The 72,089-nt window shown below is 37.8% G+C and overlaps 1 protein-coding gene and 1 pseudogene across 2 annotated transcripts; one reads left to right on the plus strand and one right to left on the minus strand.

Annotated features, from left to right (window-relative positions):
* Positions 1–15,315: 15,315 nt before the first annotated feature.
* Positions 15,316–28,700, plus strand: LOC143633618 (THO complex subunit 2-like; annotated as a pseudogene). The gene is made up of 31 exons (XR_013153695.1): positions 15,316–15,459; positions 15,556–15,681; positions 15,777–15,818; positions 17,061–17,120; positions 17,209–17,271; positions 17,477–17,557; positions 18,052–18,123; positions 18,196–18,243; positions 18,344–18,412; positions 18,525–18,658; positions 18,806–18,881; positions 19,013–19,206; positions 19,296–19,376; positions 19,456–19,654; positions 19,751–19,978; positions 20,069–20,149; positions 20,220–20,339; positions 20,433–20,492; positions 20,572–20,699; positions 22,866–22,962; positions 23,038–23,166; positions 23,270–23,373; positions 23,475–23,655; positions 23,774–23,934; positions 24,004–24,610; positions 25,012–25,116; positions 25,465–25,637; positions 25,723–25,786; positions 26,189–27,336; positions 27,870–28,170; positions 28,287–28,700. The product of XR_013153695.1 is annotated as a THO complex subunit 2-like (transcript).
* Positions 28,701–31,729: 3,029 nt separating this feature from the next.
* LOC143633612 (putative NADH dehydrogenase [ubiquinone] 1 alpha subcomplex subunit 12) lies at positions 31,730–33,657 on the minus strand. Its single transcript, XM_077101877.1, has 5 exons — positions 33,584–33,657; positions 32,753–32,854; positions 32,354–32,445; positions 31,979–32,088; positions 31,730–31,893 (listed from the first exon to the last, which is right to left on the minus strand). Exons 1-5 carry the CDS (start codon positions 33,655–33,657, stop codon positions 31,735–31,737), a joined length of 537 nt encoding a protein of 178 aa, XP_076957992.1. The 3' UTR covers positions 31,730–31,734.
* Between the last annotated feature and the right edge of the window lie 38,432 nt (positions 33,658–72,089).

A 72,089-nucleotide genomic window follows, 5' to 3' on the forward strand; every position in this document is an offset into this window, starting at 1 on the left:
TCAAATTTCAGTCTGGATAGGGACTGCTACGTTTTAGAAAAGATCCGAACAGGAATCATACTAAGTATGTGACTGTCACATAGATCCGTGTTTAGCTGTATTATGACATAAAGAGACAGGTTGTAAGCAGGTAAATAACTTAAGATGGTTTTCATCGTTTCTGTGATACGAGTTAGGTTCAATTAAGCCTCAAAATTTAAGTGGGCAACAACTCAGAGATTATGATGCCTCCTATCTATTCTCAAAGCGTATTTGGCTTTCCCCAAGTCACCTCGAATTGACTTCGACCCTTAGTGTCTGATTAAGTTTGTAATTAATCGTCATCTCCTTCCCGTTCTCTTTCTTACTCCATGATTAAGAAGTCTTGATATGTTGAACTCTAAGATGTTTCAATAACTCATAATAATTAATTTTTTTTTTTTTATAAACATTTACATAGACTTCAGAGTATTAACCAGCTGCAAGTCCCGAATCTGGATCACTGCAGTTTCTTGAAACGCTATCTTCACGGGAATCAGAACACTTACGGGCTCGTGTATGACTGGGTAATCGCTTTTCTGCCTATCATTCGGAAAGATATATATGAAGACATGCAAAACTCGTAAGGAGTTTCCACGTAAAATCAAGTAGTTTTAGTTTGTATCACATCTACTTTTACGCACCATAAAAAGTTACCATGACATACAATGACTGTCCTAAAGCCTTTTAAGCCTAATAACTTCACTAGTTAAGCACACAGAATCAGTATATCTATCATTTTCCAAGGTTGGATCAATTTTCTGTTAAACATAGCTAACGAACTTCTTACGAAGTAGTAGACTTGAAAAATAATTTCATTTCCCAGAAAAAAAATTTTGAATTCAATCGCCCCGATCAAATCAAGTCGTCAGGTTAACGGCTATCCTGAAGATCCAATGGATCAGCTGGACCGACCACATACTAGTATGTGTCCTTCTAACTAATTAATATGATCGACTAATTTTAAGCGAAAGAATGAAAACACATCATAAACCGCCCCGGTCACTTTCAGTCATCTGGTTAATGGCTATCCTCAAATTCTACAAGTAGAAAATGAGGACCAAAACATATCCTAAGACAAGTCCTTCAAACTGATGTAACCGACATATTTTTAAGCGATAGTGACGTTTTTTTTTTTTTTTTTTTAATATAACTTGAAAAGCATGGTTACTCGGGATTGATCATCCCATTCAACTCAATAAGGTTTTGAAATCTCGTTTTGTCAAACGCTTTAGTGTAAAGATCAGCGAAATTATCAAGCGTATCCACCTTTTCAAGTACAATCAGTTTCTTCTCAGCACAATCCCGTATAAAATGATGACGTATGTCAATATGTTTAGTTTTACTATGTTTCACGGGATTGTTAGTTACTGAGATAGCAGCTGTGTTATCAATGCAAATAGGTGTAAGTAAGAAATTCAGACCATAGTCGCGCAACTGTTGTTGAATCCAAAGAACCTGGGAGCAGCAGTTGGATGCTGCCATGTATTCTGCTTCACAGGTTGAAATTGCGACTGAAGTCTGCTTCTTGCATTGCCACGACACCAATCTGCCACCAAGAAACTGACATCCTCCAGTTGTTGACTTCCGACTCTAATTGTACCCTTCATAATCAGAATCTGTGTAAGCGACTAGCTCCAAGTCTCCTCCTCTCGGGTACCACAACCCCAGCTTCGGTTTGCCCTTGAGATACCGCAAGATCCTCTTCACACCCTTCATGTGAGATTCCTTTGGGTTTGCCTGAAAACGAGCACAAAGACAAACAGCAAACATTATATCAGGCCTAGAAGCAGTTAAGTACATTAAAGAACCTATAATGGCCCGATACTGAGTTGGGTCCACATCTGCATCACCGTCTGACTCAGCACCCAATTTGTGATTGACGCAGATAGGAGTGTCGAATGGAGTGCTGTCCTCCATCTTGAAGCGTTTGAGCACATCATGGACATACTTGGTCTGATGAATGAACATCCCATCCTTCTTCTGATCAACCTGCAATCCTAAAAAGAAAGTTAGTTCACCCATAGCACTCATTTCAAACCTTTTCTTCATGACGTCCTTAAACTCTTGACACATGGAGACTTTAGATGCAGCAAAGATAATGTCATCCACGTAGACTTGCACCAGCAGGAAGTCGCTTCCTTCTCTCTTAACGAACAACGTGCTATCAATCTTCCCTCTTTCAAAACCATTTTCAAGCAAGTAATCTGATAAAGTTGAATACCAGGCACGAGGTGCCTGATGTAGTCCATACAATGCCTTGCTTAACTTGTACACGTGATCAGGAAAGTCTGGGTCAGGAAAACCCGGAGGTTGCTCAACATACACTACCTCATCAACTTTCCCATTCAGAAACACACTCTTCACATCCAACTGAAATACCTTCATCTTTTTATAACCAGCGAACGCCAAAAACAATCTAATGGCTTCCAACCTTGCGACAGGAGCGAACACTTCATTATAATCAATCCCCTCTTGTTGATTAAATCCTTTCACAACTAGCCTCGCCTTGTTTCTGATGATAATCCCTTTCTCATCTCTCTTACACTTAAACACCCATTTTGTGCCTATCGCATGCACATTTTTCGGTTTTTCAACCAAATCCCATACTTCCATTTTCTTGACAAAAGCGAGTGAAACAGAGTCCGAATTGTGGCATAGGAGAATGGGACACATTCATCTTCGGAAGATGAACGACATTGTCAGGAATGGACTTGTGTTGGCCGTTCCCTTGAAGAATTTCAATTTTGAAGATAAATGTATTGCGTGCAAGAAGGGAAAGCAGCACAAGAAATCCCATCTCTTACACTTAAACTTTGGCTTTCCAAAGTTAGTATCTCGGTAACTCCTGTAAGTCCCATTAGGATATCTCATTGAAGATTGATTGTATGGCCTTCCAAACCTTTGAGAATTGAAAGAATTATAGCTTGTGGTTTGGTTATTAGTAGTGTAAAACTGAGATTTGTTTCTATGAAAACCCGAATTAGTCACATTTTTGAATTTTAAATGGTTTTCATTTTTAGGAGCATGATAATTACTATTAGGTCTATTTTCAGCTTTAGTAGGCCTTACACCTCTGAATCGCTGCTTCAGAGGACAATTTGCAACAAGATGTCCTAATTGATTACATCTAAAACAACACCTATGCTCAACCTTTTTATCAACCGGTGTTTTAGATGTCGAGGCTATATTACCGCCCGTTCGTCTCACATATGGTGGGACGTATGGGTTTAGTGGAGTACTCTTTTTATTCATTTTATCTTTTTCTCCACTCTTGGGTAACACAACCTCCTCTTTTGCCTTACCAGACTCGGATGACTTATCTGAATCTGACGAGACAGGACTCTGATCAGAAATTTCAACACTTGAAACAGGCGAACTTGTTTCGCCTCTACTAACATTTGGTTCTTTAACAGTTACCTTAATTGGCACTGTCTGAGCAACCTCAAAGTCAACAGATTTCTGCACACTAGGGTTAAAAGTGTAATTGTGATTGTACGGTGGTGGAACCTCATGATAACCGATTCCTCCTCTCTTAGTAGAGGAACCTTGATCACTAACAAGGTGATCAAGAATAGCAGAAGAATTTCTGAACTGCTCCAGTTTTCGATTCAGTTCCACCACTTTCACCTGGTGGTCAGCAATCTGTTTCTCTCTCTCAGCAATTAGTTTGGTCTTTTCTTCCAAAACTTCATAACTTAAATCAATCACTTCAATCTTTTCAGCAAGTTTTGTTTTTAAACTTTTAACATCTTTTTCACAAGCTTTTATTTTAATTTTATAATTAGTTTCTCTTGATTTAATAAAGTGATGATCTTCTTTTATGGTTTTAAATTCAGCATCCAACCTAACATACTGATCGGTTATGGTTGCTAGTTGCTCAGACAAGTTCTCACATTTTGAACAAATAGTTTTAGAGCATACCTCGGAGAGCTTGTCATTAACGTCTGCCATAAGGGCCTTTTCTTCTCCGGCAGTCTTCTCATTTTCTTCTGTTTCGACCTTTGCCAAATTTGCCTGCTCGAAAGATTCTTTAGAAAGCAGGTTCCATTTGTATTCTCCATCTGCTTTAGACATCATTGCACTGTAATCTTTTCTACCCTCAATATGCGGTGTAGACTTTCCTTGACTTCGTTCTACCCGCTCATTCCTACATTCTTTTGCGAAGTGACCGTTTTGTTGACAATTGTAGCACCTTACCTTTGACTTGTCGAACCCTGGTCTTCCTCCGACAAACTTTCTACCGGTCTTATTCATAAACCTCTTCACCCTCCTTACAATCATGGCCATCTGCCATTGTAGATCCATTTCTTCCATATCGTCAGCATCTATCTGATCGTAATCTTCATCCAACATAGCTGGATCAACAATCTTCCCTTGAATATAGTTCTCATAGGAAGCAATGAAAGAAGCATAGAGGCCAAACTGCTCTTCAGCAGACTTAACACTCATAGGCATCTTGGAGTAGTTGTTGCTGGGAGCACTTGAAGAGCAACTACTCTTGCTTGCCTGGGGTTGAGAACCACTAGATCCAGCTGCTACATAGCAAACATCCCCATTTGTGTTAACTGACACATGCCCCTCATGTGATGAGTTGGGGCTCGACTCTCCCTTCGAATAGTAAGCAGCCGATTCAGTCTTTGATCCTGAGCTAGTGTTGACTTTAGCTCCATACATACTTGGATCTTGAACCTGATCCATAGATGTCTCCTTTCTTACCATGTTAAGCTCAAAGGTCCTGAGCTTGTTGACTGTCGTTTCGAGATCATAAGTGGGAAAGTCCTTGTCTTCCCTCATCAGCACAGTGTACATCTCCCATTTTGGTGGGAGAGCATCTAGAAGCTTCTCAACTATTTCTTCTTCTCGGTAGGAAATGGAATAGTTGCTCAATTCAGTCATTAGATGGTAGTATCGAGTGATAATATCATCTAAAGATTCATTCTTCAAATACTTGAAGACTGAAAACTGGGTTTTGAGCAATTTTATTTTTGAAGCCCGGATTCCTACATTCCCTTCAAATCTGCTCTCAAGAGCTTCCCAAAGCTCTCTTGCTGATGTGTACTTTCTAAACGTATGAAGGATCTCTTGTGGAAGGGCCATAGTAATAGCAGCATGAGCCTTGCTCTCAGCCTCATACATCTTTTTCTCTTCTTCTTCCATTTTACTATACTTCTTGATTTGGTCACGACCTTCATACTCCATAATTGGTGGAATATAACCATCCTGGATGCATACCCACATCTTCGCATCCTGGTATTTGACGTACTGTATGAACCGATCCTTCCATGCAACGAAATCGGTTCCCTTCAGCAATCTTGGGGCCTTGGTAGCTGACCCTGCTTCAACTTCCATCTTCACTAACTCAGAGATATTGATCGACGACATCTTCCCCGAAAAGTAAGAAACCTGTAAAAATAAGAAATTTTTTTTAAGTACCGAAGGCGAAGTTACGGATAACTTCGCTTGAAGTAGGCGAAGTTGTAGAGAACTTCGCTGACGAACTTCGCTGACGAACTTCGCTGATTAACTTCGCTGAGATAAGCGAACATAAGAGGTAGGCGAAGTTGTAGTGAACTTCGCTTGAATAGGCGAACTTGAGAAGGTAGGCGAAGTTGTGGATAACTTCGCTTAACCTTATATCTTCGCCGAAACCCTACGAACAGTGACGGCAACTTCGCCTGATGAACACGGACGTTTTTGAAGATCTGGAATCTGGATTTAACAAGGTTTTTGATGGTGCAAAGGCTTGAATACTGCGGTAGTAGGTAAGATTGACTTAGAAACACGAAAACACGTCCCGCGAATAGTCGTAACGGGACGAAATCTATACCCGCGTGAATATCCCGAACCTCACAATCGAGCAAATGCTCTGATACCAATTGTAGGTTCCCTGGACGGATCGCACGAGATATCGCGGTCTACTCAGGTGCGGAATCCCTGCGTAGATCGTTACGAGTATAGAACACAAACACACGAATACACGAAACACGTTATATATTATAACCGAACTCACGTGATGTAAATATCACTGTTACAAAACACACGTTACCGAACAAACTCGATAACCAAATGAACGATTAAAACGATTAACACTATCAACACTAAACCAAGCCGTAGGCTTGAGTTTATATACACGACAACTTCGCCTGATATGTTCAGGCGAAGTTGTCCATAACTTCGCTTGTTCAACAAGTTCGCCTAGGCGAACTTGTTGACAGCTTCGCTTATAAACAAAAACATAAATAACAATACAGACTCGATTACAGACACTAGACTATGAACTACTGACATTCATGCACCAACAAACCTTTACTTTTTTGTTAGAAGTTTTTCTTTGAACTTTTTATTCAAGGATATTCTATTTGTACACGGTTAAACAAGTAACATATGTTTTTAAACAAGTAACATATGTTTTAAACAAGTAACATATGTTTTATTTATACAATTAACATATGTTTTATATTACTTCCAGACCGGAAACCCGATAAGAGATCGGCTTGTGGTGTGACGGATTTCCAATGAGTGCCGGGAAAACGCAGATTCGTTTAAAACCTGATGGATTTCCAAAGAGTGCCGGAAAACCACCGTCGATATCATAAAGAAAAAGAGGAAGATGGTTGGACTGGAATGAGTTAGGATGAAAGAGAAATGTATATTTTTTGGAATATGGTGACTTTTGTGTAGGAGAGAGAGAGTGATGGTGACATAAAGTATGTAATAAAAATGTGTAGATATGTGTAAGAGAGATAGAGAGTGTAATTGTGACATAAAGTAATGAAAATTAATGACAAGCGTAACATATGTTTTGCATATTAAAATATACGTTTATAGACAAGCGTAACACTTTTTAAAAAAAACATACATTTTTTGCATATTAAAACATACGTTTATAGACAAGCGTAACATATGTTTTAAAATATACATATATATTTTTAAAAAACTGGATAATAATATTTCCGGTATAAACTCTGAAGTCTGAACACCAACCCACTCCACTGTTTTATTTTCCGGTAAAAATAAAGATGAAGATTTATTACAAAGAAAAATGAAGTTCCTTTTCTACTCTAAAATAACAAATTTCAAAAGATGTAAAATAATATCCAAATCTAAACAAAATTTTCCAAGAATATCCTAAAAAAACTAAAATACTAAAATGACCAGATCTGAATTTTGTCAACATAGTACCTTAAAATAGAAAAAAAAAAGTAAAAACGACGAGATTCTGGTAGCTTTCATCTATAAATTCTTGTTAAGAACTTTGTCAATATAAAATGCCCAAATCTGAACCTTTTGTAGAGGAAAATCACCGGATCAAGTGGTAAACGATTGGCTTGAGACTTCTGGCAACGGTGACCATGAATCCGTTTTATGGATTTGGATATGAGTTTTGGACCTTGGCTTCGATATGCTTTGAATCGTGGTTTTGATTAACATCAACACCATATTTAAATTCTTGTTTGTTGTGTGAATGAAAGATGAAGGAATAGAGAGAGAGAGAGAGAATTTTGGTTTGAATAATGTAAAGAGAAAGAGAGAGTACAGGGATTTGAGATGGAGTAAAAGAGAAAGAAAGAGAGTACAAGGATTTGACATAAAGCATAATATACAAAATTATAATATTACCCTTTTGAATATTTTTAATATTTTATTTAATATGATAATATTATTTATTTTAATCATTCAATCTCAACCATCCATTCATCAAGATCAATGGCAAGTATAGAGTTTCCAGGGTTTTCGCAACTGGAGTGGGTTTTTATTTTAACCATTCCCTATATATATGTATAGGGGATGGTTCATGCGAGAAGTGATATTAGAGCGATAAGCGCGATAAGTGAATCTCAACCATCCATTACACAAATCAATGGTTTATAATACACAATGGCGTTTTTGTAAATAATCCAAACATTTGTACATAAGTTTTATGCTTAAAAGGGAAAACTTGTCACTAATTTTTGGCTTAGAATAAGTAACGTATCAGATATCCCTGCTTTCACTCCAAAATTGCTCGACATAACTCCTCTCTCGAAATCCGTCTCAACATATGAAATTGATACACATAATCGACGAGCTCAAGGTCAATTGATTTTGTTTGGGTGTCGATAAGAAGAAATCATTCATCTTTGTTGTTTATCGGAATGGTTTGAAGCTTAATTGAGGATTTTTCATATACTATAGTGACAGAACCCTAATCAAGAAATTAAAGGTATGTTGGATAATTGTGATGTTTTTTTAATCAAAGTAGCATATAAACTAAATAACACATACACTTAGATTTAATACAATTGTAGTTCATGATAGTGCCCTACACCTAATAATATTATAATGTTTCCATACCACGACAGTAGGTAAAACGTTTTTTTACAATGACTAATTACATCTAAATTGTTTGTTTGTGTTGTGTTGTTACAAATATATAAATATTAGATGCTTAATTGTTTAAAGAACATGGAGGTTTTGTAAGTTGAAAGGTTGATGCTACTGTATTTGTTGGATGTACGTCATGATTTAGTTCCTTTCCAAAGGTTATGCATCTTGTTGTTTTGTGAATTGCGTAATAATTGATTATTATGTGTAAAGATAGGTTTATATTGTGTAGTTAATAATAATTGAGGATTAGGCAGGGGTGTATACTTGTGAAACCGTATAATAATTAATGATAAGTACATACTTACGTACATATGTAGGAACATGCCTACGTCCCTACATGCGTATGTCCTTACGTGTAGACGTACCTACGTACCCACATGCGTACGTCCATACGTATGTACGGACAAATATACATACCTACATCCGAACAGTCATGTGTGCATACATACATACACACGCAGACACTTACAGACATATGTACCTACATACATTAATGAAGTGTATGGCATACGTGCGAATCTGTATAAGTTTATATATGGTAGTCGGTTGTACATTACAATTGCATGTGTAGGTGTTTTACATGTAGATTAATGTTGTATATGTAGATTATAGTTGGTTGCATAGTTTTTTGTGTGGTATAAGAACTTACTGGTTGTGTATGATGCTATGTATAAATAGATGATGTATAGCTATATGTAGGTGTTGTAGCTTGGTTTATGGATTCCTAATAGTTCTTATTTGTGTAGGAAAATATGTTATTAGGTTGTCTACTCTAAGCATATGATTAATTTATTTTTTCTTTGGTTTAGGTCATTATTATCTAGGGAACGTTACGGATTGTATATGTGGTTTTCTGTAGGTTATTTTGGATTATAGTTGAAGTGGAATAGTTTTTGTGTAAGTGGTATGTCGATAAAGTTTATGTGGTTGTAATATAAATATAGGTAAGAAGATAAATACAATTGTGTATCATTGGTGTCGTCTGTGTAGGGTACCGTATTTTTATTAGTTGTAACTATGTCAAATTATGCAAGTTATTTTATAAAAGTTGTATAGTGAATTAATTTGTTTTGTTTTTCTAGAAAAACAGATTGAAGACATTTGGCGTTTGAAAGTACACCAAATCATGGAGGGGAGGCTTTGGTTAGAAACACGATTTCACGCGTGGTTAAGGACGATAAAAACGGAACGAAAATAAGAGCATTCGATATTAATTTTATTCCCGTTATATTTAAATTATGTATTTGTTTAAGTTAAGCTACCTCGTCCAGTGTTTATTATCCATTTATAGAAATTGGATAAAATTTTCACTCTATATTTTTTTTAAAGTTCTTTTTATTTTCTAATGTGATGGATTAATTATCATAATATCATTACAAAGTTTGTTTCTATGTATTGTTTTATTAGTGAATTAAAACAATGCATTACTAGTAGGGAATTTTCTTGTCTTGCAACAAAATTATCGTTAGACTGTAATAAAGTATCCCTACGCGGCAATAAATTGTTCCTACACTGCAACAAAGTGCAATACCCAATTGCTCCTATGTTTATGTTTGATTGTGTAGGGTATAACTTTTTTTATTTATAAGATATCCTGCAATTCAGTCTGAATATTTTTCAACTGAATTTCATAATTCTACATTTTATCCAAAATTCACTGATACCCAAATTACTTTTAATGGTTACATAAACAAATTAATTATTTATGCAATCTGATCCAAAACCTTCAAACCATCAACTTTGACATTATTATCTATGTTGATTATTTGATTTGTATACAATTAAACAATATGCAACTATTGAATTCAAGTAAAACTGAAGAATACTACAATATCTGTTATGATATAAATCTCAAATCTTTATAACAAACAAACTCAAAACAAAAAAGGCATAAGCACAAAAGAAAAAAAAAAGCCAAAAACAATTGATAGTTACATAAGTCTGAAAAGATTAAACCATAGTCGTTATGATGAAGAATCGGTTTCTACTCCTTTCTTTTTTCTTGCAATTGAGAGAGTAATAATAATTTGTAGAGACTGATTACATGTGTGACACGGCGTTTTTGATTTCTTTTTTTTCTGTAGCTTTTTTTACTAGTCAATCATGCAACGACAAGTACCAAAACCTTCAAATTTATTCCTTTTGATGCAACAACTGTGATAGTTTATTGTTTAGAGTAACCAAGCAAACCTAGAATAACATTTTACTTCTTATATGCTGGTTCATTCGGTATCTTCTGATATACTTCGTCCTTGATCTTTTGCAAATCCTACACAACAAACAATAACCCATACATTGCATTTTAGTTAACATGATTAAAAGTCCTAGACATTATACACAATAAACATATACACATACACAATTTACTAGATTAATATTTACATTTGTGGAAAAACTTACTACACAAATAAATATTTATTCTCCAGATTAATTAAACCACATACACAAAATAACATAACAAATACACGTTAAGAAAAAAGAAACAACCCTTGTATATATAATTAATATGTATGACAGAACATATAAGCAGAACATATGTTCTATATCCTATACATAATATCATTAGCAATTAAATAGCTTCTTACATAATATTGTCAAAAGTCATAAAGAACATACACAGTAAGCAAAAACTCCTACACAACTGTAGATTAATAACTACATTTGTATGAAACGCCCTACACAAGATGCTATTTGATCTCATGAACAATACAACTAACTTGTCTAGTTCACATAACATAATGAAAATACATACACAACTTATATACATTCTACACAACATAAGCAGTTGCCTACAATATATAATCTGCAAATAACTTCAATGATGTAAATACAACATAAACTTAAAAATGAAAAAAATATACAATAACAATAAATAGGTATCACGCTTGAATCAACATGAAATTGAACTTGTGACTATAAGAAATTGGCTAATAATAGAATTAACGAAATCTATGAATCTTGATTTTGGTATTATCAACTTCAAAAAAAATGAATATAAGTAAAGGGAAGTTAAAAAAATCAAATTTATAGTAAAAAGGATTCATATCAAACGTATTTTAAGTTATATTTTAAGTGATAATTCTGTATAAATATCAAATTAAAGGTAATGAAATAATATCCTAATTGTTATACACATGAACATAGTCATCATATTAGGGCAAAAACGAATGTTTACAAAATTGAAACCGATGTAAAGAATTGAATTAAACCTGATTCTGCTGAGATTGATTCGATGTTTCATCTAGCCGATAAAATTAGGGCATACTAAATTAGACAAACCTGATCTCGAATTAGCGTAACATAAGATTAGGCATAATCATTTAGTGTTGAAAATCAGTACTCAGTATCGAATCTTTGATTCAATACTAATCTTTTTATCGAAGAACAATTGTGATGCTAGAAATATGGGTTTGTGAAAAGGGATGTTTTTGTGTTCTTGTTTGGTTGATGTTAGATAAACATAATATAATTAAATTATTAGCATAGGAATATAAAATAACTAAAACCTCCATCAATTATTAGTTACCAAATATAAATTTATGATAGATTACCAACATACCCTTATATATAATTTAAAAGAAAAATAAAAAGAAAATATATGATTGGTTGTAATTATTTCTCGCACTTCTCGCACTAAAAAAACTTCTGAAACAAACCTAATCCTATATGTGTGTGTGTGTGTGTATATATATTGACACAAACTATCACACCTTGGGTTTCTGACACAAAAGCAAGGATTATACATGTTTTAGACACCCTTGACTTTTCAAACTTGTAAGGTGCATACCCACTCTCCCAGGCACGTGACCACTTCATAAACATGTTTTGTCTTTTATTGAGTGTAAACACTTTTAATTTTACTCTTCAATTTTTCATTTCCTTTATTTTTTATTATTATTTTTAAAGGATCTAAATGGATCTTTCATAGAAATATGCTTTCAGCATATTGTGATCGAGATATAGCTGTGAGATATGGAACCTGAACATGAGTAAATCTGGAAATCGTGTAGATTACATGAGGCAGACATATCTGGTTGCTTGTGTGAGGGAAGGAAAAATAACTGCACTCCTTGTTTGAAAGCTTGGGTTTAGAGAGAGAGTCGGTTTCACACGGTTTGTAGTTTTTCTTCTCACTCGTGTTCGGCGTCTCCGGCGTGGTGTCTTCGACTTCCATATCATCTTCTTCATCTTCATTCTTGATTAGCACGAGTCCACTGATGTCTTTCATGCCTTCAAGGTAGGGATGTGTGCTTGTGGGCCTACCGGTCTTAGTGACGGTGCTAGTTCCGATGGAACATGAGCATGGTCACGATGATGTTTGTGGTGGCATGTCACCGGAGTGGTTGAAATTAGTTAAAGAAAACGGGTATGTGTCTTATTGGTTGAAATCACTTGTCATGTCTGGCTTTTCAAGACTCGCCGGAGCAGATTTTAAGTTTCTTGAATTTTCAAAATATTCCGGTGAATTGGGAAAGGATTTCGGCGACGGACATAACGCTAGAGAATCTGAATTGGGTTGGTGTTCTTTTGCCAAAACAGCGACAAACAACACCGAGAACTATTTTGATGGTGGTCATCGGCCATTCTTTAGAGACTGTGGGTGGAAACCTTTTGCCGGAGCTTAAGGTCCCACGGATGGCGCCAATGTTGAAACCCTAATTGAACCGGATATGATTGTGTGAGAGTTCGATGATGGGTTTTAGTGAGGAGATAAGAATAGCCATTTTTATTATTGAAGGTTTTTGTTACATGAATATGCCCTCCTTACAATACATACTGTAGAAACCCTAACCCTGAATGAAATCGTTATAGAATCGAGTGTGTTCGTGTGTTTGAGTGTTTGAAGGTTTTTAGTTGATTTTAGCATGAGATCACAGTGAGAATGAAGTATGGTGTTTTATTCATGTTGTGCATACATATTACAAAAATGATGTACACATATATAGGGTTCCCTGGACCATTACTCCTAGGGTTCCATCTATTGTCCATTGGTTTTTCCTCTTCCTCCTGACTTTGGCAGAGGGCTGGCTATTATCCGCTAGTGAGAATGAAGTATGGTATTTTATTCATGTTGTGCATAAATATTACAAAAAAGGATGTACACATATATAGGGTCCCGGAGGAATCTTTTCGTGGACCATTACTCATATGGTTCCACCTATTGTCCGCTGATTTTTCCTCTTCCTCCTGACTTTGGTAGAGGGCTGGCTATTATCCGCTGGACAATTTCTTTGCTCCAGAAGTACGTCAGCTTCAGTTCTGTGAAACACCCAGATTAATAGGGACAGATCAGTCGTTGACCTAGGCTCTTGTATGGAGTGCACTGTATACCATTGGGCTGGGCTTTACATTTCTTTATCCTTTGGTTTCTTTTCTTCCCCACTAGGGCTATAGCTGGCCTCCTTTTTTTCGTTGGATATTGTCTCACCTCCAGGAGCATGCGTGCCTTGGGACATCCCCCAAGTCATGTGTACACTGACTTCTGACCCCTTTGACTTGTCTTTTATTTTATTATACCCTTTGTCCTTGGGTCTCTTTTTTTGGGCTAGGTATCATGTTATTCACTTAAATGGGCTGTGACCCAACTCAAAGAGCCCAATTCCCAGGTAGGCTCTTCAAGTCTCCCTAGTCCATTGTGCTCGTTATTTATGACGAGTATAATGGACTCAAAACAAGTCTCTACTCGACCTCTTGTGTGATCCACCTTAAACTTCGATCGACTAAATGGTTGTGGGTATTTATTCTTTCATATGGGAATGAGTGAGTACAAATGGAAGATTTCCACTTTTTATATAGCCATGGGGGCATCTTTGATATAAAATGAATATCCATAGAACTATTATATGCTAGTTATTTACCTAGGAGCTTTCTCCTGGACCTTTGTTCTCTTTGACTTAGGCTTCATCCATTCCAACGGCATGGCATGTCACATGTGTTGTTCTAACCCTTTCTTTTGGGTTGATTCTACTAACTTATTCAGATCGATGTGGTAAGTCCTCAACCCCCTTGAACCTTTGATTTCATTCCCGAGTCTCATTTAATGAGGGAAGGGGAAGGAAATGAGGAGAAAATGTTAAAATATCATGTTTCAGAGATTTTTTAAGAAGAGAATGGGAGGGGAGGGAAAATACTAGAAAATTTAAACATATATTCATCCTCCCAAATTGGAGAGATTAGGAGAGAAAATCTTTTCAATTACTAAATTACCCTTAAAACTAATTTTATTTTAGTTTTACTTAAAGGGTATGATAGTAAAACAACAACTTTCTTTTCTTTTTCTCTCAACTCGGGAACACATGAAATATGTAAATTTCTTGATTTTCCTTTCCTTCTCATTAAACTCGGGAACACAAAAATAAGCTTTTCGTCTCCTTTCTTTTCTCTCATAATTTCCTTCCCCTCCCCTCGTTAAATGAGACTCTGGAACATATACGTTGGGAGGCCTTTTAAGTACTCTCTTTTGGGCTCCAATACTTTAGTCATAGTTAATTTGGGCCCATGTTTGCTACTGGGCATATTTCTCTTATCATTCAGAGAACCCATTTCTAAGGTAACCTTATTTTAGCCATACTTAAACTACGAACCTGAACGATAGCGATCACATTAATTCGTGTCACTTTGATTTTGAGTCGTATGTATGCCGATGCTGTTTTGAATCTTTACAAAGTTGTAGCTTTTGATTTAGTGTTGGTGACGTAACAAGCTTAATCGACAACAACCGAATTCGTGTCTCGCCGCCGCAACGCCACAAACCTAACCTAACCAATCTGGTAACATCGAATTCATTATTGTGTTCTATATACAAGGCCGACCAAAAAGAGCGAGGGGAAATAGCAAGCCAAGTTGAAAACCCCCAAATTCTTTCATCGACATCTTCGTCTTCTTCTATATAGCCCTAGCCCCCTCCATAATAATAATAATATCAATCAATTTGAAGAGAGAAAAGCTAGGGTTTGAAATTGAATGATGATGGCGTTGGAGTGTAAGTACATCACCGACGACGGAACCACCTTTAAACCACCCTCTCCGGCCTCGCTTCTTCGATATCTCTACGAACTTTGCTGGAACATAGTCAGTATTATTATGATTATTATTGTACTTGTTACTTACTTACTTATGTATGTTTATTATTATTATTATTATTATTATTATTATTATTATTATTAGGTTAGAGGAGAGCTTCCGATTCAGAAGTGTAAATCAGCATTGGAGTTGTTGTTTGATAATAATAATAATAAAGAAGAAGATGTGTCTTCATATTTAGCTGATATTGTTTCTCAAATGGCTCAGGATGTCAGTATTTTCACACTCTCTTATTCTATTTACATTCAATAACTGCTTTTAGGTCTTTTCTTTATTATATGTTACCATTGGACCTTTTTTCGCAGCTTACAATGCCTGGAGAATATCGTGCACGTCTCATTAAATTGGTCAGTATTCATCTAACTTCATCTTTTTTGTTGTTGTATTAATATGCATGGTTATAGTCTATTTGATATTGATGATCGTGTGTGCTCATTTAAAGTCATAGCGATGCACAGATGTATGTGGTCAGTATTGTTAGACATATTTTTATGGATAAGTCTATGTTCAACTGTGCAAACATAGAGATGTATAAATATATGTGCTCAGTATCATTAGATATATATTTATGTTAAAGGCATGCATGTTTTGATGATCTTAGCACTACAACAAAGTGATTTTGAAATAGTTTTGCAATGGTTAATTAATAGCTAAGTTGGGAAGAATTATTCAAGAATCTGAGGGACTGTTTAGCTGGTTAATACTTGCCCTGTTTTCTAGGAACAATTTTAGTGAAAAGTAAAAAAAAAAGCAGAAAACATTTTTCAGACGAGTATCTTTTGGCAAAATTTTTTGAGAAGAGAATCCACTTTTCTATTTTGTAACTAGGATTTAGATAAACAAGTTACTTTTGTTAACTTCTACTCTTTTCCTTTATAGGCATATATAAACGAGTATTTTTTTTTGGCATAGCTTAGTTATGACTTTAGAAATGTCAATGAACACTTCCACTCTTCTCATTACTTCCAACACACTAATGCATGTTTTTGTTGAACATGAGCATTGTAATGGCCCAGGATCAAACAAAAAGAAAACGAAATGTGAATTCTTTTGTTATTATGTAAACCAAACCGAAAAACAAACTTGTAAACATTACATGGACTTTGAGCCTTTTAAAAAGACCCACATGACCCAAACCTATTATGATTCCAATCTTACGCAATAGATAAACCAAACTAGACCGTAAGTATCTTAACCCACTTAGATAAACATAAACCAAATAAAAACTAATTATCCACTAACAGAATAATTAGAGTATCAAACTTAGTAAAAGAGTTAAAACACTCGTAACCCAAATCGGTCTCAATCGTAGCCTTGCACAGCAAGCTTCCTTTAATACCAACTTGTTTAATATGTAAACAGACTAGATTGGTTCAACATATAGTAATCAATATACGTTAAATGAATTTAGTAATCATGCCTTCATGGTAGTAGATTACTAGACACTGTTAATTCTCATCATCACATGATTTATGAGTTTCTATCAGCTCCTGTTCATTTTTATTTTTTTGGAGTGTCTATAGCATTGTTGCTTGAGTAATCTCTTCCAGTCCCATGCTATTACTTATATATATTTTTTGTTTACTTAGGCAAAGTGGATGGTGGAACACTCTGTGGTTCCTTTGAGACTCTTCCATGAACGGTGTGAGGTAATTTAATGTTTATATTCATAGAAATTACATTGATACTTAAATTAGTAAATATTGTTGGAGACTAAGGTTAAACCACCTGATTCAGGAAGAATTTCTATGGGATTCAGAGATGATTAAGATAAAAGCTGCTGATTTGAAGTCAAAAGAGGTAGGCTTGAACCTGTACACGTATGTGGAGTTTATTTGTTATTGCGTCTTACATATTTTATAATCAGTTGTATCTGCTACTTCTGTACTTGAACTTTCTATAAATAACTTCTGCCAATAGCTGGGTTTGAAAAACTTATTAATGCTGATTTGGATTGGATTAAATTACATCTGATCATGGAATGATTATATGCTTTTGTTTACAGGTTAGGGTTAACACTCGTCTTCTTTATCAACAAACCAAGTTCAACCTTCTTCGGGAAGAGAGTGAAGGCTATGCCAAGCTGGTATCGTTCTACCTCCTGTTTAAAATTTTTGATTGCTTTTTATCTCTTGTTCTAAAATGTTATTATTGTTGTTATTATATGATTGTTAAGAATCCAAAAGGGTATACAGTCATGTTTTTTTATCTTTTGAAATCTGCCTTTTCAATTTGTGGTAAGTGAAAGTTCAGGATTGTACATGTTGGGTCTGAAAGTCCGCTTAAATTTTTAGATGTTAAAAGCGTATTCAGAATCCGTTATTTATCTCTCTCTTACACATAACATTAAGCATAAAGTTCTTCAACTATCTATTTTGACTGTTACATTTTAGGTTTCCTTGTCTTTTTTTTTTTTGGCTTTTATCAGTCAAAAAGTGTGCTGTTTAATTGTTAAGTTATGTTATAACTTGGCCTACCTTACAGTTATGTAGAAAGGAGCAGAATGGTTGAAAACCATATAACTCTGTATGCTTTATTGAAAAGTTTAAACATTGCAAGTCACTGTTTTGCTTATTTTAGGTTACCCTTCTCTGTCAAGGCTCAGAAGTTTGCTCTCCAAATGCATCAGCAGCAACAGTTGGCATAATTAAGGTTTGAACATGAATTTAATTATTGAAATACATTTTTCTTTCCTACTTGTCCCACACCTGTTATTTTTTGCAGTCATTAATTGGACACTTCAATTTGGATCCAAATCGTGTCTTTGACATCGTAAGTCTCTCTTCTTTCTGTTTTTGATCAATATGCTTATATTTTATATGAGAATACAATTAGGGCATGCGTATTCATTGATTTGTATTGAGTATTACAGGTATTAGAGTGTTTTGAACTTCAGCCAGATAACAATGTCTTCTTGAACCTGATTCCTATCTTCCCCAAGGTGTGTTTCTTTCTGTTTTATTATATATGAATGACAGATGTTGATATTCAAAGTTTTTTTATCAAAGTAAATAAAAAAGAATTTACTAATCTCTCTTGGATGTTTCTTGCAGTCTAACGCTTCACAAATTCTTGGTTTCAAGTTTCAATATTATCAGCGTATGGAAGTAAATAATACCGTACCTTTTGGACTTTATCAGCTAACTGCACTACTGGTTAAGAAAGAATTTTTAGATCTTGATAGCATGTGAGTATTATGAACACATTCATCCAATTTGTGTATTGCTTTTGATAACTTTTGTTCTCATATTGTTAGAATATTTTTTTTGAGTTACTTGGACCACTTGAGCTTATTGACTAAATTGCTGCAATATTTTTCCTTTTTGTGATCCAGATATGCACATCTACTTTCCAATGATGATGAAGCCTTTGATCATTATAATGTTTTTTCTGCAAAACGACTTGATGAGGTAAATGGAGTTCAACAATTTGTCCCATTTCTCTAATTTTTTACTGCCAAATGAGCATTCACATACACTAATGTGTAGATCTTTATAGTTATAAATACTTTACTTTTTCAATATTTTGTTCTTATATGCAGGCTAGTAAGATTGGCAAAATAAACCTGGCTGCTATTGGAAAGGATCTTATGGATGATGAAAAACAAGGAGACGTGACAGTAGATCTTTTTGCTGCTTTAGATATGGAATCTGAAGCAGTTACAGAGCGGTCTTCCGAGCTTGAAAACAGTCGAACTTTGGGCTTGCTTATAGGCTTTCTTTTTGTGGATGACTGGTAAGCTCAGTTTTGTAATGTATTAATCTTGTATATTTGATTCTGTTAGTGTAAACCAAATTGTTTTGAATTGTATTTTTGGTTTACAGGTATCATGCAAACATGCTATTTCGCCGTCTCTCCCCTCTCAATCCGGTAGAGCATACTCGGATTTGTGAAGGCTTGTTTAGGTAAATATAAAGTAGTTGATTTAAACACCAGATGGTATTGTTTTTACAAGTTTTGATATTTAATAATATCAATTCACAGGCTTATTGAGAAAACAATTTCTCCTGCTTACGAACTTGTTCGTCAGCCACAACTTCGATCTACAGAAGGAGGCTCTGATTACATGGAAACAGATACTAACTTAACTAAAAGATCATTTATTGATCTCCCCAAAGAATTATTTGAGATGCTTAGTTCTGTTGGACCCTATCTTCACCGTGATGCATTGCTACTTAAGAAGGTGAACGACTTTATTATTTGTAATTTCAAGCTATGTTAATATTCTTCATCGTGATCGTGATAATATATTTATATATATATTTTTTTATATGATTAGGTATGCAGAGTGTTGAGAGGTTATTATCTTTCTGCCCTCAAATGTGTCGGTTCTGGTGATGATATTAATCTGAGTGAAAACCGAACTCCTCGGCTTCATCTAAATGAGGCTAGGTTAAACCTTGAGGAAGCACTTGGTGCGTGTCTACTTCCTTCACTACAGTTAATACCAGCAAATCCAGCTGTTGGACAAGAGATTTGGGCTGTGCTGAGCCTACTTCCATATGAGGTTCGCTTTGTGTTAGATTTTATAATATTATCAAGAACTTTTAACTCTGCATTTGATGGGATGAATGAGTTAATGACTCTCATGTGATAGGCGAGGTATCGTTTATATGGAGAATGGGAAAAGGATGACGAGTGCAACCCCATGGTTCTATCTGCAAAGCAGACAGCAAAGGTTATATATTAGACTCAGTTTTTTTTTTGGATTATTGTGGAATTATCTTCATCGTATATTTTTCTTGCAGTTGGACACCAGAAGGATCTTGAAACGGCTTTCATAGGAAAACTTAAAGCAGCTTGGAAGGATGGTTGCAAAGTTAGCTCATGCAAATCCCATGACTGTGCTTCGGACCATTGTTCACCAGGTATATGGTCCACAATACCCATCCTGTCATTGTTCTAGAAAAATCTTTTTCTCTGTGTTCTTTAACTTTTATCTTTATAACTCAAATTTACAGATAGAGGCGTACAGGGATATGATTGCTCCAGTCGTAGATGCATTTAAATATTTAACACAGGTGTGTATTTGATTTTTTTGCTTGCTTTCATTATTTGAATCATTTCACTCTGTTGTAATCTTTTTGGGTTTCTCTGCAGCTTGAGTATGATATATTGGAATATGTTGTGATTGAACGTCTTGTGCAAGGTGGTCGTGAAAAGCTAAAAGATGACGGTCTTAACTTATCAGACTGGCTTCAATCTCTGGCATCATTTTGGGGTGATCTGTATGTAATCTTCTCTTCCTTTTTTGCTGCTCTTTTTATATAAAATCTACCCTTGGATAGTTTGATCTTTATGTGCTACCGGCCAACATTCATAATCTCGTATCTTCCCTGTGGAATATTGGAACTTTTTTGTAGGAAATCCGATTATTTAGACTATAAGATAAATCTTGAGTGTAAAGGTACCTGTTACCAAGTGATTGACACCTGCCTTTTGATATGTTTGTTTTTGCTTAGGTGTTTATCTGTGATTTTTTTTTTCTGTTGGTTCTTTACTGCTGGTGTGACATTTTTACCAATATATAGTGTCGTTGTGTTTAGAGTTCATGGCAATATTTACCGACTGGATCGTGGATTGTCAGCAGCATGGTTAAAGCTATGAACAATTCAGATTTTCTCGAGCTTTCTTGGTTTAAGAAGTCCCATAATTAGCTTGCCTCTGGGGCAGGCTTCTGGAAGATGAAACTTTAAGTGAAAAACCTGGGTGTAGCCTATCCATTTGATGTCTGTTGGAGACTAAAACCCTAATCTTTCTGGTGTCCTTTGTTCTTTTTCTCTGTTTCAAAAGAACGAACTCTCTTGTTGGTGTTGGGTAGAAGCAAGATCAATGATTGGATTTTTTCTTGTTAAAAAGATGGAAGTTTTTCGATATGAACGGGGATTCTTTTTTATGGGTTTGGTAATTTGTTTCCCATAGTTGGGGTCACTAAGTTCAAGATTTGTAGCTCATGGTAGTACTAGAAAGAAATTATGTCAAGACAGCATGCTAGTATAGGTGGGCTGGGCCATATATCTGTTTGAAGAAGGGACTTTTGGTGGCAAGATAGGTGAAACCCTTTTGTTGGCATGGACTCCTTGTCCTTTCTGACTCATTTTGTATGATGGGCTTCAAATCTTGCATTAGAATAATTCTATATGGAAACACTTGGGGTTTGACTTGTATGCTAATTGGTCAATGTGTGGCAACTGAAGACAGCTGGTCGCTAGTTAGGGTCCTTACCTGTTTTTGGCTTGACTTGGTGGGTGTTAGTTGATTCTTCATTTTTCTCTTATTGGTTGGAGCTGACATAAGTTTCAATCGAAACTCCCCCATGACGGGCCTTACGTGCTCTACTTTTACTATTAAGATGGAGTTTCACCATGGTGGTTTTTCTAGTTAGTTCATTCTGGGTTGTGGTTTGTGGAAAGCCTTTCAATCGAAACAGTCATGCCGAACATATGGCAATGCATGAATTGTTTTCCCAAAAAGGCATCAAGTGTGTGAATGCTAAAGTTTTTTTTAAGCTTCATCTACCAAAGCTACTGGCAATCGATTATGCACTTTCGTACATTGAAATGGAAATATTGTGAGATTCTTGGCGTTTATGTGTATCCTTGTATGTCATACATTGAATGCATGGTGGTACTGATCCTCTTGGTTCTACTGTCCCGAGGCTTCTATATTGCTGCTAAAAGAAAGTGGTGAAGCTGTCTATATTTTTCTCCATCAGTAGATTGCCATATTTGCATCAACTTGTAAAGTATTATCACTGTGCTTTTAATACATTACCATGTAATAATGTGAAATCAGTTTTTTTATTACAAATTTATAAATGTATTTTAAATTTTTTTTTTGTTGCTTGTACTCATTTTTTCATGAACACATAAACTTAACACATTTTTTCCATTAACACATAAACTTAACACATAATTTGCATCTGGGCTGAGTTTTTTCAAAGGTACCGATTTGTGAGTTTGCTACTTTGAGTATCAGAGCGTTCAAGTTTCTGATAGATTAGTAGCAAATGGGTTGAAATTTATGAAATGGTCAAATCGTTTATTTTTCAGAAAATTGGAAGTGATCATAGTAGCTCTTTAAGAGTACTGGGCTTAAAACAGAATTAGCTTCAACTGCATTCACACTTTAACTATTAATAATTACACTTTGGTGTCAGAAGTTCTCTCTCTTCCTATTTCCGTGTCTTCAACAGTTCAACTTTCAGTTGAGGCTGTATTATGTATGTTGTGCCAGCCATTACTGCAACATTGTCTTGAGTTTGAAATTTTGGTCTTTGTGATATGACAATAGTGATATGTGACAGCATACATTTAGGTTTTAGTTTCTTGTCTTAGTTGCTCTGATTATATTATTTAGCCGTGATTCACAAACTACAAAATGCTTCTTTGCAGGTGTAAGAAGTATCCATCAATGGAACTCAGGGGACTATTCCAGTATCTAGTAAATCAGCTCAAAAAAGGGAGTGGGATTGAGCTTGTTCTCCTGCAGGTACAACCAGATCTAAAACTACACTTTCCTAACACATTTGACCAAATGTTAATGAACTTGTTCCTTATTTTGCAGGAACTTATTCAGCAAATGGCTAATGTTCAGTACACAGAAAACATGACTGAAGAGCAGTTGGATGCTATGGCAGGAAGTGAGATTCTACGTTATCAGGCTACTTCTTTTGGTGCAACCCGCAACAATAAGGTTTATTATTTTCTTAGTCACATGATGTTGGAACGTTAACACCTGAACTTTTATTTTTTTCTGTGTATTTTTTTTGGCTTTTTAAGACCTGGTTTTTCTGCAGGCTTTAATGAAATCCACCAACAGGCTCCGCGATTCATTGCTTCCTAAAGATGAGCCCAAGTTGGCAATTCCACTTTTGCTACTTATTGCTCAGCATCGTTCTGTGTGAGTACTAGTTTTACTCGTTTGACCTGAATTGATCTCTAGCTTTTAGTAAGGGCGTGTTATTTGGTCAATAAGTAATCATATCTGCTATTTCTGCTCAGGGTTGTGATTGAGGCTGATTCTCCTCACATAAAGATGGTATGTGAACAGTTAGATAGATGTCACGGATCGCTTCTGCAATATGTGGAGTTTTTATGTGGTGCAATGACACCAATAAACTCATATGCTCAGTTGATTCCAGATCTTCATGATCTCATACACTTATATCACCTTGAACCAGAGGTTCCATTCTCTCTCTCTCTCTCTCTTATACACACACACACAGAGTTGTAATTTGTATCAATGTTTTAGTTAGCCAATGCCTAACAGCTCCTTTTTTTAAATTATATACTTTTTTTAGGTTGCATTCTTAATTTATCGACCCGTGATGAGGCTCTTCAGATGTCAGACCACATCTGACGTTCTTTGGCCATTAGATTGTGATGAGAGTTCAAGTAGTTCAGCGTCAGGGAAAGATGGTGAACTTACACTCGATCTTGGTCTTCCTCGCAAACCCATAATGTAATATTCTGATATTGTTTCTAAGTCTTTTTTTTTGCTATTTGGGTCTAATTTGACTTTTTCTGGCAGGTGGTCTGATCTTCTTGATACAGTTAGAACAGTGCTGCCATCAAAAGCTTGGAACAGTCTCTCTCTCGATTTATATGCCACTTTTTGGGGGCTAACGCTATATGATCTTTATGTACCTAGAAACCGTTATGAGTCTGAGATAGCCAAACAGCATGCAGCTCTTAAAGCTTTGGAAGAACTTTCTGATAATTCAAATTCAGCAATCACTAAACGAAAGAAAGATAAAGAAAAAATACAAGAATCTTTAGATAAGTTAACTAGTGAACTGCAGAAACATGAAGAAAATGTGGCATCTGTTCGTAGACGTTTGGCCCGTGAGAAAGATAAGTGGTTGAGTTCCTGCCCTGATACATTGAAGATTAACATGGAGTTTCTTCAACGGTGTATATTTCCTAGATGTACATTCAGCATGCCTGATGCGGTTTATTGTGCAATGTTTGTTAACACTCTTCATTCACTGGGCACACCGTTTTTCAACACAGTCAATCATATTGATGTTCTTATATGTAAAACGTTACAACCGATGATATGCTGTTGCACTGAGTATGAGGTGGGCCGCCTTGGTAGATTTCTTTTTGAGACCCTCAAGACTGCTTATTACTGGAAGGTAATTACAAAATATGTGTAGGTCCTATGGGTAACATGTAAACGGGTTTCTGGTTGGGTAGACTTGTAAACATTTTCATCTAGTTTTTCTGAACATTCCAAAATTATTAGTGTAAAGCACGATTCAGACTCTCGAAACTGTTTATTATTGGTGAGTACATAAGGTTATGTGTGTGTTGGTCCGACCTTGGGGACCATTCTTTTTGTCTTTTTTTTTTTAAACTTTTTAATGTGCAAAGTACTTTTGAAAGGTTTTAAACTATATAATTCCTTCGGCCCGTAATCATTTTTAGTTAGATCATTAGCTTAACTTGTTTGACCCGCTAGAGATACGAGAAAGCCAAATTGACCTATTTATAGATAAATACTTAACTGCCTCTATGGTTTCACCCTTTTGTGCAGAGTGATGAATCTATATATGAACGTGAATGTGGTAACATGCCTGGATTCGCTGTCTGTTACAGATACCCAAATAGTCAGCGTGTCACATATAGCCAATTCATCAAGGTGAGCTGGCAATCAAGAGATTTTATTAAGTTAGTAAACACCTGCGCTATATATTGTTTGGGGAAGGTTAACGTACAAATGAAATTAACGTGCTAAACGTGAGAATCAAGTAGAGTAATTATATATACAAGTAGAGTAATTATGTAATTACATCATAGAGTAATTATCATAAAGTAATTACATAATTACTCTACTTGATTCTCACGTTTAGCACGTTAATTTCATTTGTATTTGATCCAAACCCATATTGTTTTCTGTGTATACTCATTGATGTTAAATTTTATATGCTCAATGATCAAATTTTGCCCGGTGCTTATGATCTCTAATGTATCCGTTTACTTCTTGCAGGTGCACTGGAAGTGGAGTCAAAGAATTACAAGATTATTGATCCAGTGCTTGGAATCTACAGAATACATGGAAATTCGGAACGCTCTTATTTTGCTTACAAAAGTCTCAAATGTTTTTCCTGTTACTCGAAAAAGCGGGATCAACCTTGAGAAAAGGGTAAATTTGGTCATATTGTTGCATCTCTGGTTCATCTGCTCAAATTGGTAGATACTGGACTTTAATTTTCTATTCTCTCTGTTTTAGGTTGCTAAACTTGAGTGATGAAAGAGAAGATCTAAAGGTGTTGGCTACTGGTGTTGCTGCAGCATTGGCTGCTCGAAAGGTGATGATGCTAAATGAGTTTATTTGCCTTTGTTAAGTGTAGGGGTGGTAATATACCCATCTTTTTTAAATGGGTCGATTCTGTTGTGTTTTATCTTAAAATGGTCAAAATATATATAGAAAGTGAAAACAAGTTAAAAGTGACCCGAAATCTATTTCTATTGCATACATTTATTTCAATTATTGGCTTCATATATAGTAATAATAATTGTCATAATCATAATTAATATATATATATATATATGTATGTATGTATGTATATGTTGTATATACACAGAATTTTCAAAACAATTTGTACAACTTTTATTTATTCATGAAGCAAACTATCAAGATTGTTTTCAAAAAGATTATTGAGATTCATATAGTAATAATAACTGATGTACTTTCATTATGCCATATACAGCCTTCATGGGTCACTGAAGAAGAGTTTGGGATGGGCTATCTTGATTTGAAGCCTGCACCGTCATCAGTAGCTTCAAAATCTGCTTCTGTCAATCCACCAACAACCACTAACATTTCTCAAAGCGATGCTGCAAATGGACGAACCGCTTCAGTTCAACATCATGATTCCAACACATCAAGAACAAAACCTTCAGAAACCAAACATGAAAAAGGAAAAGGCAGTTCACTAAATAATGGTTCAGATGCTTCCTTATTATCTGGACCGTCCAGATCATCCGAAACCCAAAAGCAGATTGACGATTCTGAGAATCCCGCAAAAGGTGTGAAAAGATCGGTTCTTACTGCATCTGTACTAAAGCAACCAAAGCAAGATCTTGTAAAAACCGAAACTAAACCTAAACCTGGTGGGCCTGGGCCCGTTCATGAGTCTTCTGCAAAAGGATCCTCTAGATCATCACCAGCAAAAGATGAGTCAGCGGAACCCACGGATGGTCAAAGGCGGGCCTCGTCTCGGCCCACTCATTCTCCAAGGCCCGAAAACTCTTACGCTTCAAAAACCAATGATAAACCAACAAAGAGAATGAGCCCGGCTGAAGACCAGGACCGGTTTATCAAGAGGCGAAAAGGGGAACACGATTCGAGGGACATCGAGCCTGATGCTCGGTTTTCTGATCGAGAGAGGCTCGAGGACGAGCCAATAAAAAATAACGATAAGCAACCGAAAGTTGAAAGATACTATCGCGAATACCGAGAAAGATATCATGGAGATGATATGATGGAAAAGTCAAGAGACCTGTCAATGGAGAGATACAGCAGAGAGAGGTCGGTTGATCGGGATTCTGATAAAGGAAGTAAAGACGACAGAAACAAGGGGCGGTACAATGATAATCTTGCCGACAAGGATGACCGGTTTCGTGGTCAAAGTTTACCACCGCCACCGCCACCGCCCCTGCCACCACATGTTGTCCAGACTCTGATAGAAGATTTGGAACAACCAGACATTCGCAGAGGTTGTCTCCCAGACATGATGACAGAGAACGCAGGCATTCTGAGGAAAATATGTTACTTGCTCAAGAAGATGCAAAGCGAAGACGCGAAGAAGAAATACAAGACAGGAAACGAGAAGACCGAGAAGCATTTTCAAACAAGGTATATTTATTTCCCACTTCTAGATTGGGGTGTAAACAACCCGAGCCCGAGCTCGACTAGGCTTGAGCCTGGCTTGTTTAACTTACAGCAAGCTCGGATTGTTTCAAGCTCTGTTTCTAAAGCTTAAGCTCTGCTTGTTTACTATTTATTTATTTATCTATATTTGTAATTATTTTCATATATTTATTAACTATAACTTTTATGTATAACAAAATATATATTATCTAGTTATTTTTATTCTACTCTTATTCATAATAATCAATTATTATACAAATATATAATTAAATATATTAAATCATTCTCATTAAAATAATGGGCTCGATAAGTGAAGCTCAGGCTTTTTTAATAGACAAGCTAATATTTAGGCTCTGGCTCGGGCTTGTTTAAGCGCGGCCCGGTTTAAGCTTTTAGCGAGCTGGTTTCCAGTGGCCCACGAGCGGTTTGGGTCGCTTGAACCCCCACTTCTAGATCTTGTATTATTATTAGAACTGTTTCTTTTATTAATTTGCTGTATTCATGGTTTATATAATTAGATGGATGAGAGAGAAAGAGACATGGAGAGAGAAAGAGACATGCAATGAAGGAGGAGTTAGATGTGAATGCATCAAACAGGCGAAAACTGAAGAGAGAGCAACATTTAGCTGAGCCGGGTGAATACTCACCCGTGGCTTCTGCTCCGACCCCTCCGCTTCATATTAACTTGACGTCATCATTTGATGTCACAAGAGACCGGGGAGACCGTAAAGGACCCGTTCCGCGTGCTTATGTGGAAGAACCGCCCCGTATGCATGTGAAAGATGTACCCACCAAGATGGCCCGTCGCGACTCTGACCCGTATCCTTGGATGTTAAATATATTATTTTTTTTATTAGTTAATATTTTGTTTGAATTGCAGTTGGTGAAATGGCAAATATGTAATTTATGGTGTATCCTTAACTCATGTATCTTAGAATGTATGACAGAGAATGGGAAGACGAAAAACGACAGAGGGTTGAACCAAAGAGGAGGCACCGCAAATGATACCCGTAACATCATCATATATGTGTTGATTGTTTGTCTCTGTGTTATGGATTTTATTTTGACTTTCTGACTGTAGAAAGTCAAAATAAGTAGTCAACTAGGGGTTTTCGATGCCTAATATGTACGCTTATAATTTATCTGAAGTTTTGAGTGGTAGACAATTTTAATATGAACCCATTAGATTTTGTAATATTTGGTTTGGCCCTTTGTTTCGAGACGAGTCAGACACTGGGTATAGGATTATAACATATTAGTCATGGTTTTATACAAAGTAGTTGATATTACTCATAGTATTTTGAAGTGAAATTTCAAGCAGTATTACTAAGCATAATACGCTGACAGTTTTTTCTTTTCCTTTTTTTTGAGCGATTTAAAATTAACAGTGTCAAATTAGTTTTGAGTGAGTCAACCCAGGTCTTCTATGTGAAACCTAGCTGTTGAAAGTCATGATCACATTTTGTCGGCTTAACACTCGCTCCTCTGCTTAGTCGATCCTTGACGACCTGTGCTAATCACCCTTTTGGCCTATCCATTGGTTCTTGGTGCCCACACTAGGAACAGCGTCGCCAGCTCTTGTTCCGGCCCTGAGACTCATGACACAACAGCCTTGGCTATCGGTCTTGCTTCCTTCTGCTTGCCCAAACTCTTATCTTTCTTTCTCTCCCCTTCACTTTTGGTCTAAAGCCACACAATGACACCCTCTTCAGCCGAAATTCCTTCAAAGATGAAGTCTTTATTATTCCATGTCACATATACCTTTACTAACGGAAAATAAGCTAGCCTAATTCATAATCTAGTCAGTCACACATGCAAGGACACGCTTAGGTCACATCACACGTTAGCTATTAGTTAGATTGGTCTATAAACATACACCCGAGCCAAATGAAAATTAATTTACCCAAGTCGTCAATTCACAACGCCTCTCAAAGCCAACTTCTCAAATTCCAAAAAGACCCAGAGAGCTTTGCATCGAAAACATAGACGTGGGGCTTGTAGATGAGGCTATCTTTTATACCTAACAAAATGTGATTATTGGAGAAAATGGTGGTTGAAGACTTGAGAATCTAAAATGTTGAATAAATGACATGCTCAAGGTAGTAATCTCTTTTTAACACTATTGTGCCTCAAATCTCAGAAAAAGGTTCCTTTTTTGCATAATAATTTTCTCAGTTTCTGATATATGGTAGAAAATGTGTTGCTTTTGTGTACCTTGTTGCATACAAAAATGTCGGCTCGGTTGATTTCAAGAGGAGAGTTTATCAGGAAAATGCCACTAACAGGCACTGTGATTCATTACTCCCAAGAATGAGCCCAAGTTGGCGATCCCACTTTTATCTCTTACAGCTTGTTTGTTATTTGATCAATAAATAAATGTTCACATATGCTCCTCAGGTTGAAGCCGATTCTCCTTGCATCAAGATGGCCATGTGAACAGTTGGACATGGACCGCTTCGCCTTCATTCTTGTGTGGGTGGTGCAATGACACCAGTAAACTCATATGCTTATACCACCTTGTTTCTGTTTCTTCTCTTTCTTTATCATTTGTGTTAGTCAAAACGCAGAAAGCGTAAAAAAGGAGCCCTCATCTGCGAAACATAATAAAACCAAAAAGGTTTGTTAAAAAAAATAAATCAAAAACTACTTAAAAAAGGGTAAATACAGTAATTGTTTTAAGTTTTAGTAAAAGTAAGGGTCAATAGTCATTCTGCAATGTGGTTTTACTTAAAATAAGATCAAAATGGGTAAATTTGATATTTTTCTTAATCAAGGGGAAATATTCAAATTTAGACTTGGTTGAGTAAATATGCAATACTGGAAGTTTAGATGTGGAAGCATGCAATTGCGCCCTCCCCCCCCCCCCCCCCCCCCCCCCCTTTTTTTTTCTTATCCAAAATGTGTTATGTGTCAGTTTCTGAATTAATGTAGTTTAATGTAAATGCCACACAACGCACTACTGCTACTACTGATACATGATATTTACATATGCGTATGACATTCATTGTGGCCCCGACTGACTTGTGCGTTGGTGTGTCTACGGGTTTCAAGCCTTTGGACCCTCTTAACGAGTTTTTGTGATTGTATTTCTAACTTTGGTGTGGTAGAGATGAAACAAGGCTACACCACCATCAAGACACACCTGAACCAGAGGAGTCTTCTAAAATTACTGAAAATTATCCATCTTTTTAAAATTTTAGCAATGCCTTTTTTTCTTTGTGATTATAATGTTTAGGCATAAACTTCTGAACAGAGTAATAAAGATGCAATATGTCATGATAAGGTGGTACCAAATAAATAAATTGACCAAAAAATTACGTCTTACACTTTTGTTGTTGGACCAAATGCAAACCTATTAGTATTCTTATAAATAGTAGCACTATTAGTATATTTGGGCAGTATTATTATCTATTAAAATAGTGTTTGGACTTGAATTGATTATGTGAACTTGGAGCCCTATAACCACTTTTGAAGATTTATATAATTATGTTAATTGTATGTTTTTTTTGCAGTTGGCTACTGGTTGATGTTGATGCAGCTTAAATGAGTTTATTTATATTTCTATAAACAGGTTGGTCAAAATAAAAGAATCAAAGGCAAAATACGTCAAAACAATTACTAGTCTAATAAATCCTTCAATTATTTGGATTCATACTGTAATAATCAGTCATAATTAACGCATAAATGTATTAAAAAACTGGACAGAAACGTGTTTTTTGGTAGACCCAATATGCACTAAATTTAACCCTTTACCGGATCTTTGCATTTGCCATCTTTTACTAAAGTGTTTTAACGCCATTTATATACACACTATATTTTCAAAACGATTTGTATGACTTATTTAGTTAATGAAGTAAAGTATTAAGTTTGTTTATCTTAACAAGATCCGGCACTCTTGTTGTATTCTCATTGACTGACAACAGCTTATCAAAATTATATTGCTGGCATACTGACGTGGTTTCATTATGCGATGCAGCCTTCATTGATTTGAAGTTCGCACCATCGTCATTACATTAGCTTCAAATGCTGCTGCTTATGTTACTCCTCCAAGCCAAGCTGCAAATGGAAGAGAACCGCTTCGGTTCAACATCATGATTACAACACTTTTAACACTTCAGCACCTTTTCATTACTAGGATACACATGTTCCTGTATCGGTTTTAAGGTGAGCATTACAAAACTAATTAATCAGTGAATAAGTTATGTTTTAAAAGTAAAATGACAGCCGCACATCAAACAAATTCAGGAGCGAATTCACTTTCATCAAACAAAACATAAAAACAGCAAAACAAAGGAACGCTTTCAAGGTTGAATCAGTTTATCAAATCGCAAAAGTTGCACTTATTGATGGCTTAAAATACACCAAGGCTGACAACAACAATAATCACTGGGTCTTGGTGGGTTGCCAAGACTGATACCTTGTCCGGTCTCGCTGACCAGGGTTCAGTGTGTGGCCCTTGGAATGATAGATGTATGCATCACCTTCACCCGAGAAGTTCTCTTTGTGATCCAAACCGTACCTCTTCGGTTTCAGCATTAAAAGCTGCAACACACACAAGCCTGCTTTAACCTTGCATTTCTAAACCGTGATATGATATAGAATAGAGCTGACAAGCGTTAAGAGATACCTCATCTCCAGTGTGATCGGTTATGAAGTGCAGCCAACCGTGCAACTCGGGTGGGACCTGAGATGCATTGTAACGGTCCTTTGATGCATATTCCACCCACCTGTGTCTGCCTGTCATGCATTTAAGAGAAAAATATAAATCAACATAGCCAATAAACACTTGGTTTATTTGGGTGGAAGATCACTAGTTAGACATACATAAGGCGGCTTGACGTTTTACTATATATAAGATAAAGTTATAGATTATTATTATTATTATTAGTTAGTAAAATAGCATCCTCAATGCAACATACTGAATAATGACTATAGAGTGTAAACAAAAAGAAGGGAAGGGGGTATTAATTAAAGAAAAGCAAAAAGAAGGAAGAAAAGTGACCATATTGTGTCCCTTGAAGCTTCTGATAATACTTGTTGCCAAACTTATCGACGCCAACTAACGTTGCACCGATGCTGTGGATCTTGGTTTGCCTAAAAATTTGACAAAGCAAAAAGATGATAGTTGCAGATAAGTGGTGTTGAATAATAATAATAATAATAAACGTGAGTAGTATATCTATCATCTTAGGATGGAGGAGTTTAAACTTACAAAAGATTCCCATCAGAAACAAGAATAAAGTTAGGTAGACACAACTGATTGATTGATTCTACAAGTTAGAAACCCTAGCGTACAAGTTAGAAATAATGAAATGGATCTGATGAATCCTAAAACAACAACATAAGGATAATAATAATAATAATAATAAAGAGATGATGAAGATAAGAGTAAGTAACATACAGAAATCCTTGTTCTCGAAGGTCCCGTGCGTAATTGAGGAGACCCCTCTCTCTGATGCCTTTCACCACCGCCCTTCTCTCGCCTCCCAAAGACCTAACACCCCTGACCTTTTATTTTTACTTTAAAGAACACAACTTTATCAATTATTTCCTCACCTTAAATTACATATTTTTCATACTAATATTTAATTACTATTTCATCCTTTTATAATTATATGTAAATGCCCCTCTATATTTATTTGTGCTTAAGTGAATTTTACGTAATTTGACATTTTGACTTTGATACTTTGTTGGGTCTATACTTGATGGTTTGTACTTAGTTAGGCTTGGTTTTGGGTTTTGTATTGGGCTCTTGTTGGGCTAGTATGTTAGCTATCCTGTATATAGAACTTTTTGTATAGGGTTTTGGTTGGTTGCTCAGTTAGTGGTTTCGGCCGTCTAGTATTGTTAGTGTATTAGACGAGTATTGTAAGCAAAGTGCTTAAGCACCCGGCGTTAATAATAACGTGTGTTTTAAAGCATTCCTTGGTGCTCATCGTGTTCTTGTTATTTGTTCTTGAATCATCTTGTGTTGGATTTCCGCACCAACATCAAGATCAGTTGATATCATATTGAAAGATCCTCCACGGGACTTACAATTGGTATCAGAGCCTTACACCTATTCAGGCTCGTTATTGTGATATCAACAGATTCAAGATCTGTGTACCTTGGTGGTTTGGTTATTCTTCCGGCGAGATCCAAATAGGAGAAGAAGGAAATAGTTATTTTGGTCAAAGATTTATTTTACTTGGAAATAATTTGAATCCCATAAAATCAGGGATTTCGTTATTACCAAAATAAGATCATAAAACGCGCCTTTGAAAGATCTCGGCTGTGTTCCCTAGTTTTCACAGAGATTTCGGCCATTAAACATAGTTCTCTGCCCTGTTTAAGAAGATTTCAGTCAAAAACAAGAGATCTCGGCCAACTTTGGTCGTTCTCGGCTCAAAATCAGTGTTCTCGGCCAAATTTACTCGTTTTCGGCCAAAGATTTGGGTTCTCGGTCAACATTTTGTGGTTCTCGGTCAACTATAATGGTTCCCGGTCAACGCAATCAGTTAACTTGTTTGGGCCTGATCCATTTGTTTTGGGCCTTGTGTGTTGGACTTTTGAGCCTTTGGACCCTATATACCGTTGGACTAATTTAATCAAAATGGATCAATTAATCAATAGCAATGTGTCATCAAATACTTCGCTCCACAAGAACTGGACTGCATAATGGGGACCACTACTCGTGTACCCCGTCTGCTGTCTCATGAGGGGTTCAGTGAGTGGAAGTTTCGTTTCGAGAAGTATGTTAAAATGAAAGATGCAAAATTATGGAGAAGCATAGTCAGGGGTCCCCAAATCATCACTTATCAAAAGGAAAACTCTACTGAGATTGTTGTAAAGCCCGTTGCTAGGTATGATGATGATGATCTTGCCAAGATGGAAGAAGATGAAAAGGCCCTATCAACCTTAACTATGGCACTCTCACCTGAGATTTCCCTGGGCTTTAGAGAGCTACAATCTTCTACGGAACTGTGGGAAGCCTTGATTGAAGTTTATGAAGGAAACAAAGACATGAAAAGAAGTCGTTAAGATCTACTACAACAAAAATTCAATATGTTCAATCATGTTTTAGGAGAGTCGTTAGAAACTCAGCTTCAGAGGTTCATAGCTCTTGTGACCGAAATGAGATCTGCTAGCATCAACTTAGCAGCTGCTGAAACAAACAATAAGTTGGTGAATTCATTACCTCAAAGTTGGGACATGAATGTTGCTGTCATTAAGAAGACTAAAGACCTCAACAAGTTAACACTGTCTGAGGTCATGGCTATCATCAAAGCATGTGACATGGACGACAAGTAGCGTGCTATAAACAATGCAAACTCCTACAGTGCAGCTGGGTACAATGTTGCTTCAAACAATGCACTCATCTCCCAAGATAGTTACTCCACATTCAAGACCACTCAGGGACAACATAAATTTCAACCTCAACCCAACTTCTCGATGTTTAAGTCCACTCAGGTCAGGGTCAATATTTTCATGTCTCACCATAACCTGCACTAGTGTTCTTTGCTAAACCTTGTCTATCCTCCACTGCTAATGCTCAGCCTCAATCGTCTGGTGTTTCTTCCAGTCAGAATCCCAATCAGACTCCCGTTATTTCAAAATAAACTCAAGAGAACATTGCTTTAATGGCGGGATTCATTAACTGTTACAATGCTTTCCTTGCTGGAGATTTGGTTCAACCTGTTGTGGTTGCCAAACTTGATCAAATTCATCCTGATGATGCAGAGGAAATGGATATATCTTGGCAAATCGCCATGGCAGTGTTTCGAGCCAAGAAATTTACTAAGAGAACTGGAAGAAATAATTGGAACATGCCAAATAATCAGAAGGTGGGTTTTAACAAAGACACTTTGAGGTGCTACAACTGTTGTTGGTGCATAGATGTCAGTAGTTCATATGTATAAAGTCTGTAATCGAGTCTGTAATATTGTTTATGTAATTGTTTGTTTAGAAGCGAAGTTGTTGACAAGTTCGCTTAGGCGAACTTGTTAACCAAGCGAAGTTGTTGACAAGTTCGCCTAGGCGAACTTGTTGAACGAGCGAAGTTAAGGACAACTTCGCCTGAGGCGAAGTTGTCGTGTATTTAAGTAGTTTACTGTTTACGATTAACGAGTTGATCAGTTAGTGTTTTGGTTGATCGAGTTCAGTTTACGTGAGTCTATTGACGTGAGTCTGTAAGTAACACGGTTCGAGTTATCAATATAACGTGAGTTTTGTTCGTATCGTGTGTACGTGTGTTTGTGTGATTATATTCTACGTCCGTAACGATCTACACAGGGATTCCGCACCTGTGTATATCGGGATATCTCGTGTGATCCGTCCAGGGAACCTACAATTGGTATCAGAGCATTTGCTCGATTGTGTGGTTCGGGATATTCACGCGGGTGTAGAATTCGTCTCATTTCGGGTATTACCGGGACGAGTTTGTGGTGTTGTTGCTCATTCTAGCTTCCTACCAGTGTGTTCAAGCCTTCAAACCGTCAAAATCGTCGTTAAAATCCGTTTTTTAGATCTGCAGAAAGTTCAAGTTCGTCAGGCGAAGTTGCTGTTCATCAGGCGAAGTTGCCGTCAGGATTCGTAGGGTTTCAACGAAGATATAAGGAGAAGCGAAGTTATTCACAACTTCGCCTACCTCCTCAACTTCGCCTAACTCAGCGAAGTTCTTCTCAAGTTCGCCTAGTTCAGCGAAGTTCTCTTCAAGTTCGCTTATTTTCTAAGTTCGCTTATCTTAAGCGAAGTTATTCTTAACTTCGCCCAGTTACGCGAATTTAAGGAGGATCCAGCGAAGTTATTACTTAAGCGAAGTTATACTTAACTTCGCCTACAGTACTGTTTCGAAGAAATTTCTCTAACTTCGCCCTTTTCAGAATTTTTCCGGTTTCTTAGTCTTCAAGAAGGATGTCTTCAATCAACATTTCAGAGCTTGTCAAGATGGAAGTTGAAGCGGGGTCGGCTACAAAGGCCCCAAGATTGCTGAAAGGAACCGACTTTGTTGCGTGGAAGGATCGGTTCATACAGTATGTTAAGTATCAGGATGCGAAGATGCGGGTATGCATCCAAGATGGATATATTCCACCGATCATGGAGTATGAGGGTCGAGACCAAATAAAGAAATACAGTAAAATGGAAGAGGAGGAGAAGAAGATGTATGAAGCCGAAAGCAAGGCTCATGCTGCAATCACAATGGCTCTTCCACAGGAGATCCTCCATACTTTCAGAAAGTATACATCGGCTAGAGAGCTTTGGGAAGCTCTTGAGAGCAGATTCGAAGGAAATGTAGGCATTCGGGCCTCAAAGATAAAGCTGCTTAAAACTCAATTTTCAGTCTTTAAGTACTTAAAGAACGAATCTCTTGATGATATTATCACGCGATATTATCATCTAATGACTGAATTGAGTAACTACTCCATTTCATACCGAGAAGAAGAGATTGTGGAGAAACTCCTCGATGCTCTCCCACCAAAATGGGAGATGTATGCAGTGCTGATGAGGGAAGACAAGGACTTCCCTACTTACGATCTTGAAACCGCTGTGAACAAGCTCAGAACTTTTGAGCTTAATATGGTAAGAAAAGAAACATCTATGGATCAGGTTCAAGATCCAGGCATGTACGGTGCGAAAGTAAACTCCAATACTAATTCAAAGACTGATTCTGCCGCCTACTACTCGAAGGGTGAGTCGGGTGCAAATTCTTCACAGGAGGGGCAAGTGTCAGTAAACTCGAATGGGGATGTTTGCTTTGTTGCGGGTGGATCAAGTGGTACTCAACAGTCAGCAAGCAAGATTAGTGGATCTTCAAGTTCCTCAAGCAATAATTATTCTAAGATGCCAATGAGCTTCAAATCTGTTGAAGAGCAGTTTGGCCTCTATGCTTCATTTATTGCTTCTTATGAAAATTATATTCAAGGAAAGGTGGTTGATCCGGCAATGCTAGATGAAGACTACGACCAGATCGATGCTGATGATATGGAGGAGATGGATTTACAATGGCAGATGGCCATGATAGTGAGGAGAGTGAAGAAGTTCATGAGAAAGACGGGGAGAAAGTTTGTTGGAGGCAGGCCAGGGTTCGACAAGTCTAAGGTGAGGTGCTATAACTGTCAACAAAACGGGCACTTTTCCAAAGATTGCAGAAACGAGAGAGTTGAACGTGGTCAAGGCCGGCCTGCACAGCACACTGGAAGCACTAAAGAAGTCAATGCCATGCTGTCCAGAGAAGCAGGTGAATACAACTGGAACCTGCATTTGAATGAAACTGGTGAGCAGGCTAATATGGCTAAGGTTGAGAGTGAAGAACGTGAAAAGACTACCGGAGAAGAGAAAGCTACTGGTAAGGAAAAAGCTTTCATGGCAGAAAACAATGATCAAATCTCCGAGGTAAGTTCTAAATCTTTTTGTACTAAATGTGAGAATTTGTCTGAGCAACTTGCTACTATAACTGATCAGTATGTTCGTTTAGATGCTGAATTTAAAACTCTTAAAGAAGATCACCACTTTACGAAAGCAAGAGAAAACAGTTACAAAGTTAAAATAAAAGCATGTGAAAAAGATGTTAAAAGCTTAAAAACTAAACTTGCTGAAAAAATTGAAGTTATTGATCTTAGTTATGAGGTTTTAGAAGAAAAGACTAAACTGATTGCTGAACGAGAAAAGCAGATTGCTGACCACCAGGTGAAAGTGGTGGAACTAAACCGAAAACTGGAGCAGTTCCGAAATTCTTCAGCTATTCTTGATCACCTTGTTAGTGATCAAGGTACCTCTACAAAGAGAGGAGGAATTGGTTATCACGAGGTTCCACCACCGTATAACCACAATTACACTTTTAACCCTAGTGTACAGAAATCTGCTGATTTTGAAGTTCCTCAGACAGTTCCTATCAAGGTTACAAGTAAAGATTCAAGTGTTAGTAGTGGCGAAACGAGTTCGCCTATTTCAAGTATAAATATTTCTGTTACGAGTCCAGTCTCATCGGATTCGGATAAGTTGTCCGAATCGGGTAAGACAAAAGAGAAGGTTGTGTTACCCACTGGTGGAGATAAAGATAAAACTTCTAAAAAGAGTACTCCACTCAACCCGTACGTCCCACCTTATGTGAGACGAGCGGCTGGTAACACTGCCTCTACATCCAAAACAACATTTGAAAAGAAAATGGAGTATAGGTGTTGTTTTAGGTGTAATAAGGTAGGACATCTTGTTGCAGATTGTCCTCTGACGCCGAAATTCAGAGGCGTGAGGCCTATTAAAACTGAGCATAAGTCTACTGGTAATTTTAATACTGTTAAAAATGAAAACCCTTTAAAGTTTCAAAATGTAACTAATTCAGGTTTTCACAGAAACAAACCTCAGTTTTACAATGCTAATAACCAAACCGCAAGATATAATACTTTCAATACACATAGGTTTGGAAGGCCTCACATTCAATTTCCAAGGAGATTTCCTACTAGGACTGACAGGAATTATCCAAATGCTAACTTTGGAAAGCAGAAGTACGGGATGTATAGATCCAAGACCAATTGGTCTTGGGTCCCTAGATTCTAATCATTTGCTTTATTGTGCAGGAACAGTTGAACAGGGCTGCCCACAGTCTTTGGATTGTAGATAGCGGCTGTTCCCGGCACATGACGGGCAACAAATACTTGTTGCACGACTTAAAACCTGTTCAGGGAGCCAGAGTTAGTTTTGCTGGTGAAAGTGGAGGAAGAATTACTGGGAGAGGAACGGTGTCCAATGGGAAAATGACACTTGAGAATGTGAATTTTGTGGAAGAGCTGAAGCACAATCTGCTGAGTGTGTCGCAGATTTGTGATAAGGAGTATACTGTTCACTTCACGAAGAATGAGGCGATCGTGTTGAAGCCTGGTTTTCAGATACCAGTCGAGTGGATAGTGATGAAAGCTCCACGTGATACAAACACGTATGTGATGGATATGAGGTCTACTGAAATGGCCACGGGAGAATCATGTTTAATGACGAAAGCAAGCGAATCAGAATCCGAACTATGGCACAGGAGGATGGGGCACATTCATCTTCGGAAGATGAACCACATTGTCAAAAATGGGCTTGTGATGGGCGTTCCCTTGAAAAGTTTTAACTTTGAAGACAAATGTATAGCATGCAAGAAGGGAAAGCAACACAAGAAATCCCATCTCACCAAGAAGGTCAACTCAATTACCAGTACTCTAGAACTGCTTCACATGGATCTCTTCGGTCCTGTGAATGTACAAAGTCTAGGAGGTACTTCTTACTGCTTGGTGATCACTGATGACTACTCGCGATATTCGTGGGTATATTTTCTGAAATCGAAAGATGAGACGGCTCAAATGGTGAAGAATTTGATTACGAAAGTTGAGAACGTCATGAGTAAAACAGTTAAGTTCATCAGAAGTGACAATGGGACGGAGTTCAAGAATTTTGAAATGGAGATCTTCTGTCTTCAGAAAGGAATTGAACATCAATACAGCGCTCCGTATACTCCGCAACAGAATGGAGTGGCTGAAAGGAAGAACCGAACTTTAATTGAAGGAGCCAGGACTATGCTGGCAGATTCGAAGCTTCCTGTGATGTTCTGGGCTGAAGCGGTTGCTACAGCCTGCTATGTTCTGAATAGGGTGTTAACCGTTAAGAGACTTGGTAAAACTTGTTACGAGCTTATGCATGGAAGGAAGCCCAACTTGAGTGGTCTTGAACCATTCGGGTCCCCTTGTTCGATCTTGAAGAAAAATTCTAAATTTGGGGAAGTAGCCGATGAAGGAATATTAGTCGGTTATGTTGTTGGTACTCCCAACAGACGGGTCTTCAATACTTCGACTTGCAAGGTGGAGGTGGTGTGTAACACTGACATTACAAGTTACCAACCGCCAAAACCTAGCAATGGACCTGCTGAGCTTTTCGACTATGTTAAGCTTTTTAAGTCATTTAACGTACCGGATTTGGAGATTTCTGAAGAAGAAGAAAGAGCTGCGACGAAGATGATACTCAATGAGGAAGAAAATCTATTACAAAGACAACTGATTGATAAATGTCAACCTTCCTCATCAAACACTATCGATACCCCTGCTGCCTCAACTGAAGAAGAATTTATCAATCCTTTTCACTCTCAGCATGAAACAACCATTGATGAGATCTCTTCTAATTTGGAAGATAATTTGCATGTCGGTTCTGTTCCGACCACGAGAATTCATAAAGATCACCCTTTGGATAATGTGATTGGTGATGTGTCCTCAGGTGTACAAACGAGAAGTAGCTTGAATGAACACACCTGTGTTTATACAAGCATTAAGGAGACAGGAATAATCGATGAATGCCTGTATACCTGCTTTATAAGCTAGATTGAACCGAAGAATTATCAAATGGCTTTAAAGGACAGCTCGTGGGTCGAAGCCATGCAAGAAGAATTGGCTCAATTCGAGAAGATGGAAGTTTGGACTTTGGTTGAAAAACCAAAGAATGTGCATGCGATAGGCACAAAATGGGTGTTCAAGTGCAAGAGAGATGATAAGGGGATCATTATAAGAAACAAGGTGAGGCTTGTCGTGAAAGGTTTTAATCAACAAGAGGGGATTGATTATAACGAAGTGTTCGCTGATGTCGCCAGGTTGGAAGCCATAAGATTGTTTTTGGCGTTTGCTGCTCATGAAAAGATGAAGGTGTTTCAACTAGATGTGAAGAGTGCGTTTTTGAATGGGAAAGTTGATGAGGTTGTGTATGTTGAGCAACCTCCGGGTTTTCCTGACCCAGACTATCCAGATCACGTGTACAGGTTGAGCAAGGCATTGTATGGATTACATCAGGCACCTCGTGCCTGGTATGCAACTTTATCGGATTACTTGCTCGAAAATGGTTTTAAAAGAGGGAAAATTGATAGCACGTTGTTCTTCAAAAGAGATGGAAGCGACATCCTGCTGGTACAAGTCTACGTGGATGACATTATATTTGCTGCATCAAAAGTCTCCATGTGTCAGGAGTTTGAAGCTGTCATGAAGAAAAGGTTTGAAATGAGTGCTATGGGTGAACTAACTTTCTTTCTAGGATTGCAGGTTGATCAGAGGAAGGACGGGATGTTCATTCATCAAACGAAGTATGTTCATGATGTGCTCAAGCGCTTTAAGATGGAGGACAGTTCTCCATAGGATACTCCAATCTGCGTCAATCACAAATTGGGTGCTGAAGTAGACGGTGATGCAGATGTGGACCCAACTCAATATCGGGCGATAATAGGTTCTTTAATGTACTTAACTGCATCTAGGCCTGATATAATGTTTGCTGTTTGTCTTTGTGCACGTTTTCAGGCAAATCCAAAAGAATCTCATTTGAAAGGTGCAAAGAGGATACTGCGGTATCTCAAGGGCAAGCCGAAGCTGGGGTTGTGGTACCCGAGAGGAGGAGACTTGGAGCTGGTCGCTTACACAGACTCTGATTATGGAGGGTGCAATCAGAGTCGGAAGTCAACAACTGGAGGATGCCAGTTTCTTGGTGGCAGATTGGTGTCATGGCAATGCAAGAAGCAGACTTCAGTCGCAATCTCAACCTGTAAGGCAGAATACATGGCTGCATCCAACTGCTGCTCTCAGGTTCTTTGGATACAACAACAATTGCGCGACTATGGTCTGAATTTCTTACTTACTACTATTTGCATTGATAACACAGCTGCTATCTCAGTAACTAACAATCCCGTGAAACATAGTAAAACTAAACACATTGACATACGTCATCATTTCATACGGGATTGTGCTGAGAAGAAACTGATAATTCTTGAAAAGGTGGATACGCTTGATAATTTCGCTGATTTATACACTAAAGCGTTTGACAAATCCAGATTTCAAAACCTTATTGAACTGAATGGGATGATCAATCCCGAGTAACCATGCTTTTCTTATGTTATGTTAAAAAAAAAAAAAAAAAAAAACGTCACTAATCGCTTAAAATTATGTCGGTTACATTAGTTTGAAGGACTTGTCTTCGGATATGTTTTGGTCCTCATTTTCTACTTGTAGATTTTGTGGATAGCCATTAACCAGATTACTGATAGTGACCGGGGCGGTTTATGATGAGTTTTTCGTTCTTTCGCTTAAAATTAGTCGATCATATTTAGTTAGAAGGACACATACTAGTATGTGGTTGGTCCAGCTGATCCTTTGGATCTTCGGGATAGCCGTTTACCTGAAGACTTTGTTTTGGTCGGGGCGATTTTTGTTTAAATTTTGAAAGAAAATGGGAAATGAAATTATTTTTCAAGTCTGTTACTTCGTAAGAAGTTCGTTAGCTATGTTAAACGGAAAATTGATCCAACCTTGGAAAATGATAGTATACTAATTCTGTGTGCTTAGCTAGTGAAGTTATTAGGCTTAAAAGGCTTTAGGACAATCATTGTATGCTATGGTAACTTTTAATGGTGCGTAAAAGTATATGTGATACAAACTAATTTTACTTGATTTTACGTGGAAACTCTTTAAGAGTTTTGTGTGTCTTCATATACATCTTTCCGAATGATAGGCAGAAAAGCGATTACCCAGTCATACACAAGCCCATGTGTGTTCTGATTCCCGTGAAGATAGCGTCTCAAGATACTGCAGTGATCCAGATTCGGGACTTGCAGTAAATTTCTACTATGAAGTCTATGTTTGTTCGAAAAAAAAAAAAAATTAAAAATTAATTATTTTTGAAGTTATGGAAACATTATTAGAGATGACGAAATACCAAGACTTCTCAATCTTAGAGTAAGAAGAAGAACGGGAACCAGAAGAAGAGTACTTACATGTTTAATCAGACACTATGGGTCGAACTCAATTCGGGGTGACTAGGGGAAAGCCAAATACGCTTTGAGGATAGATAGGAGGCATCAATATTTCTGAGTTGTTGCCCACTTAAATTTTAAGGATTAATTGAACCTAACTCGTATCACAGAAACGATGAAAACCATCTTAAGTATATTACCTGCTTACAACTTGTCTCTATATGTCATAATACAGCTAAACACGGATCTATGTGACAGTCATGTAGTTAGTATGATTCCTGTTCGGATCTTTTCTAAAACGTAGCAGTCCCTATCGAGACTGAAATTTGATCCCTTATACTTTAAATTTTTTTTAGTTTTTGTACTTAGATAGTTTTATGATTTATTAACTGGTTACTTAGAATTGATCATGTCATTTATTTCTTCTTGGAAAGTTTTATAACTTAATTGGAAAATTGTTAAAATTATAAGGTTTGATTTTGTAAATATATAGGCGATGTTGTTGAACAGGCGAAGTTGTGGATAACTTCGCCTAGGCGAAGTTATCCGTAACTTCGCCTGTATAACAGGTCCCCTATATAAGGGATACTTATCGTCAAAACTGTTCATCAGTTTTTTAAAAAACCAGCGAACATATCCACAGTTAAATCATTCTCGGCGAACTTATACTACACCTTCGTGTTATCTTGTTCTTCGATTTCAAAACGATCTAATGGTTGTTAGGGTTCGTTTATCACATGTTTATGTTCTTAGATTAAGCTAAGGTTGTTTCGACAACCGGATTATTAACCTCGAACCATCGGGTTTGAAACCGATTTTCTTAAACTTGTGTTTTTACGTGGTGAACACCATACTGATCGTCAACATGTCCTTAAAACTTGTGTTTACGAGTGCTTAATCGTCTAAAACTAGCCGAATCATCACCTGCACGTTGTTCCATGAATCTCACTGTCGCCGATTCAGATTCAGGCGAAGTTAGGGTTTAGGCGAAGTTATCCGTAACTTCGCCTGGGGCTTAAGTTCGCCTGAGGCGAAGTTATCCGTAACTTCGCCCGAAGCTTAAGTTCGCCTGAGGCGAAGTTATCCGTAACTTCGCCCAGAACTTAAATTCGCCTGAGGCGATGTTGTGATGAGGCGAAGTTAACTTTAACTTCGCCTAAGATCAATTTTACTTAGTTTTAATTAGACGAACTTAAAGCTGAAGCGAAGTTGTTCCCAACTTCGCCTCAACTTTAACTTCGCCTATACAGAGTTTATCACAACTTCGCTCATGGTAACAAAGCGAACTTGTGCTATGTCTTTGTGTCGTTCTAACTTGGTTAGTTTGTTGCAGATATGGCTGCGATAGCGGGTGCTGGAGGTGCAGGAGGAGACGATGGGGATAACCAACGTCAATTCTTCCCGGGTCACAACATGTACATTACACTTGACCCGGAAGCGAGCGGCGTTGACGATTATCGCGAGATAATAACTTTCCTCCTGCGCTCGAGGATTTTTCACGCGATTACCAACACTCTACCGATATCTCTACTGAACATCGAAGACTTCTGGGAGACGGTAGAATATGATTGCCGTGTTGAGCCCCCGGTAATGAGAGCTACGGTGAACAATCAACAGGTTCAGTTCAACTCTGAACAGATCCGGGTGGCGCTAAGGTTCGGAGACGAGACTCGAGACGATCCTACAGAGTTCGTAGCTCCTTTTCGTGATGGAGCATTTCTTCGAATGGGCTACTCTGGTCCATTAGGAGATACCCAGAGGAGGAAGGGTTTCCTCCTAGACCAGTGGCGCTTCCTCATGCACGTTATGATCGTTTGCATGTCGGGGAGGAAGGCGGGCACTGACGGCATGGGTGCGACCATGCAGTCTGCCTTGACTGCACTGACCTATAACAAGCGTTATAGCTTCAGCCAAATGGTCTTTTACGAGATAGACAGGCAAAGACGGGCGATGTCTCGGGAGCGGTTCATCATGTACCCACGCTTTTTACAGATGATTTTGAACCATGTGGCTCCGAGTCTACCTCAGAGACGCCCGATCAGATACGTCGAATCAGTGAGCAAACGTATCTTTGCTCAATGCCGCACGTCAAGTGCGAGGAGCAATCCTGAACGTCGTCCCAGGCATACTCCTCTATTTGGGTTTTTAATTAACCCAGAGTATGTTCCTGCTAGTGGGGACGAGTTCAGAGATCCTCAACCGCAACAGGCAAGAGCAAATCAAGCTGTTCCTGCTCCTGCTGTGCCTGTTGTATCAACTGCTGAGGATATAGACCTTGACGTGGCTTTTGGAGGTCAAGGCTACTTTGACATGGATCAAGTGGAAGAGGTGCAAGTCTCAACTGCACAAAGTTTGGGTGTGAGTATGACTAGAGCAGCTACGTCGATGGCTGACTCCGATTTGGATGAGATTATGAATGAGGGGAGACGGTTGATGGTGTCTCGAGAAAGAACGATTGGGAAGAGGAAGAGAACGGAGGACGATGATGAGTCGGAAGAAGAAGAGGACATACATAAGCTGATTAGAAGATCTAGACGAGAGAGGACAGGTGCTGGCATGGGAGCTGGAGAGACTTCAAGGACTGTACGATTTGCTCCGGCCGCACTGTCTGGTATGTCCATTGTTCCTTCTTCTATACAGGTGACGAGTACAAGCGCTGCGGATGTTCCCGTGGTGGCTACATCAACGGTTGGCATTCCATCCACCACTACCATCCAGACGTCGACTCCGGAGATCGTGTCTCTACCACCGCCAACGCTTACTCAATCGGTGGTAGCTGCTCGTTTTGTGGAGTCAACGGTCGTCACAGCTGCAGGGTTATCAGGTATGGTACCACCTGCGGTTACGCCTGCTTCTGGAGTCTCGCCTTCGCCAATGTCAGATTCAGAAAGAATAGCTTCACTAGAGCGGATCGTGGCAGAACAGTCGAAGATTATTCAAAGCCTAGTGGAAGCAAATCAACAACAGGCATCCCTCCTGGTTGAGCACGGGAAGATTATAGATGCCTTGAAGGAGTTCTTGGCATCTCATGGGGAGATGAGCTGTAAGGGCGACGAGCTCAGAACGAAGAAGAGGAATGACCGTGACGATGATCCCAATGCATCGAAAGATGCAGGTGGTGAGCTGCCAAGAACTTCTGAAGCTCTTGGTACTTCCACAGCTGAGGGGGAGTCTACTGACGTGGCTGGTGGTTCTGGTGATGATGTGGTGTTAGTTGAAGATGATGTGATTGATGCGCTGAAAGAGCTGGACGATGACATGTTCAGTGACGATGTACTGTTTGATGAAGATGTGCTACCGAGTGACATGATTGAGAAGATCGGTGAGCAGATAGAGATTGAAGATGGAATAGAAGAGGGGGAGATAGTAGAAGAAAACGTTGAACACGAGATCCCTGAGGTTGAGAAAGCCGACGTGAGTGCTGAGATGGATGAGACTGAGTGGGAGGAGCAGCCTAGGTGGAAGGAAGGTTGTGCTCATTGGTTTATCAAGACCAAGAAGCCTGCTGTTCCAGCCATGTTCAAGAAAAGTTATAACATCAAAGGCTATGCTGAGTCGAAGAAGGGAATCATCTGTTGGATTTATGATGAACAGATCAAGTTGTTTGTGGTGAAGCGTTATGATGGCATTCAATACTTCAAAAGAATGTTGAGATCTCTCAATACGTTGCCGGAATGCGAGGTGAAAGATTTGGGTAGGTTGGGCCTAATAAACAGAAGTGACAACAATATGGCGAGAATGATTGAGAAGATTGTGTGGAAAGAAGGCGTAAAAGAAAAGAAGTTTGAACTATTAAAGCCACAGAAGGGAAAGCTCGTGGAGGATACAGAGAGGGGATTGAGAGCAGATGTCAAGCCATGGATGGTGATGAAGTACAAGCCGTTCCGATGCATCAAGGAGGTTCCAATGAAGACTATGCCTCAAGATGTGTTGAAGAATCTGAAATGGTGGTACGTTGATTGCCAGACTGCTGAAGCCGTGATGGAAGACGAAGATGAACAAGAAGTGCTGAGGGTGTACGACCCGATGCATCTTGTTAACTTATCGAAAGCTGATTTGCAAGTGTTGAACGAAAAGAAGATATTCTATATTCCTGCTTGGAAGGATGAAGCAAGGAAATATCAGCGAGTAGTCACGGTGTGTGTGAGAGAAGGAGTGCACGCATGAAGATACGGGATTACGAGACAAGAGCTGAAAGATCAAGATATGAAGCTACTGCCAAGGGGGAGTCTGTTGGTGCATAGATGTCAGTAGTTCATATGTATAAAGTCTGTAATCGAGTCTGTAATATTGTTTATGTAATTGTTTGTTTAGAAGCGAAGTTGTTGACAAGTTCGCTTAGGCGAACTTGTTAACCAAGCGAAGTTGTTGACAAGTTCGCCTAGGCGAACTTGTTGAACGAGCGAAGTTAAGGACAACTTCGCCTGAGGCGAAGTTGTCGTGTATTTAAGTAGTTTACTGTTTACGATTAACGAGTTGATCAGTTAGTGTTTTGGTTGATCGAGTTCAGTTTACGTGAGTCTGTAAGTAACACGGTTCGAGTTATCAATATAACGTGAGTTTTGTTCGTATCGTGTGTACGTGTGTTTGTGTGATTATATTCTACGTCCGTAACGATCTACACAGGGATTCCGCACCTGTGTATATCGGGATATCTCGTGTGATCCGTCCAGGGAACCTACAACTGTCACGAGCCGGGTCACTTTGCTCGTGAGTGCACCAATCCAGCCAAAGAAGGAAACATGGAAAGGGCACTGGTTCCCGTGGGTAATGCTATAGGAGAAGCTGGAGGTAGCTCAAGTGATGGTGAAAGGGGTATGGTTGCTTAACAGTTATCATGGTCTGATCAGATGGTTGCTCTCAACATAAACAATCAAACTGCCAACTTTGCTCGTGTGGAAGATATTGATAAAGAAAGTGCCGCTGAGGAACAAGTCAATGAACTCCAATTTGCATTTACGGCATTCACTTATCCCAGCTCATCTGAGGTAAGTTCTTCTCCATGTTCTCAAGCTTGTATTGATAAAATAGAGCTTTACAAATCTCATAACAGTAACTTGCTTAGAGAAATGGAAACAATAAAATCTGAAAATAATAAGCTTAAGAAAGCAGAAAAGGCTTATTTGGATAAAATTGAGGCTCAAAAGAAAGATTTTTCAAAACTGAAATCTGAATTTAGCCTGAAATGTTGTCACCATCTAGATGTCAAAGAGAAAATTGTTGAATTAACTGCTGAACTGGAAGCCTCTAAGTTAGAAATCTTAAATCTAACTGTAAAATTTAAAAGGGTTGATCTCGATTTTAGAAAGTTTGATGGTTCCAGTAAAGTAGTTAACTCCATGATTGAAAATCAGTTATGGTGGAAGGAGAATGAGGGAGAGGGTATAGGATATAGTCAGGTACCCCACCATATAATCACAACTACACTGGTCTTCCTCTTACCAAAGAGCAGGAAGAAAAGGTTAAAGATATGAAATATGGTAAACCTGATAATACTGAGATGGTTGACTCAGTAAAAACTGTTGCGTCTACTTCAAGGGTGAACGATTCTAATGTGTTTGCCTCATGTGCAGATGAAGTAATCATTAAGGATTGGATTGATGAGGATGATGAACCGTGTGTTTCAAATAATAAAGACATTAACTCAAATGTTTCTTTAAATTTACCTGTTTTGAATTATGTTATTCCGACTGTTTGTGTGGGCTTTGGTTTTAAGAGCAAGGATTCTTGTGTGGTTGATTCTGTTAAGAGTTTGAATTCTAATAATATAGTCTCTAATAAACTTAAAAGATCAAGAAAATTCAACAAGTATTCACCGCCTAATTTTGTCAAAGAGGGATGCTCTAATTACAAATAAGGTGGTAAGTTAAATAGTGTGATAAATGGTGAAAAACATGCTAGGCAAGTTGGTCCACACAATCGGTCCAGACAAGGAGTTGCCCAAAATGATTTCTATGTAAAAGTCAAACTTGTTTTAACTGTGGCACTCCCGGTCATATTGCCAGAAACTGTTCACATCGTCCATACGTTTCTTATTATGGATTCTATCACAGGAATATGCCTTATATGCCTTATAATACCTACCGGAAAAATTTCATGCACAATCAGGCTAATCCCTCTGACGATGATTGGAATAGAAACAAATCTGGCAGGTTTAGCCCTCATCAGACCAAACCTAAAATGTTTCGTAAAGAGGGTAGAAAAGGTGCTTCGGTTCCCAGAACGAACACGAATTCGAAACCGAAACAAGTGAAAAAGACAAAATTGTCTGTTCTAACCCTCAAAACCGGAGATCAAGTCATCCATTCGTACATATAATGCTAAATCTTACAATAGTAGACATGAATGGTTGTCTAAATCTCCAGTAAAAGAGATTTTGAACTCACTATAAGACGATCAAAAGGACATGTCATGGCAACCTGTGACAACTTTAGATGAGTCAGGGTCACCCAATGTAACTATGGACTGGGTACCAAAGTCTAACTGATCTCACACATCGTGCAGGACAGCTATGGAGGAATATCATCAGAACTTGGTATGTTGATAGTGGCTGTTCCAGGCACATGACAGGAGACATTTCCCAGCTACTGACATTCAAATCTTTAATGGTGGGTATGTGTCCTTTGCAGGAGGAGAAAAGGGGAAGATTACACAAAAGGGTACTGTAAGTAACGGTATTTTAAGATTCAAAAATGTTAATTTTGTTATAGAGTTGAAACATAGTTTGTTGAGTGTGTCACAAATATGTGACAAAGGGTTTTCAACTCACTTTACTAAGAAAGAGTGTTTGATTTTGAAACATGGTATTATTATACCAGAAGACTGGATTCTTGTTCGATCATAAAGAAAAGATAATGCTTATGTGATCGACATGAACAAAAATGTTCCTGATGAAATAACCTGCTTGTTTTCGAAAGTGTCAAAACATTTAAAGATTTTGTTACTATTGAAAAGTGTGTGGCTTGTGCTTTGGGTAAACATCATCAGAAAACTCATAAACCAAAATTGATTAATACCATTTCATCAGTTTTTCAATTGCTCCATATGGATCTCTTTGGCCCGGTTCATGTCTTGAGTCTTTCTCCCAGCTCTTATTGTCTCGTTATTACTAATGACTACTCACGTTTTACTTGGGTGTTTTTCTTGTCAAATAAGAGTGAAACCACAGAACTGATCAAGAGATTCATAGTACTTATGGAGAATCAGCTTAACCTGAAGCTGAAGGGCATTCATTGCGACAATGGTACGGAATTCAAGAATGCCCCGTTGAATCATTTTTGCTCAGAATAAGGGGTGCTTCGTCAGTACAGCTCAGCTCGCACACCGCAACAAAATGGTGTGGGTGAAAGGAGAAACGAGACTCTTATCGAGGCGACAAGGACCATGTTGTGTGACTCTAAATTGCCATAATTTTTCCAGGCTGAAGCTATCAGTACGTCATGCTATGCTCAGAATCGAGTGATAATCAACAATTATCAAATGAAAATTCCATATGAGATTGTCTATGGTCATAAGCCCACTGTTGCACATTTCAGAGCATTTGGTTGCCCATGTACTCTACTGAATCTTGAGACAACTCCAAAATTTGGGGCCAAAGCTGATGATTGTTACTTTGTTGGCCATGCTGGTCGTACTGCCTACAAAGTATACAATAAGTCAACCACGCAGATTCTGGAGTCATATGATGTTCGTTGGTTGGAAGAAAACGAGATCGATGCTTGTGTCGGTCCTGACTGGTTATTCAATTACAATGAACTTTTCAAACTATTCAACGTGCTTCCAGTCACCAACTCAGACATCCCAGGTAATGCTGTCGTAGACACTGAGAAAGAAGATCAGCATGCGGTGTCTCATATATCTCCAATTCTGGATGATGATCTGACAGTACCACTCGATGTTACTCCATCCATGCCAGTCAATCAAACAGAAAAGGTTACTGTAACAGTGTCTTCACCAACTCCATCACACAATACTTCAACAGTTGAGGGGGAGAGTCCTATTCGTCAAATTTTTGAGAGCACTCTGTTTCCCGATATCATTCTGAATGAATACATGGCCAGTACTTCGTACTCACACAGTACGGCGGCTTCTGGGTGGAAGAATCCTCTCACTGAAGAAGATGAAAATTTCTCAAACCTATCTCCTACCGGAGTTGTTCCTGAGCAACCGATTCCAACTAGAACTCAACGAAATCATCCAATAGAGAATGTAATAGGTCCTCTTGAAACAGGCGTGTCCACCAGAAGTCAGACTGGACATATAAACAGTTGCCTATTCTCTTGTTTTATCTCTCAGATTGAGCCAAAGTCAGTGGAAATGGCTCTTCAGGAACCAAGTTGGGTGGATGCTTTGCACGAAGAGTTTAATCAGTTTGATAAATTGAAGGTATGGAGATTGGTTGAATTACCGGAAGGAAAGAAAGCGCTTGATACGAGATGGGTTTTCCGAAATAAGCAAGATGACTCGGGAGTTATTGTTAGAAACAAGGCATGGTTAGTGGTTCGTGGTTTTCGTCAAGTTGAAGGGTTAGATTACACTGAAGTCTATGCTCCCGTGGTTAGACTTGAGGCCATCAGGATTTTTCTGGCTTATGCGTCATACATGGGTTTCACAGTATATCAGATGGATGTTAAGACCGCGTTTCTGTACGGCGAGGTTAAAGAAGAGATTTACGTGGATTAGCCACTGGGTTTTGTGGACTCCAAGAATCCCAATCATGCCTACAAGTTAGATAAGAGTTGTATGAGCTTCATCAGGCTCCTCGGGCGTGGTATGCTACGCTGACAACTCATATTCTGGGTCATGGTTATAAACGGGGGACCATTGATCAAACTCTGTTCCTTAAACCTGTTGGGAAAGTTTTGATTCTAGTTCAGATTTATGTGGATGACATTATCATTGGATCCACCAGTGCTGAGTTGTGTACAAAATTTGAAGAAGCAATGAAGAAAATATTTGAGATGAGCTTGTTGGGAGAAATGACAACGTTTCTGGGGTTGCAGGTTCGTCAGAGCTCGACGGGAATTTTGCTGCATCAAGGGAAATATGTTGAGGATACGCTTGCAAAGTTTGAGTTTCATGATTCCAAGAGTTCTACCACTCCTATGGCAGAAAGGCCACTCCTAACGTCTGATCCGGAAGGGAGTCTCGTAGATCAAACGTACTATCGATCGATGATCGTATCCCTGATGTATCTCACGACCAGTCGTCGTCCTGACATCATGTTTGCTGTCTGGGAGTGTGCTCTCTTCTAGGCTAACCCTAAACTCTCTCATTTAACTGCTGTTAGACGTATTTTTAGATATCCGAGGGACAACCGAAGTTAGGTCTTTGGTATCCCAAAAAACTCAGATTTTGATCTATATGCTTTTGCTTTTGCTGATAGCAATTATGATGGAGATGACATTGACAGGAAATCCACATATGCCGGCTGCCAGTTTTTTGGGCGTTCATCTTATCTCTTGGCAATGCAAGAAACAACAAACAGTATCCACGTCAACCGCCGAGGCTAAATATGTTGTTGCATCAGCTTGCTGCTCACAGATTATCTGGATGCAAAACCAACTGCTGGATTACAGTTTGGAATCTGTTGACACCCCTATCTTTTGTGATAATGATGCTGCCATTGCAATTGTTAAGACTCCGGTTCAACACTCTAAAACCAAGCACATCGATATTAAAATTCATTTTATTCGCGACTGTTACGACCGAAAATTGATTCATCTTGAACAAGTTCACACTGATAATTATGTGGCAGACTTATTTACAAAACTTGTCAGAACAGCCAAATTTAATGTGCTTGTGAGTTTTCTTAAAATGCTTCGTTTTGAGGATTGAGTTTTTTTGAGAATAAATTTGTATATATTTTTAAATTTGCACAAATTTAGGGGGAGAAAATTAAAAAAGATTTCAAAAAAAAGTGTGTGTGTATGCTTACTAAAAAAAATAAAAAAATATTTGATTGTATTTTTCAAGACTCACTTTCGCTTAAAGTTATGTCGGTTGCTCAAGTTTGAAGAACATATACTTGTATATATTTGGTCCGATGATCTTCTCGTAGATTCACAAGATAGCCATTTATCTAAAGACTGAAAGCATCTAGGGAGATTGTGATGTGTTTTCGTGTTTTGAATTCTTTCACTTAAAATTATGTCGGTAATTCCAAGTTAGAAGGACACGTATTCTCATATGTGTTTAAACCTGTTAACCATTAGTGATCATACGGGATAGCCATATACCTGAAAACTGAAGAGTGACCGGGGTGACTGAGTTCTTAACATTTGTGTCTTCTGTAACCCCCTGGGAAATGATATGACTATTCAGTTAATAGCTTTTTGAAGCCTCAAAATATTTTTAAATGAAAATTGATCCAACCTTTGGAAAATGATAGAAAAATTGTTTTTGTGTGCCTAACAGGTGAAGTTATTAAGCTTAAAAGGCTCTAGAACAGTCATTGATTTGTATGGTTGCTTTCCATGATGCGTAAAAGTAGAAGCGATATAAACTAAATATGCTGAACTTACTGTGGAGAGTCATTTTGAAGAAATGTGCATGTCTCCATATACATCTCTCCGAATGATAGGCAGAAACAATTACCCAGTCATACACGAGCCCGTTAGTGTCTTGATTACCAAAAATATTGTGCTATCTTACTGTAGTGATCCAGATTCGGGACTTACAGGTGTTTGTCATTGTTATTATTAATTTTTTTTTTTGTGTTGAGTAGTTAAGTATGTATATAATCTGTGATGTTATCTTTCAATAAGCTTAAAGCTCAAAGTTTTATCGCTTCCTAAAATTTTTTTGATCAAGCACTAGGGTGTTGGAGTCAATTTGGGGTGATATGGGGAAAGCCAAATACGCTTTGAGAAGAGATAGAAGACATCATAGGTCCATAAGTGATGTCCATCTAAGCTTTATGCATAACTGAACCTAATCAATATCACTGACGCAATGAAAATCATGCTAAGTTTTTATACCTGCTATCAACCTGTTTCTTTATGTCATAATAACGCTGAATATGAATCCTTATGACAACATCATAAACAATAAGATTCCATGTTCAGATCTTTTCATAAAAGGCGGCGGTTCTACGAAACTGAAATTTGATCCCAAAATTTTTGTTACACTTCAAGAAGACTACTGTTTGTGTTGATTTTTGTTTATTTTATTTTGTTCATTATTGTTTCAATCTCGAAACCACTCTTCTCAAAACATGTGTTCAAATTGGGCTTTTTTGATGTGATTAAATTGTTTTGGGCTTAGATTCTGTCCTCTGGATATGTTGGAACCTGGTATTGGGCTTGTTTCATGCTTGGGCTCATCTGGTTTGGATTTTTATGGGTTCTCAGCCCACATGCTTGGAATATAAAAGGGGTTCCTATACACCAATTATTGGCATTGCCTTCAAACTTATTTCTCTGATAAAGCAATTTGGCCGAAAACCCCTCTCCTTGCTATACTAATCACACTAAGTTTCAATTGGTGTTCGTTTTGATTGATTCATAGGTAATGAACACAAGCTCACATTAATTGACCTTTATGAGACTTATTGATCCGTGTTCTCATGGATAGATGGACAGATGGATCTCGTAGATGATTGTGGGGTTACGTTAGATCTTTGATTAAAACACCGATTGGGAACAAGTTAGTTGAATATTAGGGGATCAAGAGTTTGTTGCAGGTCAAATGGCGGTTTCGGCCTTCTTGGAGAAGACGACACAAATCTCAAGGGAGAATCCAAAGGCTTTTCTGTTCTCATCTTGTCTGACCAAAACCCATGGTCAATCAAGGGTTCTCGGTTGACTTTTGTTGACCGAGATCCCCTGTCCCTGACCGAGAACTCCTGTTCTCGGTGTAACTGGACAGAGAACATGCCCCATTGATTGAGAACTCTCCTTTTTGACCTTATGTGGACAGAAAAAACATGTCTTCGACCGAAAATCACTTAAACTCATTATTATTTTACATTTATGGTCCGTCTAATATGGTTTTGTCACAAATTAGCCTTTAATGTTCTATAAATTAAAACTGTGTCCTTAAATTTACAAATGTTATCCAAGCTACGTGAATACTTACTACTTGACTCTTTTATTGCAGTAATGGCTGATCAAGCTTCCTTAAAGGTTGTTGACACTCACAATATAGCTGGATATTTGTTTGATCCTCCTACAGCACATAAGGAGTTCAAGTCTATGATCGTTGGACTCAATACTTGCAGGATTTCTCACGCTTTACGAGAAAATCCTGTCATCTGCAAGAAAATGATCACGGACTTCTGGAATAATGCCTCGATCAATCAAAGAGGACCAGGTGGAGGTGTTTGTATAGACTCCAAAGTGCAAAAGAATCCGGTCTTCGTCACAGAGGCCATCATACGGGAGGTTCTCTTATTTGGGGATCAACCTGATTACCCAACGGAATACACGACTACTGCTGTTTCCGAGGTTCTTAAAAGAATAGGCTACGAGGGATCCTATCCTCCAGCGATCAAGAAGCTATTTCACCCGTACTGGAGATTTCTGATACACACATTCTTTACGTGTGTGTCGGGACGAAAAGGAGGTTCTGATGAGATTAGTCACATGCAAATGCCGGCTGTGGTTGCTCGGATCATGCATTGGAATTACAATTATTCCAAGTTCGTTTTCGAGGAGATGATAAGCAATTTGTAGGGAAAGAAGAAGGAGATGTTTCTTATGTATCCACGGTTTCTATAGATTATCTTTGATTCGCATTACACTGATCTCGTTAGATCTGTTGAAACACTGGATATGAATTCGATGGGACCCAACACCTTTGGGTTGATGAAACAGTAAAGGAAAGGGGCTAAAGTTGTCTACCAGGGTCTTCATGAACTGGTTAAATTTGGCCGCTTTGCTGAAATAGAGACTGTACCGGTTATTGCTCAAGTTGCTAAGGAGCATGTAGCACCAGTTCAAAAGCGTGCTGCTACACTTGAGATCTTATCACATAATGAAGATGAGGAGACTCCTGTACAACATATGGAGTCTGAACACCGTGAAACAGTTAGTGCTCCAACTACTGAGCAACTAAAAGATTTTGAGATTTTCAAGGAACTACTACAATCGACCTCCTTGAAGCCTCCTCAAGCAGTCACTGTGAATGAAGATGATGATGTCCCTGAGGAACCAACCGCCGATCTCATTCCACGTAAACGAAGAAAGAAAGATCCGAGACCTGGCGTGCTGGTCTCTGAAACACCAACAACAACACCAAGAACTGCACCATCAACAATAAGCCATCTACCACAATCACATCAACGTGAGTCAAATGTTCCTGAGACTCATGTTGACCCGAGTCCAACTACTGTTGAGCCTCAAACACATGAACATATTTTCGATGACATAGCTCAAGAGTTTAACTTTGAGTCTGATATTCCATATGTTACCGAACCATCGGGATCGTCTGACCCAATTGATCAGGATTATTCGAGATCGAGTGCTGCTGATAAGATTGCCCACATTCTTGCCATGCAAGATCAATTTATGCAGAATAAGGGAAATGGAGTCATATTGGAAGCTGAACCGGCAGACGTACAAGCTTTGCAGCGTTGAGTCTTTGCTCGAGCAAGACTCAGTTGTTGAAGACATACGTATTATAGAACTTGAAGCAAGTAACACTGATAAAGATTCCAAGATTAAAGAGCTTCAGTCTAGTATGGGAGAATTAACTGCCATATATCTAGACTTCCAAAAAAGACTTATTCAGAAGTATGGGGATGAATTCAAGAGCAGTGACGATATAACTTCAAATATACCCGATGCGAATCAAGGTGGTAGTTCCAGTGGTCGTCCAACTGCTAACATAGATGAATCTGAGACGCTGGAACAATATATGTCCGCTCCTCCAATGATAAAAGAGAAATCGGATCGCGTTTAGAAAAGGCTCCCCGTGATGAAGAATTCTAATCAAAACGTTGAATCGTCTGATCATCCTGACAGGTTCATTGTCACCTTTCCAAAGGGATTTTCAGATAAATATGGTGATCGCTCTGGAGTTTTGTCGTGGGATTTTGATGCTGAAAAGAACATATGGTGGGTTAAACGGAAGTCCGGGTCTACTGAGTACTATAAAAAGATGAAAGACTTTGTATCTTGGACAAAGGTGGATCTCAGTGACCTGATCAATGCTCCATTCCACAACCCAACTAATGATAAGAGATGCAGTGATTTCTGGAATTTCCTGAGGAGCCAAGTTGATAAAGGCTTTCCGAACATGACAACTGCAGAATCCTTTCTAAAGAAGGCCAAGGGGGTCAAGGATCCAAGGACAGGAAAGACCATGGTAAACGTTATGTGGCCTGCCACAAATAAGGCTACTTACATTACTGTGCCTAAAGCCATTCCAGATGGTACCCTGGATAACATGAGGTTCTGGATGTATGATAGTGAGACTGCCATCGTTGTTATACGTTTACAGAAGGGTAAGGGACAGTTCAGATTTGTTGATCCAAGAGACTTGCTTAAGTTTGGGGAAAGAGATATCAAGACCCTCAACACTTTTCAGATAATGGCTGACCCAATTTTTGAAGCGGCTGCAAAAGAATACACAAGTATGGCAGCTTCTATTATCAGAACTGGCTTTTGGTCAGGTGGTTTAAAGGATGCAAATATTGATTACATGGAGCACGATTAAGAACGAAGCTACAAACCAAGGGGGAGATTGTTGGGTCTATACTTGATGGTTTGTACTTATTTAGGCTTGGTTTTGGGTTTTGTATGTAAACCGAGATCCTTATGGATCTCGGTGAGCTTTGGGCTCTTATTGGGCAAGTATGTTGGCTATCCTATATATAGATCTCTTTGTATAGGGTTTTGGTTGGTTGTTCAGTTAGTGGTTTTGGCCGTCTAGTATTGTTAGTGTAGTATACGAGTATTGTAAGCAAAGTGCTTAAGCACCCGACATTAATAAAAACGTGTGTTTCGAAGCATTCATTGGTGTTCATCGTGTTCTTGTTATTTGTTCTTGAATCATCTTATATTGGATTTCCGCACCAACTTCAAGATCAGTTGATATTATATTGAAAGATCCTCCATGGGACTTACATACTTTTTTATATTGTAATTAATAAAATCACTTTTAAATAAATTTATTTCATAACTTACATATAGAAAAGCAGTTGAAATTTTATATATTATATAAACATATCGATGCATATAGAAACAAGTAATAACTAGTAAACAATCCTTTAGGAAAAAACTAATAAATAATTAAACAATCACACGAATTAAAAATAAACAAAAGATGAAAATGTTGTGAAATAAGCCTAATAGCCAAAGAATAAGAGAAGACATGTAAGGAGAAAATGAGAGATTTTACTAATAAGGTGTATATTATAAAGATGTACAATGAGATGTATATATAGGATATGAAAACATGGGCATAAACTAATCTATATTAGGTATTGATAACCATAATATTAATCTATTTATAACACTCTCCCTTGGTTATCAACTTAATACGCTTGGAGATGCTGTCCCATTAAAAACTTTGCTAAGAAAACCCAGAGGGAAAAAACCATAGCTAAGGGAAAAAAAATGCAGTCCGGATTGTGTCCCCTTGATTTATATATCCATTAATATGGATATTCTATGAAATCTGCCCAAAAATTTTGCAGTCAATCATTTGTGTCTTCGTTCCTTGACGTTCAAATTTTTAAGTTAATAATGTTGTATGATCTTCACGTGAAAATTTCTATTACTTCATCTAGTAAACATATCAATTGTATCCATGACCCTATTGTGTTTTTTTGCATCAACAAGGCTAACCAAACCTGCTTTGATGAGTTAGTAAAATATAAAACATATCTTTCATACCTGAAATATATGTTTTAACTCATTGAAATGTCTCATAGCTGTACATATGCTGATAAATATAAAGAAAAGAGATAAAAATCATGTGTAGTAGCAAGGCATATTAACGCACATATGCATTTAGTTATGGTACTTTCGAACCAATAATGTTTAAGATTGTGATAGGAAATGATATGTAGTGCATTATTGAACAACCTTTAACGTACTCAAATGATTAAATTTGTCCATGGTAAAATGTTTCATCATCTTCTAGATGTAATTTGATGGATTGATAAATATAGAATTACACATATACTCGAACTACAGGTTGAGCAATAATCACACCGTGTCAAGATCTTTCAAAAATTTTCCCACTAAAAGCTCGACAGTTTCTCTCGATGATGTGTACATCATCAAAGTAAACTGTGATTATAGTGAACTTTTACTAGTAAAATTTTGATAAGAATATGACAAAATTTTATCAAATCTCATATCACTCTTTATCAAAATATCTTATGATTTATACTTGACCGGATATTTTAGTTCATACATATTTTGATAACTTCATATCAATGCTTGGACATTTATATTCCATCACAAAATTTTTTCCATCTTAGTCAAGTATTGATGTGCATTCACTCCTCGTGAGTTTTTCTACATGAACTTGCTCTTTTGACACATCATTTTTTTTGTATCACATATCAAAAATCAATATTGTTCCATATCTTTATTTTTTAAGATATGATAATTATCAATACAATTTCTTCTATGTTTCAGTTATCCTTTTAAGCATTCACGTGTAGGAACTCTTCAGGAGTTCCAACTATATTTAACATATAAAATAATTATAGCATATTCAAATATGAATTTGTATGGGTCAAAGTGTTCTCGAGAACTTACTTTATGTGATTCAATAATTTAAATCCTTCACGATATTTTTATTATCTTTAGAATATGTTTCATCGTCTTCACATACTTTCTTGTAAACTTTCAGTATCAAGGAAATTACAAGATTTTTATTACACGCATTTAACTTCTCTCTTTGTATTACCGGACAATTTATATATCGAAAAGTCATTGATTCAACCATTGGAGAATGCGTCTCCTTATAATCAATCATGGGTCTTTGCCAAATCCTCATGTCACCAATTTTGACTTATATCACGTAATTGAAATTCCATAACTTAAATAAAAGACTCGTTTGAATCTACACATTTTACCACTTTAGTTGTACTGAATACTGGTCTGAAAAACTTTCCATTATTTAGAGAATTCAACTCTGCCCTATTTGTGTCTTTCCACTTTGGCCAATCATTAATAAGGAAGAACTTGAATCTTAAATCTTGATCCTCGTCATTTCATAATTTTAAGCGCTATATTGTGTACAAAAGTATAACGACGTCGATTTTATTTCGATTCCATATATTTCTAGACATGATATAACATACTAAGAGCTCTTTATTTTCAGGTACCTGAGGTTCTTTGAGAACCATTATGTCCAATGTCTTTCAAGAGACCTTTTTATTGTACCTCGACTTGACCATCTTCATTACTTGCTCTAATTATCGAGGAAATTTTACCTTTGGAATCGATCGGTCTACCACGCTACACACACGCGTTAGACTTATTATTAATATGATTTTGTCCTTCTGGGACATTTATTAATTGGAGCATTAACAGTTGGTATATGTGACTTACTCACTCTATTTAGATGTAACATCATGAAAATTTCGGACCAAAAGGGCCAAGTTTCAAAGTAAAAGGACCAAAAAGAAAATTTTGAATTTTCTGACAGATCGTGATACGCGACGGTCTTAGAACCAACTCCATCGCGTATCGCGATGGGTTTCTCTAACAACGAGACACGCCTTGACACGTGGCACTGATTTTGCCACGTGTCACAACGTGGCACCACGTTCGCCACGTGTCACCACGTGGAGCCACGTGGCAGACCTATGTGTGATTCATCACAGCTACATCGCTATACGTGACACCTATGTATTGGCCCATCGTATATCACGACGGGTCACTGAATCAGCCTATATAAAGGGGTATCCAGCCCTCATTCCATCACACCTCAAGTTCACAGCTCACTTCTCTCTCTAGAAAATCCCTCTCTCTGCCTCGAAATACGTGCAAACCCTACTCGATTTCTGTGCCAAAAACCAAACGTTTCTTGAAATCTGTGCCACTCACCGACGACGTTATCTTGAATAACGAGCCATCCCGAGATGACCTGACGTCCCGCCTTGAAGTGCGTGCCGACCTGCTGTGAAGATTTGGTGTGCCTTGATTGCACGCCAAGGGTGAGTTGATCAAGAAGCTTGAGAAAACAAGAAGGCGTCGAAGTGCTGCCGAAGTATCTAGGGGTATTATAAGTGAAGCAAGGTAGGCGTAATGCCCGAATAAAATATTAAAAGACTTAAAACCCTAAGTCGAGGGTATACTCGTTACCTCGAAAAATAACAAATGAAAACATAACAAAGAGTATAAAAGAATGAAATGTAATTATAATATGATTCTTTGTTATAACTATTATTTAAGTTTATTATTATTATTATTATTATTATTATTATTCTTATATAATAATTAAAAGAAAAGTATACGTTTCTTCAAGAAGAAGAAACGTAGTGTTTAAGAAAAGTAAAACAAGTAAAACTAGAGGTTTAACTTGTAAAAGAATAGAAATAATATTTAAACTAAAGGTTTAAAAGAAAATATAATCGAGGTAAAGATTATACAAAAGAGACTAGAGGTCTTAAGCCGGATTAAAGATCCGGTATGAATAAAAGGTTATACTCGTACTATAGGTCTGAGATAGCTAAGGAAGAACGGATCTGTGTATTTAAGCTGATCTTTTCAAAGAAAGGTGAATACGCCCAACTTTATAAAATTGTTTAATCGAGTCAAATAAATGAAATGAATTACATGAGATTACGTATCTCTAAAACATTATAAAAAAAGTGATCGCTAGCCCTCAGACTGTCGTGTACGTTTGTTTGGATCCTTACATATGTGGTAAAAATTCGGTGGGCACACCCCGCCAAACCTGGTCATGAACCTCCGCCACGATGGGCCGGACCTAAGTTACGTACGAGTGAGAGTGATCATGTTTATGCTGATGGTACCTAAGTAATGTCGAATGTTGCGGTGTTTGCTGAGTGGTTTGTGTAGAACTTAAGTTTATAATTGTGTATTGTTTTAAAACTTGATTATTCCTAAGCCACGATGGGCCGGACTTAAGTTATGTATCGAGGGGTAATCAAGTAAAAGAAAATATTTTATGCGTCAGCTTATTCACCAGCATGTGTTGCTGACGTATTTTCTAAACATTTTATAGGTAACGAAGGATAGCTGCTTGAAGCATCGAAGTGAAGTAGGCGATATGATGGTTCAGATCATTTTGTAATATTAAACTTAAAATGGTGGTTTTGTATAATCAAGTAATATTTGTAAAAACTAAACGGGTATTTTATAATCCCGTCTTTTATTACGTAAATAATAATATTTTAATCCACGCAAACATATTTTCCGCTTTAATCCGCTAACTCTGATTTATTTACAAATGTGGTACCAATTGCTGGTCGCACGCCCATGCCTAAGATGGGGGTGTGACATTAGGTCAGTGAACATGTCTAATGTCACACCCCAACCTACGACGGAAATGCCGGGGCGTGAACTGATTGCCCACAGCTCCGAAGGTACTATTATGCGATATTATAAGTTTCAATATCTATTAAATAAATTTCAAATGAAACAAATATTCATACAATATCCAAACCAACAAAAATGCATCAACAATCAAAATTCATAAATAATATTTCTTGTTCATTTTTCTTCTAGCATAAATCCTTAAGTGATCTTGTACTTCAGTTTCTTCACATCAAATGATAACCTGCATATGCGTTGAAAATAAAGTATTTTTATCAAAACAAGGTTGAGTGAGCAGCACACCAGTTTAAATGTACATATAGTATAAATAAAAATAAGTAATTGCAATAAGTCATATGAGAATAACAAATCAACCAAATGAGCAAGTATAACTGAGATGTCAAGAAGCACAAAGGCTATTACGATTGGCGTTTGATTATATTGTTATGAGATTATTTTGGACCTCTCCGAATGCGGTACACATTGTAAGGCCCCAATCTCGGTGCCTCACTTTAACGTCGGATTTACTCATAAACACAGTTCTACAAATCAGAGTTTATTAAAACTTTCGTGGAATATAAAACTTTAACCGTTTATTACAAAACATTTAACATTTTCTTTAAACCATAACATAAATCATCATATTAAAACATCATTTCTTCCATCTTCAAATGCCAGCCGTTTGATCCATGCCATGTGCCAACCTCATGCTAGCTCTTTAGTCATATTCACCAGCGTGCATACTAAAAGTCAGCTACGCTGAGTGAGTTCTAGTTAATCAGGCGACATACAATACATACATATATCTTACATACATACATATCTTAACCTTGTATATATATCCATAAGAGGAACGCCACATAATATCTATTAAAATAACTATTACTATTACCCCTACTATTTATATTTTCCATAGAAGGACACTCTATATCTATATTCTCCATAGAAGGAGAATCCTATATACTTCCATAGAAGGAACACTATGCTTTCCATTAAAAAAACACTAGGTTTTCCATCAAAGGAACACTGGGCTTTCCATTAAAGGAACACTATGCTTTCCATCAAAGGAACACTGGGCTTTCCATTAAAGGAACACTATGCTTCCCATCAAAGGAACACTGGGCTTTCCATTAAAGGAACACTATGATTTCCATTTAAGGAACACTCTATATATTATCCGTAGAGGGAACTCTATGTATAAGCTATCATTTAATATCCATATAAGGAGACAATCTTCACTATTCTTGGCAATACATACAATATCCGAAGATCGTTCACATATTGACAAACAATCATCCTTACATTACACACAATATCCATATCTTTATTTATAACCTAACGGTACGTGCAATATCCGAAGATCGTTCACGTAACGTCAGGCAATCATCATATATAAATCATACAAGGCATACACCTACCACTTATGGTAAGTGTATTAACTATTACATCGAGTATGCACACAGCCCCAAAAACATAACAAGGAATGGGGCTAGAAACTCACCTGAATCATGCTACGTTCACCGATAGTAGTTAATCCTTTCTTTAGCTGGCACGGCTTACTGTATAAAAATTAGACATATCAATTAACTATTACTATATATATCGCGTTTCTGGTCTATTTACAACCCTCAACGAACGAGGGACGGGGGTAGCGCCCCTGGCAGCGGGGTTATAGGGGAGGCAGCCCCTAGCGGGGTCCAAGGGGCAGAGCCCCTGGCTGGGGTTAAGCTGCCAGGTCAGCTTGGAAAAATTTTATTTTCATTAACTGTCCTAACACATTTTTCATTAGGATTTTAATATTATTATCCAATTCACTAACCCATTTGCTATAACGAATTAAGCCTTATTCGTTATCTAATAAATTATATAACCTTCCTTTGTTCGTTATCCAGATTCGCCCCTTATTACCATCTGATTCGTCATCTCAAGACTTGATTCGTTATCTCAGCATAGCGAATTAGCCTATAACGAATCACCAGATTCGTTATCTTATTTAACGAATCACCAAATTCGTTATCTTTTAGCGAATGGGTGACTAACGAATTAAGGGCTGATTCGTTATCAATTCACACGAATGAGTCCCATTCGTTATGCACGCGTAACAAATTGATCCACCATAACGAACTATCTACAGTTCTTATCCAGATCTTTGACTCTAGGGTCAAAGTCAAAATTGATAAGAACAAGAACAGTCAAACTATATCAGATCTGCGATTAAACGTTCATTTCTCAACGAAATATCATGATTTAGGTATCATTGGAATCGTCTAAGCAGCTCCTACAAACCCTAACCATTCAATCATCCAAATGTTCATGTTTATAGGGTGCGATTTTGGCATATATACGGGCTCTATTAGGTTAACAACTAACCTATCAAATGTTAATCAATTTCCATAAGATTTGTTGCTTTGGACTCGTTCATAACATACTAAAACAGATCTATGATTTCCCAAACCAAACCGAACCTATATGAACGATTTCTAAATATAAACGTACCTTAAACGAGTCGGTTTAAGGACATGGTTAAGCCTTGATGTTGTTTTGGTTCTTCACGACGATCTAGCACCAACGGGTTCAGGTTTCCACCTTTAAATCTTGGCTCGGGTTATAGGATGGTGTTTGTGTGTGTTTATCAAGGTGTAGGCTATGGTGTAGTGATAAAAATGGAAAGGATTAGGGTTTTAGGGTATTTATACTACCTTAAGCCCATGGACCTAAGGCCCATATTTCCTTTTTGGTCCATCTTTAATTCTATTAACCAAGCTCGCTACCCCTTAAGCTTTATTATCAAATTATTATCATTATCCCACTAACTCAAATAATTCACCCGACGCAGGTATTACATTAAATATTATTCTAGAATTTTCGGGATGTTACAAGTCTTCCCTCCTTAAAGAGGTTTCGTCCCCGAAACCTAGCTTACTCCTTGTAAGTGGAACACTTCTTGCATTCACGCGCTTTCTTGGATCGTCTTTGATTTATGGGTTACCCTTCTTACTCCTGATTTGCAGTGACCGAGCTGTGTTAATGTGCTTTAGCTATTCAAGGTAGCTTGTCCTTGAGACCCTCGATGATACAAATCTTGTTTCGTCCTTCCAAGGGACCATGTTTCATTCTCCTTAACACTATTGTCTAAGATAACATTTGTCACAACACAACAGTCATTCATAACGAAAATCAACTCATAACAGTTTCTTAGCATAATTAATTCAGACAACTCCAGTCTAACTTTAAAACAATACATAAAACACGCGTTAAGTCATTAATAAGTCAAACACAGATTAAACTTATGGCTAGTAACTAGCCTTATTGAACGGTCTTTCTAAGCATAACGAGGAAACTGTTAACCTCAAGCATTCTTCTCTACTTCATGTCCTTCCTTCGGCTTCCTGCAATCCCTTGCAAGGTGTCCACGCCCTCCACAGTTGTGACACCTATGATGATCTTTGCACTCCCAAGAGGAATGTCCTGCTCTTCCACATCTGTAGCAAACACCTAATCCCATTCTACACTCTCCCGAGTGTCTCTTCCCACATTTTTCACAAGCGGTTAACTCCCCCTGCCTTGCCTTCTTCTTACGTGGATCCACCTCATTGGCTTCATTTGGTTCTGGGGTTGGGTTCTTTCTCATCAGTTCTGTCTTCTCCTCTTCACAGATGGCAAGGTCCTCATAAACCATCTCGGCTAATTCCACGACCGAGTCAAATGTTGCGGGTTTACTAGCCTTAACCAAAGAGCGAACATTTCGCGGAAGTCTTCTTACGTAACACTTGATCCTCTTAGCTTCGGTTTTCACCAGGTCAGGTACCAACCTAGACATGAGGTTGTATTCAGTAGTATACTCCCGTTGTGTCATCTTTCCCGCTTTCAAGTTCAGAAATTTCATCCCCACTATTTCAACTTCGGTATCAGCGCAGAACCTCTTCATCACCAACTCCTTTAGATCATTCCATCTCATTGCCTTAACCTCTTCCTGACCCTTCCTCTGCTCAACCGTCTCCCACCAGTACATTGGTTCTTTGCCAAATGATTGAGTAGTATAACCCACGGCTTGGTCGGGACGACATTCGCTAATGCGGATAATTTTATCCATGGCGGTTATCCATTGAAGATTGGCGATTGCGTCTTCCAAACCAGTTTAGCTTCGGCGGGTCACATCCATTGAAGGACTTGTAGTTACACCCACCTCGACCTCTCTTTCCATCATCAACTTTCACAGATCCAACTTCACCCGAGTCACCTTATCTCCTTCACCATTTTTCTTACCATTTCCCCCTGACCCTTCAGCAGTTCTCCCATGGCTTCCAGCAGATCTCTCAGGATTTTGGTTCTTCACAGCAGCGGCTACAACTTGAACAATGGCTGCTTGAGTCGCAGGGTCAAGTTGAACCCCTTCGTTGTTGCTCGGGTTTCCTCCAGCTGCGCTTCCTTCGTCTCTGGTGTTGGAAGCTGCTTCTACCGATGGTTGTCGGGCAATACGAGGCCTGCCTCGACGCCCTTCGCGACCTCCAGTGCCAACGAACTCTCTTGCGCCAGCCATAGTATTCTAAAAGGAAAAACACAAACGGTGCCTATTACGACACTCATCCTACCATTTAACATCGTTGTCTAGTACGACATTTTATCATAACGTAAATAATCATTCATAACCAAACTCAATATATTACACGTCATTGATAAGCATAAGTTTTAAACCTTAACACACAACAAGTTCTTAGGCAATCATACTTAAAATGAAATTAAACTATTGTCTAAGAAATTATTCCTCCTTAGAGCGCTCATCTTAGCAGTCTTCATTGGCCTATGCTCATATCCCTTTCGCGCCTCCCGCCTCCGTTCTCTTGCACTTCCTTTCCATGTGACCAGTTTACCGCATTTGTAACACGCGGGCCTTGTAGTGCATTCTAGAGCATAATGCCCCACCTCCCCACACTTGTAACAGACATTCGATCCAAGCCTGCACTCTCCACCATGAGCTTTACCACACTTATGACAAACGTTGGTACCCTTACCCACCTGCACTCACCACCGTGCATCTTTCCGCACACTTTTCATGTTTCCTTGTTTGCCCTCTTCTGTGCTTCCTGCCTGCATGCTCCCTGACATCTGCAGATCGTTTGGTTCCATTCGCTCCTTCTTCATTACCATCACCTTTCTCACCATCTTCTCCTGTCCTCTCAGTGGTCTTTGCATGTCCTTCGGCAGACTTGACAACACGAAATTTCTTTGCTGCAGCAGCCACATCGTAGGAAATGGCATATTGAACAACATGATCCAGCTGATACCCTTCATCGCTGCTTGGTCCCTGCAGAGTTTCACTTTTCTTCTTTCTCGTGGTAGTAACTGGTTCTTCAGAAGGTTCTCGGACAACATGTGGCCCACAAGGACGTCCAGTGTGACCTCCCTTACCAACAAACCTTCTTGCTCCAGCCATTGTATTCTAAAGGGAAAACACCAATGTTATCACTCCAGGAATTATTTAGCACATGATTCGTAAAGTAAGTAGTTAATGACAGTGGTCAAGTGTAATTAACTATTTGCACTACTCCTCATGTTCTACATACTTCCCTTTATGACTTCACTTGTGCTAATTTCTACTTAAAAAAAACAGTTAATCAATCAAACAACTAATTAATCCTATCCCTATCCTGCACATATTCTTCTTTTAATAATTAAGCTAAAGTTATCATGCACTAAGTAATTATACACTTTTACCTTTACCGGGCTTGCTTGAGTGACACATGGCAATCTTGAACTGGCATCTTCTTTCTTTTATCACTTAAGTACCATTTTCTGTTCGAGTCTAAGCATGCAGGATGCTTAAATCTCTCGAACTTATTCTCTGATACCAAATTGTAAGGCCCCGATCCCGGTGCCTCACTTTAACGTCGGATTTACTCATAAACACAGTTCTACAAATCAGAGTTTATTAAAACTTTCATGGAATATAAAACTTTAACCGTTTATTACAAAACATTTAACCTTTTCTTTAAACCATAACATAAATCATCATATTAAAACATCATTTCTTCCATCTTCAAATGTCAGCCGTTCGATCCATGCCATGTGCCAACCTCATGCTAGCTCTTTAGTCATATTCACCTGCGTGCATACTAAAAGTCAGCTACGCTGAGTGAGTTCTAGTTAATTAGGCGACATACAATACATACACATATCTTACATACATACATATCTTAACCTTGTATATATATCCATAAGAGGAACGCCACATAATATCTATTAAAAGAACTATTACTATTACCCCTACTATTTATAATTTCCATAGAATGACACTCTATATCTATACTCTCCATAGAAGGAGCATCCTATATACTTCCATAGAAGGAACACTATGCTTTCCATAAAAGGAACACTAGGCTTTCCATCAAAGGAACACTGGGCTTTCCATTAAAGGAACACTATGCTTTCCATCAAAGGAACACTGGGCTTTCCATTAGAGGAACACTATGCTTTCCATCAAAGGAACACTGGGCTTTCCATTAAATGAACACTATGCTTTCCATTTAAGGAACACTCTATATATTATCCGTAGAGGGAACTCTATTTATAAGCTATCATTTAATATCCATATAAGGAGACAATCGTCACTATTCTTGGCAATACAGGCAATATCCGAAGATCGTTCACGTATCGACAAACAATAATCCTTACATTACACACAATATCCATATCTTTATTATAACCTAACGGTACGTGCAATATCCGAAGATTGTTCACGTAACGTCAGGCAATCATCATATATAAATCATACAAGGCATACACCTACCACTTATGGTAAGTGTATTAACTATCACATCGAGTATGCACACAGCCCCGAAAACATAACAAGGAATGGTGCTAGAAACTCACTTGAATTCTGCTACGTTCACCGATAGTAGTTAATCCTTTCTTTAGCTGGCACGGCTAACTGTATAACAATTACACATATCAATTAACTACTACTATCTATATCGCGTTTCTGGTCTATTTACAACCCTCAACGAACGGGGGTCCGGGGGTAGCACCCCTGGCAGCGGGGTTCTAGGGGAGGCAGCCCCTAGCGGGGTCCAAGGGGCAGAGCCCCTGGCTGGGGTTAAGCTGCCAGGTCAGCTTGGAAAAATTTTATTTTCATTAACTGTCCTAACACATTTTTCATTAGGATTTTAATATTATTATCCAATTCACTAACCCATTTGCTATAACGAATTTAGCCTAATTCGTTATCTAATTCATTATATAACCTTCCTTTGTTCGTTATCCAGATTCGCCCCTTATTACCATCTGATTCGTCATCTCAAGACTTGATTCGTTATCTCAGCATAGCGAATGAGCCTATAACGAATCACCCGATTCGTTATCTTATTTAACGAATGAGTCTATAACGAATCACCAAATTCGTTATCTTATTTAACGAATGGGTGACTAATGAATTAAGGGCTGATTCGTTATCAATTCACACGAATGAGTCCCATTCGTTATGCACGCGTAAAGAATTGATCCACCATAACGAACTATCTATAGTTCTTATCCAGATCTTTGACTCTAGGGTCAAAGTCAAAATTGATAAGAACAAGAACAGTCAAACTATATCAGATCTGCGATTAAACGTTCATTTCTCAACGAAATATCATGATTTAGGTATCATTGGAATCGTCTAAGCAGCTCCTACAAACCCTAACCATTCAATCATCCAAATGTTCATGTTTATAGGGTGCGATTTTGGCATATATACGGGCTCTATTAGGTTAACAACTAACCTATCAAATGTTAATCAATTTCCATAAGATTTGTTGCTTTGGACTCGTTCATAACATACTAAAACAGATCTATGATTTCCCAAACCAAACCGAACCTATATGAACGATTTCTAAATATAAACGTACCTTAAACGAGTCGGTTTAAGGACATGGTTAAGCCTTGATGTTGTTTTGGTTCTTCACGACGATCTAGCACCAATGGGTTCAGGTTTCCACCTTCAAATCTTGGCTCGGGTTATAGGATGGTGTTTGTGTGTGTTTATCAAGGTGTAGGCTATGGTGTAGTGATAAAAATGGAAAGGATTAATTCTATTAACCAAGCCCGCTACCCCTTAAGCTTTATTATTATATTATTATCATTATCCCACTAACTCAAATAATTCACCCGACGCAGGTATTACATTAAATATTATTCTAGAATTTTCGGGATGTTACACACGTAAAGCAAATAACCACATAAACAAGTAAGATATAGGTTGTTAACATATAAGACAATAGTTGCAGTTTTGTGTATAAGTATATATGAGAAATACAGTTTACGCATATGTCCCCAAAACATGGAAAAAGAAGTAAAATAGGGGAATGTGGTACTCACCTCAACATACGAACAAAGGTGAAATTGAATATTGAGAACGATGATATGCGGAAATCACGCGTTGACGATAAGGCATATAAAGGAAAATGGAATACTGATACATTAAGTTAATGAACTAGATAGATCAGGAAAGCTCGATAATTAAGTTAATATTATATTAAGTTGATATAATATTACATATAAAAATATAATATGTGAAATTATTAGTTTATTAATTGTATATATATATAAAGGAGTTAAGTGCCATTTTAGTACCTGTGGTTTAGCCAACTACGCAACTTTAGTACCTAAACTTTATTTTGTGCAACTGGCTACCTCAGTTTCAAAAAACTTGCCATTTTAGTATTTTTGGCTAATTCCGTTAATTTTTTCTCGTTAAGTCAAGGGTAAACTTGTAATTTCAGTTATTTTATTAATTCATTTAAGAGTTAAGTGTCATTTTAGTACATGTGGTTTGGCCAACTACGTATCTTTAGTACCTAAACTTTAGGTACTAAAGTTGAGTAGTTGGCCAAACCACGTGTACTAAAATGGCACTTAACTCTTCATTTAATCAAATTCCCCCTTTTGTAAAGGTTTTGTTTAGTTTTTAAACATTTGAAAACCCTAGGGACCGATGGTGTCAAATCTTAAACTAAACAGCCCCCACCCCCTTTCTCTTTCGTTTTCCGGTTTCTGTCCCGATCTCAATACCAGCGGGATTCCGGCCATCTCAGCTCTGGCTAACTGGTTAATTTTCATTTTGAATTCCAACCCAAAATATGCTATACAATATGTGCAGTGCATTGACCTGATTAAGCAGGGGATTAACAGATCTGATTGACGAAATCAGAGGGCGGAATTGGGCCCAATTGTGTTGGTGTAGCTAGTTGTATGATCCGTTTTGACTAATTTTGACATTTCTATGGTTTATGAGGATTTGGGGGTCTTTCAAACTTGACTATAAAAGTATTCTGAACAAGCTTATGAACAAGTCAGTCACTTGTCCTATTGGCTAGTGCATCCCTCGTTAGAACTTTGTAAAAACCATAGGCGCGAGTTCGAGTCCCTATCACCACATATTTTTTTGAGTTTTTGATAAAATAATTGAAATTACAAGTTTACCCCTGACTTAACGAGAAAAAAATAACGGGGTTAGCAAAAAGTACTATAATGGCAAGTTTTTTGAAGCTGGGGTAGCTAGTTGCACAAAA

Source organism: Bidens hawaiensis, unplaced genomic scaffold (assembly GCF_021521415.1).
Source record: "Bidens hawaiensis isolate Kalapana, Puna unplaced genomic scaffold, B.hawaiensis_p1.1 tig00006807_1, whole genome shotgun sequence".
NCBI lineage: Eukaryota > Viridiplantae > Streptophyta > Magnoliopsida > Asterales > Asteraceae > Bidens > Bidens hawaiensis.

Coding starts and splice junctions, on each gene's coding strand:
- LOC143633612 (XM_077101877.1), bottom strand. CDS start 33,657: ATGGCCGAAATCTCTGTGAAAACTAGGGAACACAGCCGAGATCTTTCA. Junction 32,855..33,583: donor CGTTTTATGATCTTATTTTG/GTAATAACGAAA, acceptor ATAAAAGGTCAG/GGGTGTTAGGTCTTTGGGAG. Junction 31,894..31,978: donor CCGATCACACTGGAGATGAG/GTATCTCTTAAC, acceptor TGTGTGTTGCAG/CTTTTAATGCTGAAACCGAA.